The 60,948-nt window shown below is 40.1% G+C and overlaps 2 protein-coding genes and 1 non-coding gene across 3 annotated transcripts; 2 read left to right on the forward strand and 1 right to left on the reverse strand.

Annotated features, from left to right (window-relative positions):
• The first annotated feature begins 17,368 nt into the window (after nucleotides 1-17,368).
• LOC131252823 (L-type lectin-domain containing receptor kinase SIT2-like) lies at nucleotides 17,369-19,450 on the forward strand. Its single transcript, XM_058253550.1, has one exon. It carries the CDS (start codon nucleotides 17,396-17,398, stop codon nucleotides 19,397-19,399), a length of 2,004 nt encoding a protein of 667 aa, XP_058109533.1. The 5' UTR covers nucleotides 17,369-17,395; the 3' UTR covers nucleotides 19,400-19,450.
• A 23,859-nt stretch (nucleotides 19,451-43,309) lies between these two features.
• On the forward strand, nucleotides 43,310-45,413 carry LOC131252824 (L-type lectin-domain containing receptor kinase IV.1-like). The gene has a single exon (XM_058253551.1). The coding sequence runs from the start codon at nucleotides 43,310-43,312 to the stop codon at nucleotides 45,329-45,331; it is 2,022 nt and encodes a 673-aa protein (XP_058109534.1). The 3' UTR covers nucleotides 45,332-45,413.
• Nucleotides 45,414-60,153: 14,740 nt separating this feature from the next.
• Nucleotides 60,154-60,313, reverse strand: LOC131254620 (U1 spliceosomal RNA). The gene has a single exon (XR_009175742.1). It is a non-coding gene; the product is annotated as a U1 spliceosomal RNA (small nuclear RNA).
• Nucleotides 60,314-60,948: the final 635 nt, after the last annotated feature.

Here is a 60,948-nt window from a genome sequence, read left to right on the forward strand (position 1 = left end):
ACCATTGGTCTAATTTTCAAATATTCTTTTTCTCTCCTTTTTTTTCTAGGATTTTTCCTTTTTATGTATTTCTGTCAGACTGTGTAACAGAGTTCCATTAGTGGGCCTTCGTGTTTGCTGAACGCAAACTCATATCAGGCTCGTCGTATCCTAGAAGTGGTTTGCCTGTAACCTATCAGCATACTCAATCTTTTTTATTAGGGGCAAATAACACTTAAGGACAGCGTCTCAGACGTGCTTTAGCCTGTCCTTAGTACAGATCATCTTGATTTTTCGAGTTCCATATTTTACAGAAGTATTATAATTCTATATAATTTACAACAATCTTAAAGCGTTATTTGTGATGGAAGTCGACAATGTTTCATCCATCAAGTTGATGAATCAGGACTTGATACGTTTTGATCGGTTCGCAGGAACCAATTTTACGAGATGGCAAGACAAGCTGAAATTTCTTTTCGACGGTGCTAAAAATCTACTACATAGTAGATTCAAATCTTCAAGCACTACCTGAAGCATCCGACACAAACACACCTGAACAGGTGGCTGCCAGCACCAAACGAGCTGAAGACGAACTCTTGTGTCGAAGATACATTCTGAACGCGCTCTCCGACCACCTGTACGATCTATACCAACAGACATCATCAGCAAAGAAGATCTGGGTCGCTTTGGAGTTCAAATACATGGCTGAAGAAGAAGGAACTAACAAATTTCTCATCACCAGGTATTTTGACTTCAACATGGTAGATAACAAACCGCTGCTGCCTCAAATCCAAGAATTGCAGCTTATAGTAAACAAAATCAAAGCCATCAAAATTAATCTTCCTGAATCATTCCAAGTCGAAGCTATAATCGCTAAATTGCCACCGATGTGGAAAGACTATACAAAGAAGTTACTGCATAAAACTGATGATTACACACTGGAACAAATCCAGAAACACCTTAAAATTGAGGAAGAATCCCGTAACCACAACAAAAAGAATGATAACGGGAATGCCTCGTCCAAGGTACATACAGTAGAGAACACTAATAACAAGAATACCGAGAAGGACGATTCTCTGAAACCCAATAAAGGAAAATTCAAGAAAAACACCTAAAAGAAGAACGAAAAGTTAAAAGGCCTATGCCATGTCTGTGGAAAAATTGGGCACTATGCTCGAGTATACCGATATCACAAATCTAAAAAGAGGCAAGTGTAGTAAAAGAGGGCGATATTATGGCTATGATTACTGAGGTGAATACCATCCAAGGCAAATTTTCAAGTTGGTGGTATGATACTACCGCTACAGTACATGTGTGCTACGACAAATCAGTCTTCAAAACCTATGAGGAATTGACGATGGTCAAGAAGTCCAGATGGGTAATAAAGTCCGATCGAAGGTCGTCGGCAAGGGAACTGTCGAACTGATATTCACCTCTAGAAAGAAAATGATTCTGACTAATGTACTACACGACTCAGACATGAGGCGAAACTTAGTTTCTGGGGATCTTATGGGTAAACCACGCATAAAGGTAGTGTATGAGAAAATTGATTCTGTCTAAGAATGAAAATTTTATCGGAAAAGAATATGCTTGTAACGGGATGGTTAAGTTTTCTCTAAATAAAAGTAGCAATTCTACGTATATGGTTAAATCCGCTGGATTGTGGCATGATAGACTAACCCATATAGGGTATAGTACCTTGAAGTTCATGATTGAGAATGGTTTAATATCATACACAGATAATGAAACCGATAAATGTAAAGTGTATATACGATCCAAAATGACGAAGAAACCTATTCCAAGTATTGAAAGATCGTCTCAAGTATTAGATCTTGTGCACAGTGACATCTGTGAGTTAAACGGCATTCTTACTCGTGGAAGTAAACGATACTTCATAACCTTTATAAATGATTAGTCTAGATATGTTTATATTTATTTATTAAAGAGCAAAGTTAAAGCATTGAACACGTTTAAAATATATAAAGCAGAAGTAAAGAATCAACTAAATAAGAAAATAAAAATTCTCCGTAGCGATAGAGGAGGAGAATACTTCTCCAATGAATTCGATAACTTTTATGAAGAACATGGACTAATACATCAATGTACTGTACCATACACACCTCAACAAAACGGAATAGCTGAAAAGAAGAATAGAACATTAGTAGAGATGGTCAACTCAATGCTGATAAGAGCAAAGTTGTCACTAAGTCTATGGGGTGAGGCATTGCTTGTAACGTACCATATTTTGAACAGAATTTCGTCTAAAAAATATAAAATATCTCCATATGAAACATGGAAAGGTAGAAAACCTAACCTAGGATATCTAAAAGTGTAGGGGTGTCTTGCATACTGCGGAACTCCTAATCCAAAAAGAACTAAGTTAGGACCAAGTGTTATTAAGTGCACCTTTGTAAAGTATACACAAAATAGTAAAGCTATAGACTTCTAAATATAGAGTCTAATACAATAATAGAATCAAGAGACATTAAGTTCTTTAAGAACTCACTATCCTTAGAGTCAAAGGATAATGAAATTCAAACTCCTAATAGAGAACCAAATAGCACAGCTCCATAGATAGTGAAAGCTCCTGTTGAACCTCGTAGGAGTCAAAGGACAAAAATAGAGAAGAGTTTAGGAGATAACTACATAAACTCACAACGCATCATTTTTCATCTTGTAAAAGGAGATAGAGAAAATGTTATAAGACAAATACCTATAGTAATGATTATAGAAGATAATCGTAAAACATATAAAGAGGTTGTATCCTCTAAAGACTCAGCTTTCTGAAAAGAAGCTATAAACAATGAAATGAAATTTATAATGTCAAATCAAACATGGGAACTAGTTAACTTACCTCCAAGTTCTAGACTCATAGACTGTAAATGGGTATTTAGAAAGAAATATCACACTGATGGGACTATCCAAACCTTTAAAGTTTGACTAGTAGCTAAGGGTTTTAGACAAAAAGAAGGGATAGATTATTTTGACACATACTCTCCTGTAGTTAGGATAATATCCATTAGGATATTATTTGCGGTAACTTCATCATCTTCACATCCACCAAATGGATGTAAAGACCTCATTCCTGAATGGTGACCTTAATGAAGAGGTATACATAGAACAACTTAAAGGTTTCGTTCTACCAAGAAATGAAAATAAAGTATGTAGATTAGTCAAATATTTGTATGGATTAAAACAAGCACCAAAACAATGGCATGAGAAGTTTGATTCCAAAATACTATCTCATAGTTTCATGCATAATGTAGCTAACAAATGCATATATTCTAAAGTAGATAGTAGTTGTATCGTTATTATTTGTCTGTATGTTGATGACATGTTAATAATAAGTAATAAAATGGAAGGTGTGACTGAAATAAAAAGGTTTCTATCTTCCGTATTCAAAATGAATGATTTTGGACAAGTTAATACCTTCTTAGGTATCAAAGTTAAAAAACATTGTGGGGGTTATGTTTTGTGTCAATCTCATTATATTAAGAAGACACTATGCAAGTTTAACCATCTAAATATAAAAGAAGTAAAGACTCCATTTGATCCAAGTATCAAGCTAAAAGAGAATAACGGAAGAACAGTTGCATAATTAGAATATGCGAGTGCTATAGGGAGTCTTTTGTATGCTATGCAATGCACTAGACCTGATATTGCATATGCTATGAGTAAACTTAGTAGGTTTACTAGTAACCCTAGTACTAAACATGAGAATGCAATCAATAGAGCCCTTGGTTACATAAAAACAACCAAAGACTTAGGAATATTTTATTCAGAATTTCCTGTCGTATTGGAAGGATATACTGATGCGAGCTGGATATCGAGTGCAGGGGACAACAAGCCTACTATAGGGTGGGTATTCACCCTAGGATATACAGCTGTATCTTAGGGATCCAAGAAACAGACTTGCATAACGCACTCGACTATGGAGTCTGAATTCATAGCCTTGGCTGTAACAGGCAAAGAGGCTGAGTGGCTAAGGGATCTTTTATTAGAAATCTCTTTCTATGTAAAGCCTATATTGGCTGTGTCACTACATTGTGATAGTGAAGCCACATTAGCTAAAGCTTACAGTAACATATATAATGGTAAGTCTAGACATATCAGTTTTCGACATGATTATGTCAGACAATTGATTCGAGATGGAATCATTACTATTTCCTATGTAAAATCAAGCAATAACTTGGCACACCTTTTCACTAAACCTCTACCAAGAGAGGTAATAAAAGCTACATTTAGAGGGATGGGGTTGAAACTCTTCAACCAAAGTTCCACCAGTAATGGTAACCCAAACTAAAGTCAGAAAATCTCTAATTTTGAATTTAATGGGTAAGAACAAGTCACTGATATGTGGAAAGTTTTTCAACACTAAATTATAAAACCTCATCTATAATAGATAAGTACTGAACGTTACGAAGGAGGGTTGAGTCTTAGAACTCTTAATAAAATCCAGTCTAAAGGACAAGTGTCTTATATAATGAAGACACGGGAAGAATTTCACCTATATGAACGTAGAGATGGTGTTGTCTCTCATGAGAGTTAGAAGTTTTTTCTCAGGATCGTTCACGAAATAGGATAAGTACATGACCATTAATAGTGCTGAGCAAAACTGTGGAAACTCTAACTAACATATAGCAATATGTGTGTGGTTTCTCCAACTCTGTTATTTAGGAATAAGTGGTTCAAAGTTGCAGCTATCAGTTATTTCGATAGAGTTTTGAGATACTTATACTAAGGGAAGATTAAAATCGAAAGATATCTTTCTTTATGCATATAAGCTGATTATTCTGGTAGAAATGTTTTATCGAGAAAATATATTTTTATAAAAATCAGTGGGGGATTGTTATAAAATATTGATTTTAAAAATTATATTTAATAACAAAAATATATATAATATATATTTTAGAAAATACCTTTTTTGTAGGTTTTGAGAATAATCCCACATTGAAAAAGGAGGAGAAGAAAAAGTAATTTATATGAGAATGGTGGAGTATTATAATACTACCCACATGGTCCAAAGGATAATGGCGCGCGGGCCCACGCTCGGGCAGGGGCTCGATCTCGGTCTCGGGCTCGGTGTAAGGGCGTGGGCATGTGAGGTAGTGTGGCTGTGTGGCTGTAGAGGCGCTAGTGGCACACTTTGCACTTCGTACGTCCGCATCATGACGCAGAGGGTTGCTCCTTCGCGACCTTAAGGGAACCAGAGCGAGACATGTGCGAGACGCGGTGTGAGTAAGTGGCTAAGGCAGATGGCTGGTTAAAGGGGAGATTAGAGGATTGAATGAGAGTCCTCCAGTATTATAGAGAGCTGAAAAAAAGCTATTGCAGCAGATCTGTAACAACTGTGCCATTAATGCAGGGTCCAGCTGTAACTGCCGCATGGCTAGCTCAATGGCTAAAAAACGGCTAGCTGCTGTCTCACAACAGTTAGCATACAACAGCTTAATGGTCCATGCATAACAGTCAGAAAACAGCCATAAAATGGCTAGTTTTCTCCAACAACTAAAAAACGGTCATGAGATTTATTTCCCTGGACCATAACCCCCAGCCACCATAGTCTATAAAAGGAGGGCCTGGATGGATTTCCAAACCATCTCTCAACCCACTCCAGCAGACCCATACGAAGTAAGCCTAAGCCACTCTTCTCATATACACCAGTGATTCTAGCAATATAGCAAGCTTCGTCTGAACCATTGCTTGAATATTAGACCAGCGGTGTGGTCTAGAACGTTCAACTGAACCAGTAGCTGAAGATCAGTAAGAACAGACCAGTGCAATGGTCTAAGTTCCAAATATTCTTCTTCTCTCTTTTTCTTCTGAAATTTTTCCTTTTTATGTATTTCTGTCAAACTGTGTAACAGAGTCCCATTAGTGGGCCTTCGTGTTTGCTAAACGCAGACTCACATCAAGCTCGTCATATTCTAGAAGTGGTTTGCCTGTAACCTATCAGCATACTCAATCTTTTTGAGTAAGGGCAAATAACGCTTTAAGGACAGCGTCTCAAACGTGCTTCAGCCTGTCCTTAGTACAAATCATCTTGATTTTTCGGGTTCCATATATTTTACAGAAATATTATAATTCTGTATAATTTACAACAACAGCATGGTGGCCCACCATGATGTATGTCTCTTATCCACGCTATCCATTTGTTTTATGAGTTTATTTTTGGGCAAGAAATCGAATTAAAGAATATCTAAAACTTAAGTGGACCACACCACAGGAAACAATGGTGATAACTTCCATAGCGATGTTTATTTGTCATCCAACTTGTTATGGATGAAGGGAAAATGCAAATGTCAGCTTGATCCAAAACTTTTGTGGTTGCCAAGAAATTTTCATCGTAGGGGTTCAATTGTGGTGTGGCCCAATTGAGCTTTGGATATGCTTCAATTTTGGGCTCATGACCTAAAATGAGATGGAAATGGATGGATGGCGTGGATAAGATATACATCATGTGAGACCCTTGGATCTAGACCGTCCATTAGGTGGGGCCCACTTAATGTGGATTGTCCATCACAAGGGGTCACACTTTGATGTGGGTCATCCATGATGTGTGGCGTGCTCCGTCCATTATATGGGCCACCTTGATGTGGACCATTCATTATGTGGCCCTGTAACACCCGGAACTTTTCAATACCCGAGTATTGAAAGTCCTCGAGTGTTACCATAAATTTAACCTAGTATATATACGTGTATTATATCAGTCTAGTCAACCTAACTCTATATCCATCCTCCAACATGAATCTGACCGATTATGAATGATATTCATCCATAAATCAAGTCGTCCGACCATTGCTCATTTAGTTCGATACATGTACCTTCCTTTAACTAAATCAGTGAATAAGTCTTTATTTATAATGATTTAAATATAAGTCCTTTTGTAAGAATTGTTTAAAAAATGACATATAATCATCTAGAACCATTATATTTCACAAAACTCTTAGATCAGCAATAATTACGAAAATGCCATCAACCTAGACCCTGAATTCCAACTCATAAGGTTCTCATGATCCGTTTCATGTGAAACTTTATACCAGGCCTAATTATCATAAATTAACCGTACACATCAAATCTCAGCCCTCAGATCACATTAATTTAGCTACTTGATCCCTACATCCGTCCGTACACTTATTAGACCAAGATTCTGATCCGTTCATCTTGTTCACACCATATGAATATGTTTAACTCACTATTAGAATTATAATCTAAGAAGCCTACATGGGTGAATAAGACACTCTAATCCGACGATACACATGTTTTACCCCTAATCCTCCTGAAACCCGCTTTACATATTATTCGTTTACGAAACTGACCGTATACCCACCTACATACATAGTAAGAGTGTTAACCATTAAGTTCTTTTATTTTTTTAGGTAGTCATCTAACCCCCAGTCATATTCGGATCTGCCAAACGGGCCACAAGAACATCACGGTAAACCGATCATCATGAAGATCTTAGGTTCCAAGTCCAAACTGCTAGGTAACTTGTTGATTAGAAGTGTATAAATATTATTTTGGAATTTTGAAGTATATTAGCCATTAAAAGAATATCTTATTCATCCTCAGGAGATCGGGACCCAAACTGAATCACAGGAAAGAGCACGAAAAATGATGCATATTCGTCAAATTTCAAGACATTCGGACGGCACATTTCGATATAACGGGCGTCGGATGCCGGTTGAGAAATGGATGGCGAGTTTGTAAATAGTGAATGCCATTACATGCCACCATTGATGCTTGAATCGAATAGTATGGCCCACCCAATCAACAGATCTGTCCCATTTTTGGACCTAAATCCTAACAGGGCATGTTAAATGCAATGAACAGAGCGGATCATACAACTACAAGTAGTAAAGTGGACTTCACACAAAATAACTCGATTCATTTAAATTTTCACAGCAAGCTACGTGCATGGGTTTAACGGTGAGTATTGGTTGCTATTGGACACACCGTACGACTAACTCGACTAACCAAATCATCTCATACTTGACCTCGTATCCTAACATAACGATACAAAAGTGGTGAATGGCATGGATTCTCTAAAAGATCATCACAGGTGGACCCTACCTATTTTGATCAGCAATGTGAAGAAACATTCAGAAACTGAAAGTGACTGTAGTTTCCACCCTCATGTCCCTACAACATGTGGACCCAATTGTCTGGTAAATTCCAGGGACTATTTTAGCCGTTGACATTCAATTTCAGAACAATTTAACCATTAGATCAACGAGAATCCACCGTTAGAGCTAGGAATCGACCCGTTTGGCCCACCTAGACCTTAGATCAGTCTGATCAATGGCCAAGATCCGTTGGTGGAGCTTCTAGAACTCGATGGATGAAGTAGATTTGGCAGGGAGTTAGTGGACCCCACCTCTAGATTTAGAGTGTGAACACGGTAACTATGAACCAGCAGCACACCGAATGGCATGCGTGGTCAGACCAGACGCTGACCCACCATTTCCCAAAAATGGGAATTAGTCTCCACCTCAGCAAAGAAAACCATGGGCGGTTTCGGCTATACCCACTGTTTTAGGGACAGTTTCGGGCAGACAAATCCTGACCGTCCACCCTCCATCCAACAGTCTGGAAACGGCTAGGTTTTTGAAATAAGAAGAGCATGATGGATGGATCAACAGTAACCTCTTCCCATCTCCTTGCGGCCGCCCATGAGAAAACAGCCATTTCTTCCTCCGTCCGGACCCACCATCCAAACGATCCTAGAGCTTTGAAAAGGCCCATTCTTAAGCTTCCTAGAGTCCATATGAACCATCCCATGTGGATGGATTGGAGGAGGGAGCCTCCATTCGAAATCCGCCATTAATGGCGTCATCTTCTTCCTCGTCCTAGCTCCAAGCCTAGCCAAGTCAGGTGATCTCTCTCTCTCTCTCTCTCTCTCTCTCTCTCTCTCTCTCTCTCTCTCTCTCTTTAATCGTGTGTGGCCCACCTGATGTGCAACCGATTGGCTGGAGTTTGTACAGCAGCTGTATTGCCGCTGTATTGACGTCACCAAGTTCCGTGGGTCTGTGGGTCTGACTACGTGTTATTCAACACTACCCATCAAATTTGCTTAAAGTGGGACCCCACCTAGATGTATGTTATATCTCCACCGTCCATCCCATTTCTTACCTCATTTTAGGCGTTGACCCGAAAAATGAAGCCAACCCAACTCTCCGGTTGGCCACACCAGCTGAAGGACTAATTTAATAGTGAAAAATTATTAGGGCCCACTGCGATATTTCGGTGCCTCAAGACATATCCGATATTGACTCATTGTACCTGTCCTGAGCCAGGAACCCTACTGACGGAGTAGATCCTCCTGAGGTGGGCCCCACCTATCAAAAAATAATAAATAAATAATAATAATAAAATATATCAGGAGCATGCACGTAAACGTCCAGAGGACGCTGCCTCCTTGTGCTTTAAATTTTGGCTAGGACCGTGGGCCCCACCACAGGCCCTACCATATGGTGTGTTGAACATCAACACCGTTCATTTGATGGGTCCCTTTTATATAGGGGGTGCCCCCAAAAATCAGCCATACACAGAGCCCAAGTGGCCCACACCATCTACAATCTTTTAAAGACTTATTAAACCATATAAAAGCACTTTCCGGGGTCCATCCGAGATTTGGATGCATCTGAAACTTGGTTTGACCCCTTAACCTAGCTGGACACACATGATGGATGGGTTGGATTGTGAACCACAACTTGGTGGGCCCAACAAATGATTACGAATACTCTAATGGTGGATGAACCTCCTAATTGTTATGCATTGTACGGCTCACATAAGCCACACATTGACTTGATTTTTATCCCAAGTCCACCATGATGTATGTGTGTTGCACATACTGTCCATTTATTTTTGGGTCGTGGGCCTCATTGCCTGGAGGGAGCCCACTTGCTGTACATATGAGACCCATTATATTGTGTCAGGCCCATTGTGGTGTGTATGGGCCCATGTGTGTGGCCCAATTCAGGCCTTAGCTATGGACAAACTCTAGGCCCAATTTACAACTACCACCCTTATTATTATTATAGACACGATTAGCCATTGGTAGACTAGTTACACTGATATTAAATATTATAAACATAATTATAATTATTATATAGTAATATTTTAATTATCATCCTTAAATATTACCATTAATAATGGACGATAGTAGTTGTCACTATCATAATAATTATGATTACCAGATTAGCTAATATTAATCATTAATGTTAATAAGCACCATTAAATTAACCCTTTAATTAATTGTACAACTAACTAGGGTCCAAACCCCAAGGTTTGAGACTAGACCTGGACTCTTGGGTAAAACCCTAAAACTAAGGTAATCCAAACCCTAGGTTAAGACCTTAACTTAGAATAGCGTGTAAAGCTTGAATCTAATGGTATAACTTTACAATTCATGATAGGGTTTGATTCCAAGGAAACACGCATTCTCTAGTAACACTGGTAGGCAGTTCAAAGTATAAGGTGATGATTCTTCCCCTTGAGCTTTCCATTTTTCCATTAGCTTAAGTCATAGTTTTTATTTTAACTTGCAATTGATATCTCCATTTCATAGTCACATGTGTTAATTGTTGGAATTAAATTGCTATATTACCTGCTTAATGTTTATCCTGCATATTTATTCATGCTTGTGGATTATTTGTGGATTGCTTATGGAACCTGAATTAGTACACCAGTGGAAAACCCCCACATATATATGTACACCCATACTTGGGATGTAACCCGACTGGTTGTGATAGTAATGGACCTTTGGCTTAGTGGTTATTGAATGGTGGTTTAAATTAACCAGTGATGTGGGCCTACCATCCAGGGTTGTTGTGTCCAACGATTTTCAAGGATGATCTTTTATCGCATGATTTTGATACTCACCCTATGTGGCTTATTTTGATATTTGCCTTATGTATCTTGCTTTGATATCGCCGCATGTGTCCTTGTCCTGATATTTTTTCTATATGGGCTCGATGTTTTTATACTGTGCAATCATGCGATGGCAAGCCCCATATGTTGTAATATGATTGACCACTAGTCGACGGGTTTCCATTAAACATCCTAAGGTGGTAGCCTTATGAGCCGAGGATGGTGGTAATGGGACACTATGCCCGAGCTGTCGGCCTACGCTGGGCTCTGAGCTCCCCGTAGTGACCTTAAGCTTACCTAAATTGACTGATTGTAACTGGACTAATAACGGTTTGGCTAATCATGCATCCATAGCATGTTGGCGATGACGGGTGGCTAATCTGGATGATGTAGCACATGCCTTTAGGATCTTCGGGGTATCGTTTCGCTAACTCACAGACCACCGACTATCGACCCCTGTCCGACTGGATGATTTTCTCAGGTCGATGATTTACATGGGTGACGAGCCCAAGTCCGGCTGGATGTGCATCCTCAGGCCGATGTGCATTCATACATCCATGCATCTAAAAAGATTGCATCATGTATTGTTTTGATTGCTTTGTTGTTTTATAACTACGCTTACCTAATGTGGTGGTGTGTAATCTTGAGAAAAATTCACACTGAGCTGGCCACTCATCCATCAAATATACAACCGTACAAGTAATGTAGGTGGCCCCGTATATTGGTAAGGAGCAGGCTATGGTTGACAAGGGTGAATGATTCTATTTGCTAAGAGTTGCTACAGGATTTTACAGTTCAAGATTGTTGCAGTTTACCTTGTTTCACATATAATATTATTTCATTTTGTATTCGTGGGAATGGGGACATTGGTTTGTATAAGTCATTATGGGCAACCACTTGTATATTCTAAATGAAAATTGAAACTTTCATTTATGCTTACTTGTCCATTCTACGCTCATCTGCTTACTCTGATGAAAGATAAAAGAAAAATATATACTCGACTTTGACCATCCTTTAAGGTTAACACTCAGGGTTTTTGGAAAACGGGTCGTGTACTCGGGTCCTGAAAACACGGGGCGTTACAGGCCCCCTTCGTCGTTCATCATGTGGGCCCATCTTTAATATCAATTGTCCATCACATGGGACCACCTTTAATACCCACCATCCATTATGTGGGTCCCACCTTTGATGTGGAACATCCATCAAGCATCAAGTGGGGCCCACCTAACGTGGATGTTCCATCATGTTGGCCACACTTTGATGTGGGTCATCCATCATATGGGGCCACCTTTGATGTGAACCATGCATTATGTGGGCCCATCTTGATGTGGACCATTCATCATGTGGAGGGCACCTTCAATATGAGTCTTTCATCACACGAGCCCATCTTTGATGTCCATAATGTGGATCCCACCTTAGCTATGGACCATCCATCATGTGGAGCCCACTTGATGTAGATAGTCTATCATGCGGGGCCACATTTGATGCGAGCCATCTGTCATTTAGGACCCACATTTGATGTTCACCACCCATCATGTGGGTCCCACCTTTGATGTGATTTGTCCATCATGTGGGGCCTAACCTTCAATATGGGTTGTTCATCATGTGGGCCTACCTTTGAAGTCAACCTTCTATCATGTGGTGCCACCTTCAATGTCCACCATCCGTCATGTGGGTTCCACCTTCGATGTGGGTCATCCATCATGTGGGGCCACACTTTAATGTAGGGCATCCATCATGTGGGGCCACTTTCGATGTGACCGTGCATTATGTGAACCTACCTTGATGTTGACCATTCATCATGTAGTGCCCCACCTTTGATATGGGTGGCTCATCATGTGAGTCCGCCTTAAGAGAGATTGTAAAGAGAATGGAGGAGGGGAAAGATGAGAATTACTTAAAATGTTTAAAGACATATTTATCCAAAAATTAATTAAAAATGTCTACTGCTACAAACAGTTTATTTTAAAAATAAGAACTTAATTTTTTTAAAAAATAAATAGATAAGTTGTTATTGATAGAGATGCCAGACAACCCTTCGTAAGGCTAGGAGTGTTTGAATACAAAAATGTAGTTAATCCAAATCTCTAGTAGACTACATCATAAGAAACAATGGTGATTGATCACACAACTTTAAAAACTTATCAGGGTCCACCATAATGTTTATTTTCCACCCAACCAGTTGATATAGTCACACAAACCTGGATGAAAGGAAAACATATGATCCGAAACTTTCATAGCACACAAAAAGTTTTTAATGGTGGGCATTCAATCACCACTTCACCACTACATGTGGTGTGGTCCATTTGAGATTTAGATTTGCTTCAGTTTTAGCTAATAACTTAAAATGAGCTGGAAAAATGAATGGACAGCTTCTATATAAAACACATACATTGAGGTGAGCCTTGTACCAACATAGCGTAGCTGAACTTAGTGTTTCTCTAGCCCCACCTAATACTTTTCCCTCGAAATCGGATTGTGTACTAAGTTACTCAGTATAGGCCCATCATAAGTGTATGTGCCTTGTCCACACTGTCCATCCATTTTTTTCAGCTCATTTGAGAGGTTGAGCCTAAAATTGAAACATATCCAAAGCTCAAGTGGATTTTATTTTTTTTCAAGGGTACTGGAAAAAAAGGCTCAAGTGGATCTTACCACGAGAAAGAGTGGGAATGATTCTTACGGTTGAAACTTTCCTAGGGCTAACAATAATGTTTATTTGTCATCCAACTTGTTCATAACATCACAAAGACATGGATAAAGGGATATATATATATATATATATATATATATATATATATATATATATATATATATATATATATATATATATATATATATATATATATATATATATATATATATATATATCAACTTAGATCCAAACTTCTGCCCTTTGGAATTTTTCAATGGTAAATGTTCAATTCATATTGTTTCCTGTGGTGTGGCCCACTTGAACATTGGAAGTAATTCATTTTTGGGCTAAAGACCTAAGGGCGTGTTTGGACAGGCAAATCCCATGGGATTGGATTGTATTAGGGTGGGTTGCACCCTTTTTGAGAAATTAATGGCTGCGTCAGTGGATTGCTTGCAATCCCATGGGATTGCTATATCCAGCGAGTCACCTGCTGGGATGGTTGGACGATGAACGGGGTTTGCCCTATCTAACCCCTATCGTGTTTGGACGGGCGTGGGATTGCAACATATCCCATATGATACACCAGAATCCCGGACGGGTCATTTGACGTGTGATGATCTTGTCCGTCCAACGGCATATAAGTAAAAGCCACATTGATGATCAATACTTGCGCACCACCCAAACAGTGGGAGTGGAATTGGAACCGTGGATCTGTGCGTCAAGCCACATGTTTATATCTTTCATCAAACAGACTAATCTAGTGTAAATCATAAGTGATGTAATGAACATACTCAAATGATGAACAACTGCACTTAGGCCGGCCACATCTTGAGCAATTATACATCGTTCCCATTGGTGTAACCAATAGGAATCTTTGATCAGATCTACATTTAGTATTTATGGTTTAAATACAGGTTTGCACCTGATAGACAGAGTGGATTTACATACATATACATAGTGGGCTCCACATGGGTTTTATATCATCAGCCAGGAAACAGGTGTGCATCTCCGTGAGATTTTGCATGTAGCAGCGAAATACCCCAATCCCACGAGGAATCCAGCAAAGAAATCCCAAATCTATCACGAAATCCATCCAAATCCATCCTCCACTCTCATCCTTCTTCACTCCCATGCCGCCCAAACATACCTCCATACGGACACTGCTAGATTCAAGAAACCTATCCACCCTACTACCACCTACTCCAGCGCATGATGCCAATGCAAAAACGCCCTAAACTTATCAAGGAAGATGGATGGATCCAGGGGATAAAATACATAAATAACGGTAGGTCCCATAGAGTTGACTCAGTACGCAATCCGATTCCTTTTCCCTGGATGGCAATGACAGCCATTTTCTTTTCATATAGGTGGGCCATGCTCATCACCATGGCTGTACAGTCAGCCATTCTAGTCCATCAATCCAGTGGTTTCTAGTGTTAATATACCCACGTTGCTAAAATGCACCAACAAGCTAAGGCAATCCTAGTGGGGTCATATCAAATAGATTGTCCTTTGAATGTCCACGGTTGAAATTTCTAAACTCCTTTTGAAGTCACCTTTGGGCGGCTGGGATCGTCCAGTCATTATGGATCCGGACTTTGGCACGTGGCCCACCGTGGACTCTGGAGCAACCATTTTGTGGCCCAGGGTTTCATGTAATCATTAACCATTGGTCCCGACGTGATGTAAGGCCCAAATCCATCCATACATAAAGTGTGTCCCTTAAATTTAATTCTCACCGTGCATCTCAAAGATCAGATCCACCCAAACACACAGGTGGGCCACAGGGAACAGTTTAGATGGGGACACCACCCTTAAAATCTTCCAGATCGTATGTTGGGCCCACCTTGTTTTGTATATGCCATCCAATCCATTCATGAGATTCATCCCACCAGGATGGATGAAACCCAAAAATCAGTTGATTACAAAACTCAGGCAGCCTATACGACGTGATTTTAGGCATGATTTTATATGCTGTGGCCCACTTGAGTTTTGGATGGATCATATTTTTAGCTCCACGGCTAAATGGGGACGCATATGATGGATGGAGTGGATGTCATGCACACATAATGGTGGGCCACACAGATGTATTTGTGGACTATGCTTATTCTACAAACGTTGAAGGAACCGGCCGGCCTCCGCTGTTAGACGTGGATTGCATACCGACCTTGCCAGTAACGTCGTAGCTATAGATCGGTGTATTTATTTTATCCACACCGTCTATCCATTTTTCCAGCTCATTTTAGTGTATGCTATAAAAAATGAGGCAGATTCAAATCTCAGTTGGACCACAACAAATGAAAAAAATGGCGATTGATTGCCTACCATTTAAAACTTCCTACGCCCACTGTAATGTTTATTTGCCATCTAACCCGTTGATTAGGTCCCACAGACCTGGATGAAGTAAAAACATAAATATCGGCTCAATCCAAGAAAATTATGGCTCCAAGAAGTTTTTGATGGATGGCGTTCAGTCACCACTTTTTCCTGTGGTGTGGTCCACCTGAGATTCTGCTTCATATCTGGTCTCATGCCCTAACATAGCTGAGAAAATGGAAGGACGGCTGCATAAAATGATCTGGAAAAATGGATGGACGGCGTGGATAAAACACATACGTCATGGTGGGCCCACGAAGCTTTTCCAGTACCGAACAGTAGGGACATCGCTGATGGCAGGGTCACTGGGTCAGTATGCCATCTTAAAACTGATCTGGAGAGACTGCGGATTGGTAAGAAATGGCTGCCGATAGCCGTTGAATTCTCAAGTCAGGAATCAGGATGGAGAGAAAAATACACACGACTCTCCATCACGAGCGCAAACCCTTACAAACCCGCTGTATACAGCCGGTACAACACCTGAGAACTGTGGGACTCACCTTGCTGTACGTTTAAAATCTACTCCGTTCATCAGGTGATCCAATCGATTGTAGATAACAGAGTAAAACTTCAGATTGAAGCACAACTCATATATTCCACACTTTTTCAACCTAGAGATTTTCATTTTTGTTATCTCCTATTTGAGAGAGAAAAAAGATTTATTTTTACGTGGAGTGAAAATGAGTTGAGACAAGAGATGGACGGAATGGATTTCATATTTCAACACTCTGGGTCCACAAATCTCGCTTGTTGAACCCGCTATTTGTTACGAAGGTGTTGTAGAGGAATTCGGTCCCCGGCCGCGGATTGCCTGTGCCCCGGGCACATGAAATTCGAAGCTGTGTGGGGTCGCAGAGGTTCCCGTGATAAATCCACTCCGTCCATCAGTTTTTTTAACAAGACGATAGAATAGGAATTTTTTTAAAAAAAGGAATATCCAAAACATATGTGGAGCACACCGCACGAATGATCCAGGAATGAAAGTCACCATTGGAAACTTTATGGGGTCCACAGAAGTTTCATATCAGGATGATATTTGTTCCTTCAGTTTATCTGAGTGGCAGTAAAACTATGAACGGTTTGGATGGCATATGAACATCATGGTTGGCTCCATGAACCCTTCTACGGTAGAAGCTTCGGTTCCCACCGTTTCATTTGGTGTAGCCCAAATGAGTTCTGGGTCTGCCTGATTTTTATAATCCTGTCTAAATGTAGTCTTACGAAACTGATGAACGGAGTGGATTCGGCATGGGCATCGGGTCCCACAGAGCTTCCAACAACAGAAAGGCAACCCGCGTCCCTCCCTCTCTCTAACAAGGACACAAGATATTGCATGTGGAGTTGGTGAGCCTTATCACATCAACATCGAACGGTCACCAGAAATGGGCCACACTTGCTTGGATTCTTCACAAGAAGCTGCATCCGACGTTGCCATCAAGTGGGGCCCACCATGTCATGGTGGACGTTTTAATAATACCATAGTAGAGGCCATATTAAGGAATTTCGAGGCTGTAGTTACCATTTCTAACAATGACTTCAAACATTCTCATCTTCTTCCTCCTCATGAAGCTTGCATCATCATCATCATCATCATCATCATCAATGGACGGCCATGATTTCACCTACAACGGATTCAACGGTGCAAACGTGACCCTCAATGGAGCAGCGGAGATCACATCAGACGGCCTCCTGAGGCTAACCAACACCAACCCACAACAGATAGGCCGCGCCTTCTCCTCCATTCCGGTCAACTTCAAGAACTCATCCAACGGTCATCCATTCTCCTTCTCTACCACTTTTATCTTTGCAATCATCCCCAATGATCCTGACCTGAGTGGCCATGGGATCGCATTCGTCATCTCCCCATCAAAAGATCTCCCCCACGCACTACCAAGCCATTATCTGGGTCTCTTCAATTCAATCAATAATGGCAATTCATCAAACCACATCGTAGCCGTCGAATTCGACACGATCCTCAGCTCAGAATTTTCTGATATCAATGACAACCATGTTGGAATCGATATCAATGGCTTGAACTCTATCAAATCCTCTCCAGCATCGTACTTCACTAATGAAAACAGTGACTTTCAGAACATAAGCCTTAAAAGCAGCAAACCGATACAAGCTTGGATAGATTACAACAGTCTAGAGAAGCAACTCAATGTAACAATATCTCCCATCAACGTACCTAAACCCATTCAGCCACTCTTGTCTCTGTCCATCGATCTATCACCGAACATGTTCAATGAAATGCATTTGGGCTTCTCATCATCGACAGGCTCGATGATAACATCCCATTACATCTTGGGATGGAGCTTTAAAATGAGTGGACCAGCTCGACCACTCAATATCCCAACCCTCCAGCTTCTCCTTCAACGAAGACGCCACGCCGGAAAGAAATCGATAGTTCTGGAAATTGCGTTACCCTTAATTATCATTTTCGGGCTAACAATCATCTCCATCATAATTTATATGGTGAGAAGGAAGAAAAAATTCGCTGAAATACTCGAAGATTGGGAGCTTGAATACGGCCCCCACCGGTTTTTCTACAAAGATCTTTTCATGGCTACCAAAGGCTTCAAAGACAAACGGCTTCTTGGTATTGGAGGGTTTGGTAGGGTGTATAAAGGCGTTCTACCGACGTCCGGGATCGAAATTGCAGTCAAGAAGATCTCACATGGATCGCTAATGAGGGAGTTCGTGGCTGAGATTGCTAGCATCGGACGGATCAGACACCGGAATTTAGTTCGGCTGCTTGGATACTGCCGGCGAAAGAGAGAACTCCTATTAGTCTATGACTACATGCCAAAAGGCAGTCTGGATAAGCTGATCTTTGACCAAGATAAGCTTATGTTGACTTGGAGTCAACGATTGCAGATAGTCAAAGGAGTAGCTTCAGGTCTTCTCTACCTGCATGAAGATTGGATGCAGGTAGTTCTTCATAGAGATATTAAAGCTAGCAATGTATTATTAGATCGTGATTTTAATGGGGCGTTGGCGGATTTTGGGCTGTCGAGATTGTATGATCATGGGACTGATTTGCAGACGACTCACATGGTCGGGACCTTTGGCTACATTGCGCCGGAGTTAAGTAGGACTGGTAAGGCGACGACGAGCACTGATGTGTTTGCTTTTGGGATTTTCATGCTTGAAGTAGCTTGTGGGCGGAGGCCGATAGTGATAGGGGTCGAGTCGGGCAAGGAGCTGATGTTGGTGGATTGGGTTTTGGATTGTTGGAAGAGAGGGGTGATTGTGGAGGCGGCGGATTCGAATTTGGGAGGTGATTATGTGGTGGAGGAGATGGAGGTGGTGTTGAAGCTTGGGTTGCTTTGTTCCCATCCGTTGGCTACGGTGAGGCCGACCATGCGGCGGGTGGTGGGGTTTTTGGACGGGAATGATTTGATGCCGGAGCTGTTGGCGGATGGTTTCAATGGGAATGTGTTTGAGGTGGGCCATGATGAAAGTTTGGATGATATTGTGATGTCGTTTCCTTCGTTGGATGGACAATCTTCTTCCCTCCGTGGCGGCCGTTGATTGTATAACATTGTAGATACTGAAATCTTTTTGTATTGCTTTTGCTCGTAACTTCGTATAATCCGGTTGAGTTTTCAAATGCAAGTACGCTTCTTGTTTGGTGAACGGATTGGTTACTCCCCCTGCCACCAGCCAATGGCTGATGGTCGGTGCTATGTGGGCCCGAAAATGAGGTATGTGTTTCATCCATGCTGTCCATCTATTTTTCTAGATCATTTTATGCTATGAGACCAAAAATGAGGTATAGCCAAATCTCAGTTGGACCACATTATAAGAAACAGTGTTGAATGAATGTCGACCATTAAAAGCTTTTTGGGGCAACAAAAGTTTTGGATCAAGCCCTAAAAGATTTATATCCATCTCATTTTTGGGTTTAAGCCCTAAAATGATCTGTAAAAATGGATGAACGGAATGGATGAAACAGTACATCATGTAATGTAAAGTCTGCAGGTATCTGATAGTGACTTCCAGCTGTAATGTAGAGTCTTGTGTGGGGAGATCTGTCCAGCTCACTCTTCACAGTACACATGGCAAAGACGTGTGTCGATCAGGAATGTTGTCGTGGTGGGCCACCAAGAAGGTGGGCTATATGCCGAAGGAAAAGAGAATTGGACTGTGCTAGACATAGGATCAGTGACCTACACAAGAAACGGGTAGGAGAAAACTTACAATATGGTTAGATGGTGAGATCTGTCAGATGACTACGTTTTTTGCCCTGGAACACCATCTATGGGATGGCCCACCAGATCAATGGTTGTGATCACCAAGTCTACACACGGTGACAAAGGCACTCCACAGAACTTCTAAACATGAGGCTGGTCACATTAGCATTCCTAAACAAAAATAAGGTAGATCCAAAACAAAAGTGGGCCACACAACAGGAAAGGGCAAGAATGGAAATGCCCACCGTCAAAACCTTTCCTACAGAACTTATTGTTTATATGCCATCCAAACCGTTGATGAGGTTATTAAACTGTAGATTGCAAATATCATTCTGATCCAAAACTTCTGTGGCCCCACAAAGTTTCCAATGGTGGGCATTCAATCCCTACTCATTTGTAAGGCGTGGTCACCTGAGATTTGGACCTGTATCCTGTTGGAAACTGATGGACAGCAGATTTCCTACTAGCATCTATGCATGCCCTAAATTGCTTTACCAATTGCAACTTGTTGAGAAAATTATACAGAAATAATATTTTCTATAAAATATAAAAATTGAAAATATATTGAGATCAGGATAGGCTGAAGCACATATTAGAACATTGTTCTTAAAGCATTATTTTCCCCTACTCAAGTAAATTGAGTATGCTAGAAGGTTACAGGCAAATTGTTCCTAAGATACAATGAGCTTGATGTGGATTTGCATTCAGCAAACACGGAGACCCATTAATAGAACTCTATTATACAATTTTTGGCAGAAAATAAAAAGAAAAAATTTCAAAAAAAAAAAAGTGAATTAAGCCATTGCACTAGTCTATTCTTCAGCTAATGGTTCAGATGAACTGTTCTAGACCACTCCGCTGGTCTGCTCTTCAAGCAATGGTGCAAATGAACCTTACTATATTGTTGAAACTTCTGGTTTATAGGAAAGATATAGTTGATATGAGTCTGCTGGAGTGTGTTGTGATGGTTTGGAAACTCATCCAAACCCAATATATATATGCTATGGTGGCGGGGAGTTATGGTCCAGAGAATTTAATCTAAATGACCGTTTCTAACTGTTGGGAGAAACTAGTCGTTATTGGCAGTTTCTAACCGTTTTGCATATGGTGTAATAGTTGCTGCATGCTAACCGTTGTGAGACACTAGCTAGCTGTTTCTAATTGTTGGGCTAGCCACATGTAGCAGTTTTTGTATGGTCAGCAATCAATTGCATGAGAAGTTACACTTCTCTGCAACGGCTTTATTTCCAGCCTCTATTTAATCTAAGGGACCTCATTCAGTCATCTAGATTTCCAGCCAGCCATCCGCCTTAGCCCTCTGTCACACTTATCTCGCACCGGATGCGGACGTGCGAAGTGCGCCACTAGTGCCTCTATAGCCACACTACCTCACATGCACACACTCTCGCACCGAGCCCGTGCGCACTGGAACACGCAAACCCGATTCTCCTCAGACTAGGTGGGTAAACATTACAATACTGCACCATTCTCATATATATACAAAATTCTTCTTCTCTTTTTTCAACGTGGGACTATTCCCAAAACATTAAAAAATAGGTTTTTGCAAACCATTTTATAAAAAATATATATATATAATATTTTTAATTTAAATATATATTAAAATCAATATATTTCAACAACGCTGAGGATTGCCAAGGGGCACAGGCAATTCAGGTCCCATGCATGGACGCTGATGGCCTGTTCATGCGATCAGCTAAGTGGGCCCACCATGATGCGTGTGTAAAATTCATATGATGGTGTTGTCAGGACCTTACCTAATCCACTTGCACTTTCAAACATATTTTGGGTGGTTTGACAGCGGCAGGTGTCTCAATTAAATATAGCAACATCAGGACCTCCCTGACCCCACCTAATCGGCTTCCAAAGGATGCGACTCGGGTCCCCAGAGCTAGCCATGTGGGTGAGACCGTCCCTGACTAGGCCTTCAGTCACCATTGTTTCATGTGGTGTGGGCCACCTGAGACTTGTATCTATTTGCCCTTAAAATAAGGTGGAGAACAGATGGTCTGGGATATAGAATGCACGTTGTTGGTTATGGTGTCGCCAACCATGTTTGTTTGAAGGTCGACACTGGACCCATATCCCACGGACTTGGACCGTCGCCATGGCACAGGCCACCGACAAACAACTTAATAGGTGTTACCCTTACCATGTAGGGCCTACCTTGATTAATTTTTTGTATATCCACTCTATACATCCGTTTTGCCTACCTTGATTAATTTTTTGTATATCCACTCTATACATCCGTTTTTTCAGATCATTTCATGAAGTTTACCCAAAAATTAAGCAGATATAAACATCTTGTAGACCACAACACCGTAAAAGGGAGTGAATGACCATTAAAAAATTTGTAGGTCACAAGATTTTTGGATCAAGCTGACATTTGTATTTTATCTTCATCTACGTCTTTTTTACCTTATCACCGGGTTGGATGACAAATAAATATATATGCTTATTGTAGGCCCTAAGAAGTTTCTCATGGTGGGCATTTGGTCACCACTGTTTCCTGAGGTGTGACCCACGTAAAATTTGGATCTACTTAATTTTTGGGAATACGTCCTAAAATGGGTGGAAAATTGATGGACGCCATGGATATACAACACATCATCAAAGTGGGCCCCACGGCAACCCACTAGGTTATTTACTCGGGTAACACCTAATCCGCTCAGTTCGGTGATTTCCGAGACTTGGGTGGACCGTGGTGATATTTAATTGGTCCAATCATATGAAATGTCGATTCGTACTTGGACCACTTTCAACGGAAGCAGATTGGGTGTCAGCATTACCGCACGGCCAGCATGATGTATTTATTATATATCCATGCCGTCTATCTGTTTGCTGGCTCATTTTTTTTTTGGCAATGACATCAGTAGGGCCATATCAAAGGAAAAAGTGGTAATTGGCGGTTAAAAACTTCATATGGGCCACAAAGAAAAAGTTGTATCAAGCTTGTCACGCCCCAAAATCCGGGTACAGAGTGTGCACCCTCAGACCCGAGTTTTGGTTCGTAACTTATACACAAAGTATATCAACTTAATTCTTTAATCAGTTTAATCGCATGTGATATTTACATTCAATATAAAGTCCACCAAAATCTCAATCACATATACATAATACATAACACCAATCAACTAAGTATTTATAAATCTTAATAATCCTTAAAATAAAATAAACCTTAAAATTATTCATTTATTATACCATTATACTATAATGGTATTTATTCCATGCTAATATTGGTCCAAAGAAATAAAGCTAAATAATTCCTTAAAGTCGCAAAATAAATACCAGTATGTATTATTCGTTAATTAAGCTGTGCTAACAAAATAAAACATATAATTAAAAATTTTCTAATGCAGTCACTTCATCCTCAGATAAGTATGGCCATGATTCAGGTGGGTCGTGTTCAGGTACAGTAGATCCTTCCGGTTCTTACGCCACGTCATCTGCTAATGGCTCCTCTATATGGTTTTTCCATCAATAAAAAAATATAAGCTAGCTAGGCTTAGTGATATAACCCAGCATGGTTCATAATCATAATAATTAAAATAATGCAAAAATACATGTACAAAGATATGAATGTAAAATGAGGTATGAATGCATCAGATGGGGTGATCGTCCATCTGCTTAAGTTAGAGGTCGTCAACCCGCATCCACCCGTTGGGTAGGCTTCCACCTTTCGGTAGGCTTGGGCATAGCCCGCATCTGGTAACGCTCTACCAGGATCAACATTTCTTCTAGGGAGGGCCCCTAAGATCGACCATGCATTATGCAATGCAATGAATGAGAGATGATAAGTAAATGCGTATTTGTCCTATTTGGCATAGTTGTCTCAATTAAAATATTCACATATAAATTTATCGTACAATCATCATATCAAAATATTCAAACCAGTAAATAAATCAAACAATCGCAATGATTTATTTTAATTTTAATAAATTATGAGACAAGTTGGGTCACTCACCTGAGTTTGGTAGTATTGACTCTGCAATGTAATTAGGTTGATTTGAATGTCGGGGTCCTATCAATTATATCAACGGTATTATTATTCATATATTTGTATTACATGGTGGGGCCCACATTTGATTAACATCCTAGTGGCCAGATCCAAAATAATTAAATAATTCAAATTTATATTCTATTTTTTTTCTCCCTCATAAGATTTTAAAATTGAATGATAATTACTTGATCAGGGTGGTCCATCGAATGGTCAGATCATTCAGATTCTTGAGGTCTTGTCATGTTTTACCTCTATGCATTTGAGGAGTGGTGTGGATCTAACCAAATATTCACCTATGGCCCATCTTGACCTTCTACGCCAAGTGATAGTAACACTTGCGCAAAATATCCAAGATTCCTTTATCAAACACTTCTATGTCTAACTAATGTGGCCCATCTGATGGTTAGATTGATCTGAATATTAGGGCCTTTGTATATTTTGGCCTTAGGGATCATATGATCCGTACAGACCAAATCTAATTTGATCAGACGCGCAGCAACTATAATTACATAATTTTAGGTTCACCTCACCTTTAAAGGACCTCCACCCATAATCTAATACAATGAACGTGTGACCAATCCACACCGTTCATTGCATTCACCGAATCAATTTATATAAGATATATAAAAATACTAGAATGAGGACGATATGCATACTCGATGTAAGCACTCCAAAATTTTCTTTCTCCCTTTCTCTGTTGTCGCAGGTAACCTTTTTCTTAATATTTTAGTTTGACTAGAACTCTTTTTATCTTAAGAGATGCGAGGAGTGTTTAGAGGTATATTTAAACTAAACGAGTTAAAGATTTAGATAAGACAGGAGATAAGGTAGATTTAAAATAAATAAATAATAATAAAGATAAGATTATATATATATATATATATATATATATATATTTATTTATTTATTAATTAAATTATTCACGGCCCTTACAAAGCTCCTATCTCTTTTTACCTTCATCCAGTTTTTCGTGACATTATCAACATGGATGGAAAACAAACGGTAGGGAAATATTACCGTTGGCTGTAGGAAGTTTTTAACGGTGGGATGTTATATCACGACGTTTTTTTCTGCAGCATTACTCACATGAGAATCGGATCTGCTTCACTTCTAGGCACATGCCCAAAATAACCCTGCAAAACTTTTGGATGGTTCGGATATAAAATACATACATCAAGGTGGGCCACACAGTAAGGGTCCCACCATCTTGGGGTTGCACTGAATCCACCGGCGGACTAGATGTGACTTTTAGTATGGGCTCACCTAATGTATGTATTCTATATCCACACATTCCATCCGATTTTTGAGATCATTTTTGGCATGAGCGCAAAAAAATGAAGATGATCCAAATCTCAGGTGGACCATATTATAGAAAATAGTAGTGATTGAAAGCCCTACCATTAAAACTTCTTAGGGCCCATTGTAATGTTTCCATGATGTTTATTTGCCATCGGAACTATTGATAAGGTCACACAAACCTTGATGAAGGTTATTTAAAAAAAAAAAAAAAACTTCGGCTTGATCCAAAACTTTTATAGCCCATTAATGGTCAATCAGAGCAGTATGGTCAGCTTGAGAAGTGGATCTTCTCATTTTTGGCTCATCCCCTAAACTGATTTAGCAAAACAAATGAACGGTGTGGATAAAGAATACATACATCAAGGTAGGCACTATATATAGTAAGGGTTACACCTAATGTGCTACCATCAACATGTCTCGTAGGACGTGGGCTCTAATAGTGACCCTGATCCAATCAAATACCACCCCATCAAACCTCACTGAAGCAATTTTCGGCTCAGCATGATCATTGATTTGATGGGTCTGAAAGTCGGAACTTCAATGAGGCTGTGGCCATAGGGCCCACCTTGATATATGTGTTGTATGCCTGGTCATTCGTTTTTTCAACCCATTTTAGGATATCAACTCAAAAATAAATGACATAGATTTAAATTTCAGGTGGACCAAACCACAAAATACAATAGGAGTGACGGAATGCCCACTAATAAAAACATCCTAGGGCCTACCATGATATTTATTTGCATTTGAACCTATTCCCGTGTATTGTCAATGGGCCATGCTAGCCCAATAGGCTTTCAGGCTTGGCTTGAGTTGGACCATGCTTGGTCTGAAGTATTAGGCCCAGGGGCTAGGTTTGAGCTTAAAGCTTGATCCTTTTTTTCAAGTGGGTTGGGCTTAACTTTCCAAATGACCGTAAGCTTGGCCTAGCCCATTAACTTTCAAAATTAAAATTTAAATAAAAAATTTTCTCTCTTTTAAAATAAATTTGTATACACCCCATCGAAGTTAGTAACTTGATAAAGCATGGATGATCATATGGGTGTACATCGATCCGGTAGAACCGTGGAACTGGACCAGAACCAACCAAACGGTCCAGTTTGGCGTAGTTCTAGAGTGCACCTGTTCTGGTTTCGGTTCCAAAAATTAAATAACCGTTTAGTTCGGTTCGACTCCGGTTTGGGGGTATGTAGAATCAAACTGAACCGTGAATCCGAATTATGGATCCAAACCGTGGAACCGAACCTGGAACCATGAGTTTACAATATATTTTAGTTATATATTTAACTCATGATTTATGGTTTATAATGCATCCTTTGCTTGTTTTCATAAATGTAGTTTTTCACACCATATACAAGATCTAAATCATTCATCAAGTGAATCACAACACGAATGGATATGGGATGAATTATAAAATAGAACATGCAATTGGGCCAGATTATAAAAAGCCTAAAACAGTGGAACCGATCCAGAACCAAACCGGTTTTCATGGTCCGGTTCTAGTTCAGTTCTAGGGTGCTAACAGTCCAGTTTCGGTTCTGAAAATCCTAGAACCGTAAGGAACAGTTCAGTTCCGGTTGCACCCCAAAACCAGATCGAATCAAACCATGTGCACTCCTAAATGATCCTTATGAACTAAATCCAAACCTCGCACCCTCTCTAAAACCTCAACTATTTTCAAGCCTAAATCACTCTTCAGGCACGAACGAGCCAGCTGGCTAAGTGTCGAAGATGAACAGTAAACTGAGGTAATCATATTACTGCCTCCTCTCGGAATATGTACCCTGAGCTACAGCTATTGCTCCACTAAAAAGTCAACTATGATGGACCTACTTAACCCCGAAGTTCATACTATGTACCATTTTACCAAGCCCTTTTAACCCAGAAGAAAGTATCATATGACATCTCTCTTCCCTCCAGTACCAATCTTAAACTATCATATCATTTTTTACCCTTCATAATACATAAAATTATCAAAAAACCATCCCAATGGAATATAAATATCCCCCTCCTCTCTTCATTTCATGAACCAAGTAACTCTCATTAAGAGAGAGAGAGAGAGAGAGTGAGTGAGTGAAAGGGAGAGCTTGAGTTCTCAAACTCCCATCTTCTTCAGCTCTCTCTAACCTCCTCCAAGCCTCTCTTAGCCTCCTAGTCCCACTTAGATCAACCCTTTCAACCATAGTGCACCTAAACCTTTAAGTCATTTCATGTGCAAGTCAAAAATTGTGTCATCATTATTAGCATTCATATTTCGTCGATCGCATAATTACTTCCCTTCTCAACCTCCTGCTCCATTAGGTTTCCATTGAACGTATGCTCTGTGACTTGTCGAAATTCTGAATCCTGACACATCAGAAACTCGTGATAACCTAATTCTCCTACATAACATTCTAATATCATAACATCTCTTCTTAATTAAATCTCATTTCTATATAAAAAATTCAAGCATGCCTAGTCTCATTTTTAATGTTTTACATCCTATTATTTTATCTCATAAGATCATCTTATCACATAAAGTAGAGACTGTACATTAGTACAGACATATATGATGTCTAACACATTCCATCTCTGTAACTGAGGCCCCTTACTCGGAATCTCAGGTCACAAATCAGAAATCAACTTAAAGTAAAAAAAGTCTCTGAATTCTCTCGCTTTTACATATTCTACATGTTAGAACAAATTGTGAGATTTTGAGCTAATTGGCTAGTGGCGAATCCAAGTCCACAACTTCATTGATTTAAATTAGCCTATACACCTTTAAAACGAAAATAAAAAAGCATGGGCGTTGATTTCCAGCATTCACAAAATCCTCTTTTTTATCTCTTTCTTTGTTTAAGTAAAATGCTAATTTCTAACTCTTATAACTAAAGGATCTGCATTTATAGATTGAGGATAAGTAGGGTTTTCTATCATAATCTCTCTCATGACAAGGTGAGGAAAGCTAGGGTTTTCTATCATCATTTTTGTTGTGTTTTTTTAGCCAACTGGGGAAAAAAAAAAAAAAAAAAGTAAATAAATAAGGAGAAGACCGACACAGTACTTCAGATCTTGAAGAAAACAAGCTCCTCTTAATGTAAAAATAGGTGAGACGTTTATCTAGTTCTACTTTCATCCAATATTTCCATGATATAAATTGTGAAGATGAATTTTATTTTATTTTTTCTCATTTTCTTCTTAATCTAGTCGGGATTTCTTACCAATTGAGATTTCTCTCATTTCCAATATATCTGAGAGAATTTGTTGAAATACACTTTAAGATATGATTTTTTTATTTTATTTTTTTTATTTCTCTCACGTTCCTCCCGCATTTTAGTGAGATTTCACCCATTTCATTTTTAGGCTCGTGCTCAGGCTGGTGAATAAATAATTCAGTACAAGCTCGGGATAGGCTATTTTGGCCTGCCACGAGCTAGGGTTGGCTTGAAATTAAGTTGAAAATTCTGGCTAGCATTGGGCAGAGCTTGGCCTGGCCTCAACATGGCCTGCTGTCAAACTTACCGAAATGAAAGTAAAACACAGATATAAGATTGTTAAAAACAACTCTTTTTGTGGTGGGCATTTAATCACTGATACATGGTTTACCTGAGATTTGGGTCAGTTTCATTTATGGAGACATGCTCTAAAATGATCTAGCAAAACGAATGGACGGTGTTGATGTACAAAACATACATCAAGGTGGGCCACGGCCTCACCGAATCCCTGTTCACAAAGAATTTTTATGGCTCAAAAATCCGGCCGGTCTACACGTCACGTTGGCTCCACGTACATTGATGGTTGTAAAAGATAACCGTGGGTTCATATTCAAGATACATGTGTGGCCCGCCCGGACCTGGCATACGTGTGCCAAATTGGAGATGTGGTGCGCACGTGTTTCACGCTTGAGGCCACCTTCAGGACGGCTGGTATATACCATCAGTGCATCTTGTAGACAAATATAGACATTTGCTAGCTGCCCAAGCCCTGCCTTCTCTTCCACGGAAACGGATTGGATGGTGTACCACACACCAGCTATGTAGATGGTGTATTGATGTCAGCAAGTTCCGTGGGTCACATGAGGTACGTGTTATATCCAAACCGTCCATCCATTTTTCGAGCTCTTATTAAGGCTTGAGCCTAAAAATAAGCAGCTATAAAGATCAAGTGGACTATACTGCAAAATGCAATAAGGGATTGAACTCGTTGAAACTCTTTTTGGGGTTAAAGGAGCTTTGGATCAATATGAAATTTGTTTCTCCTCTTCATTCAGGTATTTTTTTACCCTATGAACAGATTGGATGGGAAATAAACATTATGGTAGGCCCTATTAATTTTTTAACGGTGAAAATCATTATCCCACTGTTATTTTTGGTGTGGTCCATTTGAGGTTTGTATATGATTCATTTTTTTGGCTAATGCTATAAAAATGATCTCTAAAAATGGATGAAAAGTGTAGATATAATAAATACATCATTGTGAGGCCACGAAACTTCCATCTTTTTTGAGCAGTTCTTACGTGTCAGAGTTCTCGTGGAGTGTCTGCGCTCATCTTCGCACGACACGTATCCACACAGCTGCTGTAAATTTGGTGTGAGGCACACTAGCCTGCTTCTTCTGTATGCTGTGCTAGGTCAGAGAGGAAGCTGATTGGCTGGTGCCGCTGCATTGATGCCAGCAAGTTTCGTCATGAGGTATGTGTTATATTCAAACTATCCAACTATATGAAAAATAAGGCAGATCTAACTATCAAGTGGATCAGACTGTAAAAACTGATAGGGATTGAATGTCTATTATTGAAACCCTCCTTGGGATTACAAAAGTTTTTGGATCAATATGAAATTTGTTTTTACTCTCCATTAAGTATTTTTGACCTTATGAACAAATTGGATGTAACATAAACATTATAGTGGCAACTACAAATTGTCTAATGGTGAAAATCATTATCTACGCTGCTATTTTTGGTGTTGTCATATTATTCTTGGATGTGATTATTTTTTGAATAATGTTTTAAAATGAACTCTAAAAATAGATGAACTTTGTAGATATAATAAATACATCACTGTGGGGTTATGTAACTTTGATCTCCTTGGTACCGTTCGTACAAAAGGGAGATCAAAGAGCGTCGGTGCTGGTCTTCGCACGACACGTGCCTACAGCAGCTATATAGCTGGTGTGAGGTACACCAGCCAATCCGCTTCCGCTTACCTACCAACCTGGATACTTTACAGAAGATCCGGTCAATTTCTAAGGTGGGGTCCCACCGTAACTACAATACCCAATACTCGTGCTCGTTGAATGTGGGCCGTTGAAATTTTATCTTAGATACAAAATCGCAATGGGCCCATATTCAATGTCCTAGTGTAGCCATCCCGGTAAGATAAGGGACACGGATTGCGTCCTACCCTGCCCGAACAGTAATCCGTCTGGACAGGGCTATGTGGGCCCACCATGATGTAAATCTTTTATCCACGTTGTTTATCACTTTTCTAATATCATTTTAAGCTATTAGCTTCATTGTTGAATGAATATCGACATTAAAAGCTTTTTGGGGGGCAATAAAAGTTTTGGATCAAGCTGATATTTGGTTTTTCCCGTCATCTAGGTCTGTATAACCTAATTAAAAGATTGGATGTCAAATAAACATTATAGTGGGCCTTAGGATGATTTTAATGGTGGATATCCAATCGCTATTGTTTTCCTGTTGTGTGGTCCACCTGAGATTTATATCCCTCTCATTTTTGGGATTAAACACTAAAATGATCTGTAAAAATGGTTGAATGGAATGGATGAAATGCGTACATCATGTTATCTGATAGTGACTTCCGGCTGTAATGTAAAGTCTCGTGTGGGGAGATCTGTCCAGCTTCCTCTTCACAGAACACGTGGCAAAGATGTGTGTTGATCAGGATGGGCCACCAAGAAGGTGGGCCATATGCCAAAGGAAAAGAGAATTGGACTGTGCTAGACATAGGATCAGTGACCTACACAAGAAACGGGTAGGAGAAAACTTACAATATGGTTAGATGGTGAGATCTGTCAGATGACTACGTTTTTTGGCCTGGAACACCATTTATGGGATGGCTCACCAGATCAACGGTTGTGATCACCAAGTCTACACACGGTGACAAAGGCACTCCACAGAACTTCTAAACATGAGCTGGATATTAGTAAGTTTAGCCCCATGATTTACTCACATAGGGCCCAAATCTCATCGACTTATCCATAACTAATCAAGACAATCATAACTAAATTAAAGATCTAACCGAAGCCAAGTCAGATAAGGCCCGGATATTGACTAATAGACCAAATCATTCCCGTTACTCTTTTAGCCAAAAACAAATGATTTAGAGTAATTATGACCAAATCTCCACTTTCACTAGCTATAAATAAGCCACACTATGAACATAATTAATCCGAACCCAAATCATTGCCCACAAGAAATCTCAATACTTAATTCATTTCAGAAAGGTCCCGATTTTCCGAACAAACTTTATACCGCTCGTTGGTGGGCCACTAATTCCAAAACTATAGAATAATGTCCGTCTTACCAGGCTTGACGTCCATCACGGGAGTCGGACCTGGGTATTATTCAAAACCGCTCAACTTGAGCCAAAGAACGAGTACATGAGAAGTGCAAATACCCTAAAGGAAGAGGCTGAAACTTAAGTGAATTGGGTCATCCACTTTTATACAAAGTTGAAGATTTCGGACCGTCAGTTTACGACCAAACTTCACACATGGAGTAAGGATATTTTCCTACTTATATCCATATAGCCGCGGCCTCGATCAACTTTCGGTGACCGTTGAATAGACTTCTAATCATATTTGTCGATCGATGCATCCAAATGACGGGCCGATCATATCCATACGTAGATCATCATTAGGACTAACTATCTTACGGTGTATATCAATATGTACACCCCATAGTGGGCCCTAGAGGTTAGAAAGACCCTCCCATGGGGATAGTATAGTAAAAACCTAGCCCTTGATACCATTTACACCAAATCTGGCCCTATATAAGGGCTTATTTGGGGCACCCCTCTCCCCATACGAATTTACCGTAGAGAAAAGAAAGAGAGAAAGAGAGACAGAGGAGAAAAGAGGAGGAAGAGAGAGGGAGAGCTTGGAAGCATGAGGGTTTGTGCACCTTCACCATCTCATCTCCTATATAGCAACATTGTCCTTCATTGGTGTCGATTCGACGACGATTGAATGTAAGTATTGAGTTATATTTCTAGGTTTAGTTCTTATGTTTAATCTCTTTCAATTCTTATAAGCTTGTATGCTTATTTATGCATTTCAACAATGATTTCCTAACACCATAACCCAACGGGCGACGTGAATCAAGCGGTTTGTCACAAGGTGCGGACTATTATCCTTAGGTGGCCTAGCACCAATTCTACTATGAGTTTAATAATTATGAATATTAGGATGATGTGCTTGAGTAATCTAGAGAGAACATATCTAAGACCCTACATGATAAGCCCCCCTAAATCTCATGAAATGGTTAAGTGTTGGTTATTTGTTCTTCAACATGATTAGGCTTGATTTGGAGTGGCATGTTCATCTCATATGTGATTCTAGTATAACCTTTCTTGTGACATGTATGATTGCATAAAATCCTTGTTGTATATTTATGTTTGCATAAATTCTTGTTGTATGTTTGTACTATGAATGATGTTTAGCTCTTGATCTCGTCGATAACCCCACTCAACACGCAATACATTAATTTCGTATTTTTGTTACTAGTTGCCTTGTAGAAAATCTGAATTTTTATATTTGATGTATGAGTGCATGACTTTACTAGTGTTAGAAGGCAAACCGGAATTGTTGGAATATTATTAAATGTCATAAACCCCTAGGTTGGTCAGGGAATTGAAGTGGGAGAAGTTGGTCCTGTTGGTAGGACCATCCTGCGGCTAAACCAGCAGGTTTGGGTGGATGCGAATGAGCGACAGTAGTTGGACTATATGGGTCGTTTGTACTCGATGTCATCTGTTACGTACTCGCCTGAACTCGCAAGGTCTAGTTTGCTCACTAACCAACTATGTTCATTAACCATGTCTGCTCACGCTTGTATGGAACCTGTGACACCCTTCAACCACTGAAACCTATTGATAACCATCTAAAATGATTCACTAACTCGAGAGCTACGCATGGTGGAATGAGACACTATGTCCGAGCTGTCAGCCTAAGCTGGAGTGACGAGCCTCCCCGTAGTGACCACGAGCGATCCATCTTCTTAACACTCCCCATGTGCTTGAAATCGGGGACGGGGAACCCGATGGAATCAAGGATCGCAGGGTCCTGGCCTCGCACGTTGAGGGGCTTTAACCTCGTAACCAGTTGAAGGCAATGATACATGGGGTATACCAGTTTTCTCAATCTGCTGGATGAATGGAATTAATAAAAAACTCGGTTAACACGTTCACAATCGTATCGCACTAGTTAGGTTGGCGACTCGGCAGTTGAGGTCGCAATGAGGGAGTATTGGCCATGTGCGATCATTAGACGAAGTCGATCGAGGGAGTGTTTTTGCGAGGGCATACATCATATCATAACACATGCATATGCATTAACAAGACTAGTTAGAAATCTGTGAATGCATATCTTTCATTAAATTCATCATATAATTAATGCTTGTTGTAACTTAAGGTTAATAGTAACCACTAAGTTAGCTACTCACTCCCACTCTGGGACGGTGTTTTAAAATACCAACCAGACTCTTTACTAGATGTAGGTGAGGCAAAGCTAGACAAGCTGAGCGGTATGAGCATGGATAGGGAAGAAGAGCTTTCCTACTTCCAGCTTGTGGGCAAGTCACCGTAGACTATGCGGATTGATTATGGGTTGTTGAGTTGTGGATCTAGCGCACCATTTCTTTTGGACATTATTTTATAAAAATTTTGTTAGGTGATGCCTTGTGCAACCCGTTTGATATTCTTATAAACTTGTATTTCTTAGTCATATTGGTTTCAGTAAATTAGTTGTAGTTATGGTTTATGTTCCAGCCGATTCCTTTATTGCTCATTTAAACTGATACATGTACAAATTACCATAATTAGAATATAAGCGATATCCGAGAATTCAGAGGCTGAGTCCCCTGAAAACCTGAGGTGTTACACCATCCAAACCTTTGATAAGGTTATTAAAATGTAAAGTGTAAATATCATCCTGATCTAAAACTTCTGTGGCCCCACAAAGTTTCCAATGTTGGGCATTCAATCTCGGAAGTGGATTTGCTAGTGTACCACACACTAGCTATATAGCTGGTGTAGATATGTGTCGTACAAAGAGGAGTGCCGACGCTCCTCCAGCTCCAAGCTGTACGAACAGTTCAAAGGAGATCAAAGTTACATGGGCCCCACAATGATGTATTTATTATATCCAAACCATTCATCGAATTTTTAATATCATTTTAGAGTATTAATCAAAAAATGAATCATATCCAAAGCTCAAATGAACCACATCAAAAATAGTAGTGGGGAAAATGATTTTCACCATTAAAAAATTCGTAGAGCCCACCATAATGTTTATTTTCCATCCAATCTATTCATAAGGTCAGAAATACTTGGATGAAAAGGTATTAATCCGAAACTTCTGTGACCCCCAATCAATGGTAGACGTTCAATCCCCCACTGCTTTTTGCAGTGTGGTCCACTTGATCTTTAGATTTGCATTATTTTTTGGTACAAGCCTTAAGAGTAGCGGTTTGGATATAATACATACCTCATGATGTGACCCACAAAACTTGCTGACGTCAATACATCAGCTATATAGCTGGTGTGTAACAATCCGCTTCCTTCAATCCCTGCTCATTTGTAAGGTGTGGTCACCTGAGATTTGGAGCCGTATCCTGTTGTGAGCCTGCGAAACTAATTGACAGCAGATTGCTTACTAGCATCCATGCGGGCCCTAAATCGCATCGCCTACAGGAACTTCCACCGAGGATTGGGCGCAGGCAATTCAGGTCCCATGCATGGACGCTGATGGCCTGTTCCTGCGGTTAGCTAAGTGGGCTCCACCATGATGCGTGTGTAAAATTCTTATGATGGTGTTGTCGGGACCTTACCTAATCCACTGGCACTTTCAAACATATTTGGGTGGTTTGACAGCGGCAGGTGTCTCAGTTAAATATAGCAACATCAGGACCTCCCTGAACCCACTTAATCGGCTTCCAAAGGATGCGACTCGGTCCCCAGAGCTAGCTATGTGGGTGAGACCGTCCCTGACTACGCCTTCAGGCACCATTGTTTCATGTGGTGTGGTCCACTTGATATTTGTAACTGTTTGCCCTTAAAATAAGCTCGAGAACGGATGGACAGGGATATACAACACGTTGCTGGTTATGGTGTCGTAGCCAAGTGGCGTCTGCTTACGCACGAACCACGTTTGTTTGAAGGTCCATACTGGACAAACAACCCACGGACTTAGACCGTCGCTATAGATGAGGCCGCCAATTCAAGTAGATTGGCTGGTGTAGCTGATGTGTGCGTACATGTCTTGCAAAGACCAGCGCTGATGCTCCCCAAGCTCCTAGTTGTACTAACGGTTCAAAAGAGATCAAAGTTACATGACCCCACAGTTCATCCATTTTTCTTTATCATTTTAGAGCATTATGCAAAAAATGGATCATATCCGAAGATCAAATGGACCACACCACAAATAGCAGCAGGGATAATGATTTTCACAATTATAACATTAGTAAAGCCCACCATAACACTTATTTTCCATTTATTCTGTTCATAAGGTCACAAAGACGATTAGGAGTAAAAACAAATTTCATATTGATCCAAAACTTCTGTGATCCTTGGAAGGGTTTCAATGATAGGAGTTCAATCCCCCACTACTTTTTGCAGTGTGGTCCACCCTTCATTTTTTTTTCTACACACTCACACCATATTGGGATTTCACCACCTATGGAAACTCGAACCCTTGAATGGGTGTTGAAACTCCTAAGAGTCTACCACCTGAGCAAGAGTAAAGATCCACTTGATAGTTAGATTTGTCTTATTTTTAGCCTCAAGTCTTAGGATTAGCTCGCCAAATAGATGGTCGGTTTGGATGTAACACATACCTCATAATGAGACCCACATAACTTGCTGAGGTCAATACACCACCTGCATAGTTGGTGTGTCGATCCAGTAAGTAGTTCAGCGATAGAGGATTAGGTGAGGCAGATTCAATAAGGGAGCAGATTAGGTGTTACCCTTACCATGTAGGGCCCACCTTGATGAAATTTTTTGTATATCCACACCGTCCATCCGTTTTTCCAGATCATTTCACGAAATTATCCCAAAAATTAAGCAGATCTAAATCTCTTGTAGACCACAATACTGTAAAAAGGAGTGAATGACCATTAAAAACGTTTTGGAGGACACAAGCTTTTTGGATCAAGCTGATCTTTGTATTTTATCTTCATCTATAAGTATTTTTGACCTTATCAACAGGTTGGATGGCAAATAAATATTAAAATAAATATTAGGCATCTACTTATTGTAAAATAAGCTGCAAAACTTTTGGATGGTTTGGATATAGAATACATACATCAAGGTGGGCCAGACAGTAAGGGTCCCACATTCTTGGGGTCACACTGAATCGACCAGCCAACTAGATGTGACGTTTAGTATGGGCCCCCCTTCATGTATGTATTCTATATCCACACCTTCCATCCGATTTTTGAGATCACTTTTGGGCATTAAGCGCAAAAAAATGAAGATGATCCAAATCTCAAGTGGACCATATTATAGAAAATAGTGGTGATTGAAAGCCCTACCATTAAAACTTCCTAGGGCCTGCTGTAACGTTTCCATAATGTTTATTTGCTACTGGAACTATTGATAAGGCCACACAAACCTTGATGAAAGTTATTAAAAAAAAAAAACTCAGCTTGATCCAAAACTTTTATAGCCCATTAATGGTCAATCAGTGCAGTATGGTCAGCTTGAGAAGTGGATCCTCTTCCATTTTTGGCTCATTCCCTAAAATGGTTTAGCAAAACAAATGAACGGTATGGATAAAGAATACATACATCAAAGTAGGCACTATAATAAGGGCTACACCTAATATGTTCCCTTCAACATGTCTCGTGGGAGGCGGGCTGTAATAGTGACACTGAACCAATCAAATATCACCACATCAAACCTCACCTCACTGAATCAATTTCCAGCTCAGTATGATCATTGATTTGATGGGTATGAAATTCGGAACTTCCATGAGGCTGTGGCCATTGGGCCCACCTTGATATATGTGTTGTATATCAAGTCATTCGTTTTTTCAACTCATTTTAGGATCTCAAGTCAAAAATAAACGACGTAGATTTAAATCTCAGGGGGACCAAACCGCAAAATACAATAGGGAGTGACTGAATGCCCACCAATAAAAACATCCTAAGGCCTACCATGATATTCATTTGCATTTGAACCTATTCTATCGTATTGTCAATGGGCCATGCTAGCCCAACAGGCTTTCAAGCTTGGCTTGAGTTGGGCTAGGCTTGGGATGGAGTATTAGGCCACGGGGCTGGGTTTGAGCTTAAAGCTTGATCCTTTTTTTCAAGTGGGTTAGGCCTAACTTTCCAAATGACCGTAAGCTTGGCCTAGCCCATGCATTAACTTTCAAAGTTAAAATTTAAATGGAAAAGAGCTCTCTTCCAAAATAAATCTATTCACATCCCACCCTGGCTAGTATCTTGATAAAGCATGAATGATTCTTATGAACTAAATCTAAACCCCACACCCTATCTAAAACTTCAACCATTTTCAAGCCTGATCCAAGTCATTATCTAAGCCAAGCCATTACCTAAGCCGAACTAGACCCAAGCCACTACCTAAGCCGAGCCACACCCAAGCTGTTTTTAAGCCAAAACCTCAAATCCAAGCATTAAATCACTCTTCGGGCACGAATGAGCTAACTGGCTAAGTGTCGGAGTGAACAGTAAACTAAGGTAATCATATTACCGCATCCTCTCGGAATATGTACCCCGAGCTACAGTTCTTGCTCTACTAAAAAGTCAACTACGATGAACTTGCTTAACTCTAGAGTTCCTACTATTTACCATTTTACCAAGCCCTTTTAACCCATAAGAAAGTATCATATAACATTTCTCTTCCCTCTACCAATCTTAAACTACTACATCATTATTTACCTTTCATAATACATAAAATTTTCAAAAAATCATCCCAATGGGCTATAAATACCCCCTCCTCTCTTCATTTCATGAACCAAGTAACTCTCACCAAGAGAAGGAGAGAGAGAGAGAGAGAGAGAGAGAGAGAGAGAGAGTGCTTGAGTTATCAAGCTTACAAAGATCGTGTTATCATCATTAGCATTCATATTTCGTCAATCACATCGTTACTTCCCTTCTCAACTCCTTACTCCTTTAAGTTTTCATTAAACGTATGCTCTGTGACTTGCCAAAATTCTAGATTCTGACACATCAAAAACTCGCGATAGCCTAATTCTCTTACATAACATTCTAATATCATCACATTTCTTCTTAATTAAATCTCATTTCTATATATTCTCTAGCAATTTTGATCTGTGGCTTGTTAGAATTTCGGATATTGCAACATCAAAAATTTAAGTCTGTCTAATCTCATTTTAATGTTTTAAATTCTATTATTTTATCTCGTAAGATCATCTTACCAAATAAAGTAGAGACTGTACACCAGTACGGACAGAGATGGTGTCTAACACATTCCATCTCTGTAACCGAGGTTCCTTACTCGGAATCTCAGGTCACAAATCAGAAGTCAACTTAAAGCAAGAAAGTCTCTGAATTCTCTCGCTCTTAGAGATTCTACATGTTCTAACAAACTACATGATTTTGAGCTAATTAGCTAGTGGCGAATCCAAGTCTACAACATCATCAATCTAAATTAGCCTATACACCTTAAAAGCGAAAATAAAAAAGCGTGGGCATCGATTTCCAAACATTCGCAAAATCCTCTTCTTTTTTTTCTCTCTCTCTTTTCATTAAAGTAAAATACTAATTTCTAACTACTATAACTAAAGTATATGCCTTTATGGATTGAAGATAATTAGGGTTTTCTATCATAATCTCTCTCATGATGGGGTGAGGAAAGCTAGGGTTTTCTATCATCATTTTTGTTGCTTTTTTCTAGCCAAATGGGAAAAAACTGTAAATAAGTAAGGAGAAGACGAACATAGTACTTCAGATCTTGAAGAAAACAAGCTCCTCTTAATGTAAAAATAGGTGAGACATTTCTCTAGTTCTACTTTCATCCAATATTTTCATGATATAAATTGTGAAGATGAATTTTTTTCTCATTTTCTTCTTAATCTGGTCGTGGATTTTCTTATCAATTGAGACTACTCTCATTTTCAATTATCCGAGAGAATTTGTTGAAATACACCTTAAGATATGATTTTTTTTTTTTTTAACCTTTTTCTTTTTCACATTCCTTTCGCATTTTAGTGAGATTTCACCGATTTCCATTTTTAGGCTCGCGCTTAGGCTGCTGAATAAATAATTTGGTATGACCTCGGGCTAGACTATTTTAGCCTATCACAAACTAGGGTTGATTTGGAATTAAGTTGAAAATTCTGGCTGCCAATGGCCGAGCTTGGCCTGCCCTAATATGGCCTGTTGTCAAACTTGCCGAAATGAAAGTAAAACACAAATATCAGCTTGATAAAAATTGCCCTAACATGGCTTGTTGTCAAACTAGCCGAAATGAAAGTAAAACATAGATATCAGTTTAATAAAAATAACTCTTTTTATGGTGGGCATTTAATCACTGATGTTTCATGCAGCATGGTTAACCTGGGATTTGGGTCAGTTTCATTTTTAGAAACATGCTCTAAAATGATCTAGCAAAATGAATGGACGCTGTTGATATACAAAACAAACATCAAGGTGGGCCCCACCGAATCCTTGTTCACAAAGAATTTCTATGGCTCAAAAATCTGGCCGGTCTACGTGTCACGCTGGCTCCACTGGTATTGATGGTTGTAAAAGATAACTGTCGGTTCATATTCAAAATACATGTGTGGCCCGTCCGGATCTGGCATACATGTGCCAAATCAGAGATGTAGTGCGCACATGTTTCACGCTTGATGCCACCTTCACGACGGCTGGGATATCCCATCAGTGTATCGTGTAGACAAATATGGACATTTGCTAGCATGGCTGCCCATGCACTGCCCTCTCTTCCACGGAAACGGATTGGATGGTGTACCTGTTGAAAATCAATGGTTTTTCAAAATTAAAAATGAAAAATTCAAATTTTTCAAAATTTTGGGATTTTTCCGCCAAAATGCTTTTTGAAATTTTTGAATTAAAAAAAGTGCGGTTTGTGCTTTGTCCCACATCGGAAATGGTTGAAATCTTTTTGTAGTTTATATGAGATGTTGTGAAGAGTATTCTTACTTGGAGCTTTTGGAGGAGGTGATACACGGGTTGCGTGGGCACTGGAACACACGCACGAGCTCGGGCTCGGGTACGGGGGTGGGCGTGAGCGAGGGCGTGGGCAGTGTGGCTGTGTGGCTGTAATGACGCTAGATGACAGTCTAGTGCGATGAGTCTAGTCAAAGCTTTAAGGCAGTGTTGATCTGAAATGGCCTATGGCTTTATAGGTGACTAAGAACGGTCGGATCTTAATTCCGAAACGTTCAGCAGTTTCAAAAAATGGTTTTATACCTTGAAAGCCAAACAATCCGAAAATGGATGATGATCCAACGGTTAGATCCTTTGATCCGACAACCAGAAACGTTTGTGATTAATGGATAACGGCCAGAAACGTTTTTCAAACGTTCTGGACCATTGATAGCAGCCTAGCAACAGTCCACTACCTGATGCCTATATAAACTGGACCATTCCAGTACGTTTTCATCATCTCAACACACTCCTCTCTCCTATCAAATCAGATACAATCTATAAGCTTCATTCTAAAATACTTAGAGCATCTCCACCGTCTGAATTTGCCAGAAGAAATCTACTGTGTTAAAATTGTTCCCAGTGGACCTATCATGATTGCTGCACGCTGGATCCAGAAAACTTGTCTTATCCTGGAAGCAATTCACCTATAACTCATCAGCAGTTGATAAGGGGGCGAATCACGCTTTAAGGATAGCGAGTTATACATGAATTAGCCTAGTGAAACATTTGATTTGTGATTTTTTTTTAAAAATATTTTTGGTGTATCCAAAATAATATTTACAACAGTACCACACACTAGCTATATAGACATTGTATTGACGTCAGCAAGTTCCGTGGGTTACATCATAAGGTATGTGTTATATCAAAACCGTCTATCCATTTTTTGAGCTCGTATTAAGGCTTCAATGTAAAAATAAGGCAGATCTAAACATCAAGTGGACCATAATGCAAAAAGCAGTAAGGGATTGAACATGTCTACCATTGAAACTCTTTTTGGGGTCATCGTTCAATTATTTTTTACCTTATGAATATATTGAATGGAAAATAAACGTTGTCGGTGGGTCCTACTAATTTTTTAACGGTGAAAATCATTATCCCCTGTTATTTTTTATGTTGTCCATTTGAGCTTTGGATATGATTATTTTTTGGTTAATAAATCGATGAACGGTTTGGATATAATAAATACATCATTGTGGGGCCCATGCAACTTTGATCTCCTTTGAACCGTTCGTACACCTCGGAGCTGGAGGAGCGTCGGCGCTCCTCTTCCCACGACACGTATCTACATCAGCTGTATAGCTGGTGTGTGGTGCAGTGCGGTGCGGTGCGGTGCACCAGCCAATCCTCTTCCAGTACCTTTACACGTAGCACAGCATACGTACCAACCTGGATATTTACAGAAGATCCGGTCAATTTTTATTTTATTTTATTTTTTTAAAACACACGCGCACACACCACCACACACTCACGCCACAGTGGTTTTCCACCGCCTATGGATACTCGAAACCTTAACCGGGTCTTGAAACGCCTTGAGAGTCTACCACCCCGAACAAGTGTAAGGATCCTAAGGTAGGGTCCCACCGTAACTACGATACCCAATACTCATGCTCGTTGAATGTAGGCCGTTGAAATTTTCTCTTGGATACAAAATCGCAACGGCCCATATTCAATGTCCTAGTGTAGCCATTCTGTCGAGATAAGGGACGCGGATTGCGTCCACCCCGCTCCGTGGAGCCCACCCTGATGTAAGTTTTTTTATCCATGCAGTTCATCGTTTTTCTAAGATCATTTTAAGGTATGATTCTAAAAATGAGGCAGGTCCACGGATTCAGTGGACTACCCCAAAGGAAGCTGCAGTGACAGTGACCCCTACAGTTGAAACCTTTTTAAGGGCTACCGGGATGTTATTCTATCATAACCTATTCATAAGGTCACATAGACGTGGATAAAGTGAAAACAAAAATATAAGCTTATCCGAAACTCCTCCCGCTCTCTGGAAGTTTTTAATGGTGGACGTTCAATCCCCACTTTGTGGTCCACTTAAGCCCTGGAGCTGACTCATTCCTTGGATCATAGCTTAAAATGATATGATGAAAATGATGAACAGTGGGCCCCACAGATCCCGGGGTAGGACGCAATCCGCGTCCGTAAGATAACCAGTGTAAATTTTGTATAAAACCACATCAACGGTTGAAACTACCTCAGCAACCACTCAGATGTTCCGCATGCTTAAAAGATCAGCACGTGGGAGATGTCGTAGGTGCACGTACGAGATCTTTAAAGACTGTGGAGTGGTCAAGATTGGCTGCTCTGAACCTGATGGCTCCTCAAATTCAACCTCCCCCTCTCTCTCCAATCACGGACGATATTCCATACGGGATTGGTGAACCGAATCTCATAAAACTCAAGCCGTCCTGAGAAGTGGGCCCCACTTTCTTTAACGCTTCACAAGAAAATCGATCCAGTGTTTCCATCAAGTGGGGCCCACTAAAATCATAGCAGACGTTTAAAACTACCCTAAGTAGAAACTAAGGAGTTCGAGCTGTAAATACATGGTAGCAATGCTTTCAAAGCTTCTGGTGTCCCTTCTCCTCATCAAGCTTGCATCATCATCATCAGTGGACGGCCATGATTTCACCTACAACGGATTCCGCGGCGTGAACTTGAGTCTCAACGGCGTGGCGGCGATCACACCAGACGGCCTCCTGAGGCTGACCAACACCAGCCTGCACCAGATAGGCCGTGCGTTCTACTCCGTTCCTGTCCGCTTCAAGAATTCATCCGACGGTGATCCTTTCTCCTTCTCAACCACTTTTGTCTTCGCGATCGTCCCGGCCGGTGATCCTGATCTGAGTGGCCATGGGATCGCATTCGTCATCTCACCGTTGAATAATCTCCCCGGCGCACACCCTAGCCAGTATTTGGGTCTCTTCAATTTAACAAACAATGGAAATTCATCAAACCACATCGTAGCCGTCGAATTCGACACCATCATCAACCCCGAATTCAATGATATCAATAACAACCATGTTGGAATCGATATCAATGGCTTGAGCTCTATCAAATCCTCTCCTGCATCCTACTTTAATAACAAGAACGGTGAGTTTAATAACATAAGCCTAAAAAGCGGCAAACCAATCCAAGCTTGGATAGAATATAGCAGTATAGAGAAGCAACTCAATATAACAATATCTCCTATCGACGTCCTTAAACCAATTCGGCCACTCGTTTCATCGATTGTTAATCTTTCATCAGACATATTCAATGAAATGTATGTGGGATTCTCCTCATCGACAGGCTCTATGCTCACATCCCATTACATTTTAGGATGGAGCTTCAAAATCAACGGGCAAGCTACACCACTCAATCTCTCAACCCTTCCGATTCTTCCTCAACTACCCCACCAGAGTGAAAAGAAACGGATGAGTGAAAAGAAATGGATGGTTCTGGCAATTGGGTTACCGTTATTTATCATTTTCATCCTAATAGCAATCTCCATCGGCGTTTATAAGGTGAGAAAAAAGATAAAATTCGCTGAAATACTCGAAGACTGGGAGCTTGAATACGGCCCCCAAAGGTTCTTCTACAAGGATCTCTTCATCGCCACCAATGGCTTTTCAGAGAAAGAACTTCTCGGGGTCGGCGGTTTCGGTAGGGTGTATCGAGGCGTACTACCAACGTCAGGGATCGAAGTCGCAGTCAAGAAAATCTCCCACGAATCGCGGCAAGGAATGAAGGAGTTCATCGCGGAGATCGCAAGCATCGGACGGATCCGACACAAGAACTTAGTCCGGCTACTCGGATACTGCCGCCGGAAGGGAGAGCTCCTACTCGTTTACGATTTCATGCCGAACGGTAGCCTCGATAAGATGATCTTCGACCATTCAAAGTCAGTCCTACAATGGAATAATCGGTTTCAGATAATCAAAGGAGTAGCTTCGGGTCTTGTCTATCTGCATGAAGATTGGGTGCAAGTAGTCCTTCATAGAGATATTAAAGCTAGTAATGTCTTATTAGATCATGATTTAAATGGGATGTTGGGAGATTTCGGGCTGGCGAGATTGTATGATCGTGGGACCGATCCTCAGACGACTCACATCGTTGGGACCTTCGGTTACATTGCACCGGAGCTGGCTAGGACTGGTAAGGCGACGATGAGTACTGATGTGTTTGCATTTGGGATCTTCATGCTCGAAGTAGCTTGTGGGCGGAGGCCAATATCGTCAAGGGCTATGTTGGTGGAGGAGCCGATCTTGATCGATCTGGTGCTGGAGTGTTTAAAGAGAGAGACGATCTTGGAGGCGGCGGACCCGAAGTTGGGAGGTGATTATGTGGTGGAGGAGATGGAGATGGTGTTGAAGCTTGGATTGCTTTGTTCGCACCCTTTGGCTACATCCAGGCCTACCATACGGCAAGTGGTGGAGATTTTGGATGGTGAGGATTCGATCCCGGAACTGTGCCCGGATAGTTTTGATAGTAGTGTGTTTGGAGTGGGCCATGATGAAGGTTTTGAAGATCTTGTGATATTGTTTCCTTCGTTGGATGCTCAGTCTTTTGTCTCTGGTGGCCGTTGATTGTATAGAATTAATGTAGATTTTTATCTTGTTTGTGTGGTTCGTATAACATTGGGTTGAGTTTTGAAATGCGCGCATGTGTGCTTGTAGAATAAGTCTATTCTATACCGGTTTATGTGGGTCCAGCTTGATATATGGCTCAAATCTAATCCGTCCATAAGGTGGGCCAATTCATATTCACCTTGTGTCCCAAAAATAAGGACGGTTCAAAATGCAAGTGGGTCACACCATAAGGAAGAGTCTGGAAGGAGACGTCCACCATAGTCTACCTATGATGGATGGCCAGGGAAGGTGAATCATGGCCCTCCATCTAGGAACCCGAATCAAACTCTCTGTGGCCCAGGTTGTTGTGTGTGTGGCATCATTCCCTGAATCAGGTGGGGCCCTCGATAGACATCTCACCTAAACATGAAATTTCGGAAACGGTTGGCTACTCCCCCTGACACCAAACCGGTGGCTGGTGGTTGGTGCTCCGTGGGCCCCACAATGATGTATGTGTTTCATCCAATTTTACGTATCATTCTAGGGCTTTATCAAAAAAAAATGAAAGGGATATAAATTTCAGGTGGACCACATTATAGGAAAACAATAGTGATTGGATATCCACCATTAAAACCCTCCTAAGGCCCCTGTACTGTTTATTTGACATCCAACCTGTTGATTATGTCATACTTATGTACTGTATTTTACTGTCGAGTTCATCTTGCCTCTGTCTCCGTTAAGGAACTTTGTAGCTCCAACAACATGGTCGGCTACGATCATTTGACCATCGTTACATGTAGACCCCACCTAATGGACGGAGTAGACGTGCTGGTGACCAGGAGTCGAGACAAAAGCACGGCGAACACTGAAGCGTCGACGGACATTTTGTTTTGGCTGTTGACTAGGGATGGGGGAATTATTTGATACTCGGTAAGAGTATACTTGATATACAGGCACTCAGAAATTGTGCATGCGGCATACATTACCTCGAATTAGGCCAACGGACGCGGATTTCCTGCGAAAGCCTTTATGACGGAAACGGATTGGCTACTCCCCTGCCACCAAGCCGGTGGCTGGTGGTCGGTGCTACGTGGGCCCCACCATGATGTATGTGTTCCATCCATGCCCATTTTTACGGATCATTTTAAGGCTTGATCCGAAAAATGAGAGGGATATAAATCTAAGGTGGACCACACCACAAAAAATAATATTGATTGGATATCCACCATTAAAATCCTCTAAATGTCCACTGTACTGTTTATTTGACATTCAATTTGTTGATTAGGTCATACAGGCCCAGATGAAGGGGAAAAAACAAAAATAATCTTGATCCAAAACTTTTATGGCCCCCAAAAGGGTTTTAATGGTTGACGCTCATTCAACACTGCTTCCTGTAATGTGGTCCACTTGATATTGGGATATACCTCATTTGTGGTCACATACCATAAAATGACCTGTAAAAGTAGATGGACAGAATGGATGAAACACATACATCATGGTGGGGCCCACAGAGCACCGACCATCAGCCATTGGCCGGTGGCAGGGGGAGTAGCCAATCCGTTTCCACACTTTATGTCTCGGTGGGCCCACTAGAATAAGCTTATTCGGACCGGTTTGGCTAGTGACCTAACACTAGCCAGCTAGCTAGTGTCAAAGCTGCTAGGGCCATCGTGATGTGTATGTTTTATCCCCGCCATCCATTCATTTTGCCAGCTCATTTTAGGGAATGAGTAAAAAAACAGATTCAAATCTCAGGTGAACCACACCACAGAAAACATTGTGGATTAAACGCTTACCATTGAAGACCTTCTCGGGGTCACCGGAGTTTTGAATCGAGCTGATATTTGTGCTTTGCCTTCATCCAGGTCTGTAACCCTATCAGGTGGGTTGGATGGCAAATAAACACTACATTATGCCTTAGGAAGTTTTCAATGGTAGACATACAATGATTCTGTTTTCCTGTGGAGAGGTCCACCTTTGATTTGTATCTGTCCCATTTTCGGGTTCATACCCTAAATAAGATGAAAAAATAAATGGACGGCGTCAATAAAATACATACATCATGGTAGGGCCCACGTAGCTTTGACACCAGCTAGCTGGATGGTGTCGAGGTCACTGGCCAAACCGTGTCTTATTCTACGAGGAATTGCAAACTAACCTGATTGAGCTGCTCCACAAGTATGGCAAACGCACATTTACATCGAATCTACGGAATAAAATATTAATTATCTTATAACATGGTGATGACAGAGGTGGTCGGGTTCGATCGGTGGTCAGAACGGTTTGGACCATCTGATCCAAGTTTTAAACATTGATTGAAAATGATATCATAAGAAATAATTTATTTTCTTCTTTGATGGTGGAAAAATTGGCCATTCAAGCTTATCAAGAGTGACTTTTGTACCGCCGACATCAACTTGTGGCAAGTATGGGATGTTGTGGAGCCCATGCAATATGTGCATCAGATTCACCCTATTGACCAGATGCAATGTCACACACCGAAATTTGAATACAGATTGTGCACCTTTAAACTCGAGTTTCGAGTCGTAACTGGTACACAAAGTGTATTAATTTCATTTCATTATACAATTATTTAGAAGCAAAATTAATATTCATTTCTAAATTCCAACTAGATCTATTTACAATCATTCACACAATGATTTAATCATTAATATTTGTCCATTCTCAATATCCATAAACATTCAATTAGCATAAATTTGTCCATCAGTCAATACAACTCATCAATGAATACTTGCTACACACCTATAATAATTCAATTAAATAAAATCAATCAAATGCTTAAAATCTTACAGCTAATCAGATGATCCTAACATATAAAATTTTAATAAAATAATTAAAAATGGTGCAAATGCGGTCAATTCTTCTTTTGATAAGTACGGCTACGTTTTACACGTGCACCAGTTCAAGCACAACTTTTTATTCTTGCACTAACCCATTAGCTAATTATTCATCTGTACAGTTTTACATCAGTAAAGGATAAGCTAGACAGACCTAATGAGAATTCCCGACATGATTCTTTACATCAATTTATAATAAAATATCAATAATCATATGCAAAAAAAAATGCAAATGCAATGCATCAATGCATCAAGTGGAAATTCGTCCACTTGCTTGAGTTGGAAACCCGTCAACCCGTATCTGTCCCTTGGCAGGCTTCTACCATTTGGTAGGCATAAGCAAGGCCCGCATCTACTCCTTGAGTAGGCTTCCACTAGTATAGTAGGCTTCTGGTAACGATTCTACCAGGATATACCATTTAAGGAGGTACCCCAGGAATTCAGCATGTGTTGTGCATGCAATTGATAAATGTACCAAGTAATTATGAATCATATATTGCATAAATTATTTCGATTATCACATTTGAATCAATATAATCTAACACATTAATCAAATCATTTCATTATTAATGTAGAAATCGTATATTCATCTAAATTAATTAAGAGTACATGTTAATTATATCAGGGTGAACATATAATATATCAAACAACCCATTTATTTTAACTCGATGGATGGGAAACATATCGAGATTACTTACCTTGATACGGTGGAGAAGATTCAGTGAACCAACGGTTTAAATTAAATTAAGACTTCTTAAAATCACATAAATAAGAATTATTTTTAATCTTACGATTACACATAATGAATAAACGTATGATTCATCATTAATCATTTCTTCAGATCGATGTTGCCCATCCAACGGTCTGATCGATCTAGAATTTAAGATTTTAATTTATTTTAATCTTAAGGAACTAATAAATGGTAATGAATTAATCACGCATTTCAGATTATGTCATATAATTCTCAGTGTCAAGTTGTATCTTATGCATATAATTACTCTTTCGGTATTTCTTCAATTTCATTAGATTAAGGAAGAAAATTAGTAAATTTATAATCAGTACGACCCATTGAGGTGTCGAATTAGTGTGATTCTTAAAAATATTAAATAATTAAGTCTTATAACACCCATGAACAGTACAGATCATACTAATCACGGTGCATCATGGAAAAATCTCACCTTTTGCACATCAGCATTAAAGCTATGCGCATTAGTGTACTTTTCCACATGAATGAAATAAACATAAACAATGGATGTTTGATTGATCCAATCATCCAATATATAGATCATACCATATTAACTATTATATAAATAAAATAAAGAAATAAAAATAAAATACTAACCTAAATAAATGAATTCCAAAAATCCTCTTTTCACTTTCCCTTTCGTGTTTTTATTTTTTTGTATGACTTTTTCTTTGATTTTTTTAGTTTTGATAGGACTCTTACTCTATTACATTCCTTTTTAAGAAAGAGGATTCGTTGAGACACTACGAGATAGGAAGAAATTTTTAAATAAAGATAAATAAGAGGAATGATGATGAGATTGGTGGATCTCTTTCCCACTCAAAATTAAATTTAAAAACTTTAAATTTAAATTTTATTAACAAAGATTGGGAGAGTTACATGCAACCTTTGATATTAGGCCATGAGACAAAAAAATGAGGCTAAATAGAAACTTGGGTGGGCCACACCACAGAGAGCGCGCAGTTGGGTTTGAACAATCAACAAAGTTAGATTTTAGGGCCCACTGCATTGTGTATACCGCTGTCCAAACGGTTAATTCATAACATGTTCCCTCGACAAATAAATAATCACTTCATTTTAAAATTCAAGTTGGGTAAAAACTTATTTGGTTTTTCAAACATGATTTGATATTACTTCGTATGCTATGACTCACCTAATTTTTGGACTAGCTTAAGTTTTAATTTATATGCAAAGAATGAGATGGACGATATGACGAGCAAGGTCAGTCCAAAGTAGACATCACATGGGCCCATGACAGCCTAATATTTTTAACACATGAATATTTTATTAAATTTTAAAAAATAAAATTGGGTCTAACTTCGTAGCTCAGTGACAGACGGATTCTTTATTTCAACACTAAAATATTAAGATTGATTGCCCTCGTGGTGTAGGTGTAGGTGCAAAAAAATTAAAAATTTAAAAAAAAAAAAAAAAAAAACACTCAAAAGCCTATTTTCTTTTAATATTATTAAATAAATTTTTTGGTATATAATTATAAAATATTTGAAAGTTAACTTTCATCAAAATTAACCATTAAAAAAGATTATTACTATTACATTTGACTTTTAATAAATCAACCTTATCACATAATCTAAATTATCCAATAGTGGGCCGTCTATGGTATTTTAATTAATTTTAACCGTCTAAATGGTAAATTAAAACCGTCCAAAAGTTGTGGGTGACCTTTTTTATGTATATGTAAGGGCAAAATGAGGATTCTTCCCAAATCTACCAAAGTAAATTTTATATGGTTTATTGTCAAATTAATTGATGGTCATCTGTCCCCTTGATATTAACTTTAATGGCAGATAAAAGTTATGAACATGAAAAAGAAAAAAAGATTACTTGATAATACTAAAATTGGAAGGACTTTTTTATAAATAACAGAAAGAAAAGATGCTATTTGTTAAAAATTATATATCAAAAGATTCAAAACCTTCCGACTTACTTTTAATGTGAAAAGAGCCAAGCAGCTGGTGCGTTTGGATGCGCCATCAAATCAAATTGTCATAATTTCACTACCAAAATGATGTTGCAGGAGGAATATACTCTCGTTTGGATGAACGGAATGGAAGAAATACATACATTATGGTGGGCCCAACAGAGCACCGACCACCAGCCACCAGGCTGGTGGCAGGGGAGTAGCAAATCCGTTCTCTAAAGTGTGCACCATTCCACATAAAACAACGGTAACAAACTATCTAAAAACCTTCAAAATCACACTGGGCCACTTGATGGTTGGATCATCCTGTTTTTTTTCATGACGTCCGACTTTCATGATAAGGAGCTGATGGACGGGTCGGATGCCATTGGAGTGGAAATGAGGAGACTATATCGTAGAACCGGAAGTGCTGGAAAATGGTAGAGCCATCTCACTACAGTACATGTGGCTGGGTATTTTATGGATCCCGACCGTCCATCAAGTAGACCCAATCATAGTAGGCCATGTTTTTATTTCAGTGTCCACCATTTCCCGAACTTAACATGGACTACTAAGTATATTTGTTTTGGACTGTCGCTTTGAAAGCTGCAGAATGATCACGAGGATTATCTTATAGATATTTGTTTCAAACTATTTGCCATAGATGGTACGTCCCGCTGGATGGACGGTCCCGATTTTCACATCAACCTACCACGTGTAGTGTGGATCAAACTGATATTTGTGTTTTCCTTTCATCCATGCCTGCGCGACCTTATGAACAGGTTTCAACGGTGGATGTCATTATCCCCACGGTTTCATGTGGTGTGGTCCACTTGAGTTTTGGACATGCTTCAATTGTGTGATCATGTACTAAAATGAGCTGATAAAATGGATGGACGGGGTGGATAAGGCACATGCATCACGTGGGCCCCACATGCGTACTAGCTAGTCAATACGCAATCACGTGGGGCCCACCATGATGTATGTGTTTAATCCATGCCGTCCATCCGTTTTGACAGCTCATTTTAGTGCATGATCCCATAAATGAGGCAGATCCAAACCTCAAGTTGACCACACCACGGTAAATAGGGGAGATAATGACTCCCACCGTACAAACTTTCTAGGACCCATGCTTATTTTCAATCCAACCTGTTCATAAGGTCACACAGACATAGATGAAGCGAAAACACAAATATCACCTTGATTCAAAGCTTCCGCATCCCCCAAGAAATTTTCAACCTTAGGTGTCCAATCCCCATTGTTTTACGTGGTGTGGTCCACTTGAGCTTTGAATCTTTCTAATTTTTGGCATAATTTCCTAAAATGAGCTGAAAAAAATGATGGAGGGCATGGATGAAACATATACGTCACGGTGGACCCCACAGGGTCGAGTCACCGGGAAACCGGCCGGTAAGAAGAAGTAGAATCTGGTGTCCGTTTACCACTGTTAAATGGCGTGTCGTCATGCGTGGCCGTCAATCCAACCATTCCAGAGTATGGGCCCCACTGTAGATGGAGAATAGGCTGAAAGTCGTACATCATCGAACAACTTCGTTAGGCTTCTTTATAACCGTTCATTTGACGGACAGCAAGTCGCTTTCGTCACTTGCCGGTTTGCCATGACTATTCTCAATTTCCCATTAAAAGCAGTTGAAATCATTGACTTACATACGGTAGCCGGCGAAGGAGATCTTCCATCTCTCCAATTCATGGGACCCACACTTGCATATGGTCCATTTCATGTCACGTCATCAAATTCGACCTTCCAACCACAGACAATGATACGTCAATCAATCTACGCCGTACATTTTTCCACTTGAATGGTAATTTGAGTAATTCATCTAGAAGCTAGCCTGGACCGTCATACATCGACTGGATCATCATAACCGTGTAATTGCTGTCCATCGAATGAACGGTTAAAAAGAAAACTACCCAAGTTGTTCGATCAGGCCGGCGACTTACAGCCTATGCTCCTTCCGCAGTATGGCCCACGGTTTGGAAGGTCTGGATTGAGGGACATGTGCGCCGCATATGGTGCATGAGTACTTACCGTTTGACGCTGTGGTAAACACACTTCGGAATCAATCTCCTTCATCTAACGGGGACGTGGATTGCCTACGTACACTGCCCCCAGCGACTCGATACTGGATGGTGCTCTGTGGGCCCATCATAATATGGGTATTTTATCCACGCCGTCCATCGATTTTTGCAGCTCATCTTAGGGCATGATCTCAAAAATGAGGCAGAACAGAATCTCACATGGACCACACAATGAAATAGTGGTGATTGAATGTCCATTATTAAATACTTCTCGGGGTTGCAAAAGTTTGGGATCAAGCTGATATTTTCAGCTCCCCTTCGTCCATATCCGTGAGACCTAATTAACAGGTTAAATGGTAAATAAACATTACAGTGGGCTTTAGAAAGTTTTTAATGGTGGCCTTTTAATCACTACTGTTTGTAGAGGTGGGCATTGAGTTGAGTTAGACCAGATTGGGTCCAACTCAACTCAATTCAATTTTTCTAAGAACTTGATTCGAACTTAATTTGATCCAGGACCAAGTCCAACTCGATCCAATCCGAATTCTTGCTGGCCTGACCCGAACCGAGTCCGATTCAGTCAGGGAAACCGAACCGAGTCAGATCGAGTTGAGTCTATCCAATCAAGCTGAATAAAGATTGAGAGAGAAAGGAAGAGAGAAAAGAGGGGAGAGAAAGAGGGAGAGATGGGTAAGTGCGGCACCGTTTGAGTAGAAAAAGAGAAGAGAGGGATTAGGGTTTCATTCGGGTGAGACTAGGGGTGTACACGAGTCGATCCGAGTCGAACTGGGCTCAACATAGCCCGACCCGGTCACCAGCCACACTCAGCCCGAATCCAGCCCGGCCCGGTCACCGGGCCAACATGTCTAGCCTGAAGCCAGACCGGTCAGCAATCGTACGAGTTCGGGCCAGTTTCGAACCTTACAGCAAGTTCATGGGAAGGGATTTGGCAGGTAATCCGGGTCCCATTACAAGGCCATCGATCAACAGTTTAGATAGTTGAACTATAGACTCCACGAAAAATCTAACTAGTCATGACATTATAATTCATTTTTGTATTTGTATGAATCTAGGCCGTTCAAGTTATATGTCTATGAGGTGGATGAGTCACTATCACTTCAAAGAAGGGCAGTGAACTATCCCAGAAGGGTAAAAGGGAAAGGAACGGGTAGGGTTTTGAAATACACACACACACATACACACACACACACACACACACACACACACACATACGCACCACTTGACCGAATCAAGGCAGGTCGGGTCGAGTCGGGTTTCGGGCCGGGTCAGGCCAAATTGGGACCTATCCGAACTCGGCCCACACTCAGTTTCGGGCTGAAGAAAATGGCCCGTCCCGACCCGAACTCAGTTACTAGTCGGGCTGAGTCGAGCGAGTTAACCGGGCTAGCCCGGTTCGTGTACAGCCCTAGGTGAGATGGGTAGTAAAAAAAAATGAAATTTTACTTATATAATACTCGACCGAATCGGATCAGATCAGATCCATTCGAATCGGATCGGTTCGGATTGACCACGATCCGAATTCGATCCGATGTACGATCGAATCTAAGTAGTCCTATTCGAACCGCACCGATCTAGGCCTTCAGTTCGGTTCAGATCAGGTTGGATTCTGCCCAACTCTAACTGTTTTCTTGTGGTGGAGTCCACCTAAAATTTGGATCAGCCTTATTTCAGGGCATGACCTAAAATAATGATGCAAAATGGATGAACGACATAGATATATATATAGGGGCCATAGTGCACCGCCATTTATGAGCCAAAAATAAACAAATCCAAAGCTGTAGTGGACCACCCCACATTAAACAATGCGGATAATAACACCTACTGTTTAAACATTCTTACACATTACCTTGATGTTTATTTTGCCAAGCAATCTATCCATAAATTGCCAAACTATGTTTATTTTGCCAAGCAATCTATCCATAAATTGCCAAACTAAAATGAAGGGAAGGCATACATATTAGCTTCATCTAAAACTTTTGTATTGGTGGGAAAATTTTACCGGTGGAAATTCAATTATATTTTCTTATGAATTGGCCTACTTGAAATTTGGATCTACTTTATTTTTGGGCTCATGCCTAAGCTGAGTTGGCTACATAGGTGAACTACATACATCACAGTAGCTAGGTTTTATACGGCGTGTCCCAGTAGTAGGGTCACCGTCAGAATGACATCAGCGGGGATCCACATTTCTAAATTTGAACAGAAAGGTGCTCTGTTAGATACGACCTTACACAAATCATGTTTGAGAGTTTTCAGTTCAACCGGAGCAACCCTATTGGCTCGTAAACGGATTGGCTACTCCCCGGCCAATGGGTGGTGGTTGGTGCTATGTGGGCCCCACCATAATATATGTGTTTCATTTATGCCGTTCATATATTTTTGTAGATCATTTTAGGATATATGGCCAAAAAATGAGGTATATCCCAATCTCAAGTGGACCACATTACAGGAAACAGTGTTGAATGAACGTGAACCATTAAAAACTTTTCAGGTGCTATAAAAGTTTTGGATCAAGCTTATCTTTGTTTTTCCTTTCATCTAGCTGTATGACCTAATCAATAGATTGGATGTCAAATAAACAGTACAGTGGGCCTTAAGAGGATTTTAACAATGGATATCCTATTATTATTATTTTCCTGTGGTGTGGTCCACCTGAGATTTATATCCCTCTCATTTTTGGGATCATGCCATAAAATGATATGTAAAAATAGATGAATGACATGGATGAAACACATACATTATAATATGCCCACATAGCACCAACCACCAGCCACCGGGTTAGTGGCGGGGGGAGTAGCCAATCCGTTTCCATTGGCTCCGCCACTAAAAAAAACTACAGCCACTCTCGGGTTCAGTAGCAACCCCTCTGTTTGATATTAGGGTTAGATTAGCTATGTGGTTTTGATCATGATGTATGTGTTTTATTTAAGCGACCCAACTACATTTTCAAGTACATTTTAGGGCTTGTTTGATCAAACATCAAGCGCATACATTTTTAACACAAAAATTGAGAATGCCACAACATATTTGTGGGTCCCGTCGTGATGTGTATCACTTATCCACACCATTAATCTATTATAGCTGATGAATTTATGGCATGATCCAAAAAATGAGGCATATTAAAAGCTCAAGTGGACCACGCCACTAGAAAAATGGAATCAAACACTTACCATTAAAAACCTCTCAGGCCCACTGTTTCTTTTTTTGTGGGTCATTTGAGTGTTTGATCTGCCTCATTTTTCGCCTCATTTTTCAGTTTATGGTTTAAAATATTGTGTTAAAATGGCTGGACGAAATGGATTTATCATATAAACCACCTTGGAGTCCACAAATTTAAAATAACTCTTTTGAACTAATCTCCGAAGTAAAAAGTACAGTGAATTTTCAAATGAAAAAATCAAAGGCATGAACCTAAAAATAAGATAAATCCGAATTTCAGTGGATATGTGCCATTATAAATTTCATATGGCTTTCTTGTAATGTTTATTTGCCACCTAACCGGTTAATTATGTCACACGGACCTGAATGAAGGGAAAAAAACAAATACCATCTTAATTCAAAGCCCTAAAGAAGTTTTTAATGGTGACTGTTCAATCACAAGTCTTTCCTGTGGTACATCCCACCTCAGATTTGAATGTACATTATTTTTTGGACTCATGCCTTAAAATGAGCTGGAAAATGAATGGATGACAGGTATGGCTCTCACCAGTATTGGTGTCTTGGGTCTTGGATATAGTTATTCTAGGACCCCATCAGGTCTTTAGACCTTTGTTCCATCAGAAGTTATGTCGGTTCCAGATTAATAACGGCCTTTACATGATTGGCCCACTTGATGGACGGATTCAATCGCATCCACGAGTCACTTTAACAACCCACGGTATATTGCATATATTTAGCTTAGCAGACCTCATGGTGTGGCCCACATGCACACAATCTATGGTGTGACCCACATGCACAGACTTGTGTTTTTCTTAGATTAAACCTAGCTCTCACATCCTTAAATGGATTAACACTGAAAAAAAATGCTAGGGTTTGGCTCTTATGATGGCAAGGAAATCAGGGCCTAAAAATTAGCTCTAGACCTTTGGCCTCTCAACCATTCCCAACTGCACGTGAGGTTTCCATGTATTGCACACTGAGAATTTTGGAGAAAAAGTAAGCCAAGGGTAATTTACACCATTGAACATACAGACTGCTAATCAAGACCGTTCATCTTTAAGACCAATCATCCTAAAGTGTTGTCATGTGTGTTGTTAAATCATATGGCTTAAGGTATGCCTAAATTTATAATATTATAATTTCTGTTTGATAAACTTGTGTACATTCTGCTACAAGCAATCTGACCCTTTGAGAAATATTATCTACATTTTTGCTCTCATTTCTAAAGTAATAAGTATTTCTTTCTTCCTAAACAGCTCACTAAATTACTAGTAAAGACATTCTTCTTTTTTAAAGATTGTCTACTGTTAAGACCTTTTTACTACCAACCAACGATCCGAAAGCAGCTATCTTGAGAAGGATAGCATAAAGATGTGAAGCGATCTAAGAGGGCTTTATATTCTTCTACTTTCTCATCACAAAATATATATGTGTGTGTGTGTGTGTGTGTGTTTGCAAGAGGGCTCCCAAATAACTGCATTCCTCGCATGGGAAAAACAATCAACCACTAATCCAGAAGGAACCAGGAAATGACAGAATATTTGTGCTCCTAAGCTTAAAGATTGTAATCTTCTTCTTTCTTAGGCTGTAGTCGAGTCGCTATCTTGGCTGCTTTGATCTTTTTTGTAGATTCTCTTTTTGTTTTTAATAAAATGAATCGTTATCTTTGAAAAGAAGAAAAAAAATGTGTACATACACTGCGATGCACTACGTAGATCCTGAACCATACCAAACGATTGAGTTCCCGATTATAATTTAGTATTTAATATCTAATAATTAAAATTAACTACACCTGAATCCATTGTAGTCAAGTCGAAGATGGTGTACATAATAAAAAGACTTTTAACTGGGTCTAAACCCAAGCTTATTTATAAGGGCCTGTTTGGCTGGGTAGATGGGATGGAATTGGGAGGGATTGGAAGGGATTGTAACATAGATCCGGAATTGGCCAGGCGTGCCAAACAGACATGGGATCCTGATCCCAGGATATAGCAATCCCATGGATCTTAAGGGCCTGTTTGGATTCGCGTATAGTATTGTATTGTATTGTAATTGGATACTGTTCATGTATACATTGGACGGTTTTGAGAATACACCCAAATCAGCATGCCATTGTTCAATGTTTGGATAGGACATATTGTTTAGGCAAGTATACAATTTCTTATACTATGCAATGTTTGGATACCATGTATTAAGCCTGCGTATTGTACAGTCATACAACATCTGGAGGGTTATTACCCCATGGAGGAGTAGCAGTGACCTCAATCCAGGCCGTCCAATTTGCTGGCCTTCCGACAGATTCGGGTTTTTTCTTTTTCCCTCCAAGAGCAAAAATGAACTTTAAAAAAATAATAATAATAAATAAATAAATAATCACAAATCTAAGAGAGCTCTCCTCATCTGCGAGTTTCTGCAGTGTCTCTTTCCCATCATCAAGATCAAACGTTATTGCTTTCACCGCATGAAGATCAGAATTTTTGGCATTCTCAATCTCTTTCTGCAAGGCTTCAATCTCAGCAGCCGTTTCAGCCAGCTTCTTGTCAAGGTTCCTGCCCATTTCAGGATCAAATTCTTTCTTCAAAGACTCCAATTTCATCTGGGTTTCTTCTATTACATGTCTTGCACTCTACTGCTCAACATCTTTTTCTGAAAGGATCTTTGCATGCTCTTCTTGGGCTTGCACAGAGGCCAGCATCACATGCACCAGCGACTCCTACGCAGCTGCAATCTCTTTGGAGAACTCGCCTATCCTCTCCTTATTAGCATCTGTCGCATGCTTGGCACTTTCTTCTTGGTGGAAAGCAAAAGGTGTTGAATGGAAGCAGGGATCTAGATCTCTGAGAGAGAAAATGCCATGATGGAGCAGGATATCTCCGTTCTCCATAGTTGAAACGTATAATATCCAAAGAGATTGTCGTCGCCCGATAATACTATGCATTGAAGAGACTGCACTGCACGATGCAGTAGCGTCTCAAATCAGTTTACCGCCTTTTGAAAGTTCTGGATTATTGGTGTTTTCGCATACATGGTGAACGCCGGAAGCCACCTCTAATCCAAACACTGTATAATGGGTATATTCGAGAATATTCTGTTATAATACCATACAATGCACTCTTATACGCGAATCCAAACAGGCCCTAAGACAATCCACTGACATCACCATCATTACCTTTAAATCCCATCAAATCCACCCTAATCCCTTCAAAATTACCTGGGACGTGTTTGGTTCGAAGGATCGAAAGGGATTGGAAGGTTTAATCCGGGATTGGCCAGGCGTGCGAAACAGACCAGATATAGCAATCCCATAGATCTTGCACCAATCCACTGACACAGCTATCATTACCTTGAAATCCATGCAATCCACTCTAATACCATCCAATCCCATCCAATTTGCCCGGCCAAACAGGCCCTAAATGCATTAAAAAATAGACTCAAACCCATTAAAGTTGGGTCTATGGGTGCACACACTTTTAACACTTTTTCAGAGTGGCAGTTCATTGCCATATGATCCACAATGCCCAAGTACAAACAAGCACAATTGAAAAAAAAAAAAAAAAAAAAAAGACATCTTTTACATCAAAACCGTGGATTGGTCACTCAGCATAGTAGATGAGACATGGTCAACTTGGACGAGTCCCACTGAATTTCGTCACCACAGGTTATCTTTAGAATAGAAGGTGACCCTGGACTCAATCTGACTCACCAAATTATTTAAAAATAATAATTAAAAAAAAAAATTTAAAAATAAACAAAAATAAACAAATAAAAACATTAACCTTTTTCCTTTTTAAAACACATGCACCTACACGCTCGCGTGGGATTTTGCTATCCATAACGCTCCACCATTATTGAAGCCGTGTATCAGGTCAGACCTGAGTTTAAAAAGCATGAACCTAGGCTAAGCCAAGTTGGCACTGTGATCTAAGCTATGTATCAAGTCAAACCTCATTATGGCTAAACGAGTCACTGATTCAACCTAAGATAAAGTATGCGGATGCCCTCACCGACATAATCAACGGCTGAGAACCATTATAAGATGACTGTACCAGATCAAGGCAGTCCTAGCCCAGGAACGAAAATATTAGGTTAAGAATGGCAGGGGCCGCGCGAACGCGTACCCCCTCGACCACAAATTATGACGTGCACTCTCCTACTTGAGGAGATGCTAAACCAACGCCCCTCCAAAGTGCAATGGAGGCCGTTGATTTAGGCCATGGGCCTTCTTGTTCACCCAATAACCCCGCCCAGGTAAGTATGGCAGAACGGTCGTCCTCGGCTTTATTTTATATTATACTTCCCCACTAAGCTACTACTCTATCTTCCGATGTGGGACTTAACATTGCAAATAATGGCTAAGGAGAACACAGTCAATGGTCCTGGTTCAAAAATAAAATAATAATAACAATAAGGTCCTACCATTTGGATGGTTTAATTTCTGTTTCGTACATGGCACGTGTGTAATAACTGAGTGCATGAGCACTTTTTACAGACACCTCGATTAAAGCCACGGCCACTCATGGACGTTGCTGGTTGCATATTCAATCTACTGTTAAGACTTTTTTTCTACCAACCGTCCATCCGAAAGCAGCTACCTTGAGTGGGATAACCACATTTCTCTTGTAGGAAAAACAATCAGCCACAAACACACAGGGAACAAGGAAATGACAGAATATTTGTGCTCCTAATCTTAAATATTGTAATCTTCTTCCTCCTTAGGTCGTAGTTGAGTCGCTATCTTGGCTGCTTTGATCCCTTTTTGTAGCTTCTCTTTTCGTTTTTAATAAAATGAGTAGTTATCTCTCAAAAGAAAAAAAAATTATGTACATACACTGCGATGCACTGCATAGTCCCGGAACCAAACCTAACGATTGAGTTCCGATTATGATTTACA

Source organism: Magnolia sinica, chromosome 8, assembly GCF_029962835.1.
Source record: "Magnolia sinica isolate HGM2019 chromosome 8, MsV1, whole genome shotgun sequence".
NCBI classification, from domain to species: domain Eukaryota; kingdom Viridiplantae; phylum Streptophyta; class Magnoliopsida; order Magnoliales; family Magnoliaceae; genus Magnolia; species Magnolia sinica.

Bases quoted from the DNA above. Each gene is read 5' to 3' on its own strand.
- LOC131252823 (XM_058253550.1), top strand. From the start codon at position 17,396: ATGACTTCAAACATTCTCATCTTCTTCCTCCTCATGAAGCTTGCATCA.
- LOC131252824 (XM_058253551.1), top strand. From the start codon at position 43,310: ATGGTAGCAATGCTTTCAAAGCTTCTGGTGTCCCTTCTCCTCATCAAG.